The sequence below is a fragment of the Vicia villosa genome, linkage group LG1 (genome assembly GCF_029867415.1).
Source record: "Vicia villosa cultivar HV-30 ecotype Madison, WI linkage group LG1, Vvil1.0, whole genome shotgun sequence".
Lineage (NCBI taxonomy): Eukaryota > Viridiplantae > Streptophyta > Magnoliopsida > Fabales > Fabaceae > Vicia > Vicia villosa.
The window spans coordinates 101,812,745-101,879,441 of record NC_081180.1 but is presented as its reverse complement, the minus strand read 5'-3'; the positions used below and the strand labels follow the sequence as shown (position 1 = coordinate 101,879,441).

Sequence of the window (66,697 nt, the reverse complement as noted above, 5' to 3'; positions counted from 1 at the left end):
TTGATCCGCTGTCGCGCACGGATCAAAAACGAGTGTTTTGTAAAAACTGTAGTAACGGTAACGACAACTCGGATATCGTATCACAAGGATTCTCGTTGATTATTAACCAAAGGTAAATCGATTTAGGGGGGTTGGTTTAGTTTCGAATTATAGAAAAAATGATTATCAAAAGCGATTAATGAAATAAGTTGTTTTGAAAAAGTGATTAAAAAATTAAGCTAATCTACTAATTTCGGTTCCGGCTTATCATGGGTTTCTACCTTACCAATTCCCTAAGCGGCTTCGATCTCTATTTGATTTCAATATCAATTGACAAGCGCAAAAGATATTAAACAGATTGGATTACTATTCCGAATTAAGCAAACGGATTAATACAATCGTGAATTAAGCAAACACGATATAGAAACACAATTTAACGACGAAGCGACGTAAACAACGATTAACAGTTAGGAATACAATCATACGAAATTAATCAAAATATTCCACGAAATAACAGATTAAGCAAATGAAAATTCATAGAATATAATTGAAAGAGAAACGAAATTGAATTGATTAAATAAAAACCTCAAAGCTTTTGGAATTCGATTACAGTAGATCGACTCTGGATGTTTAGTTCTCCATTCAAGCGTACAGAGCAAAAGAGTATTTTTTTTTCGTGAATAGTGTATGTCGTGATTCTCAATTGTACGGCCAAACCTAGGTACTAGAGAGAAACAAGAATTCGGGTCATAACCCAACTGGGTCAAACAAACATAACCCAGACCCAAAACTAATGACCCATAATTAAAATAAACTAAGGCTGCAAATTAAAACGAAAATCTGGAAAATATGCGCTCCGAATCTGACTTTGACTCCAACACAAAAGTTGTAGCTCTTTCTCTTAGCTTTCCGGCGATTATTAGAACGCCTCAATCGGATTCTCAGAACTCCAGTTATGATCGTTTCCGTGCAGACTGCTAAAGCTGAAAAATAAAGTGCGAAAATTAAATAAAGCTAAAAATAAAATAAAATATAAAAACACATTAAAACATAAAAATAATCAAAACAAACCAAGGAAATGCTCGAGTACAAACATTAAAGGACGTGCATAAAAATGCACTGATCAAATTCCCCCACACTTGAACTTTTGCACTCGGAGCAAAATGAACAATAAAACAAAGAAAGCACAAATACATCATTAGTTACTCATCATAGGCTACAACTCATCTTCGGTTAAGTTTGCATCGATAGGTACTAATATTGCACACTAAGGACATCCTAAGAACACTAACCACAGTTATGCAGACATAAGCCTCCTAAATATACAAACCAATTCAGATCATATTATTATACCATAGCCTAACTTACTCATGCTTTTTCCTCTTTTTCATTCAGGCGCAATCACATTAAGCCCGTTATCTCCACACACTTATAGCAAGACGACCGGTTAGTGACTATGATCCTTTTCTGCACGGGGTTCTGGTACTTACGTGGCATAACCCTTTGTTTACTCAGTTTTAGTTGCGGGGGATCGAACCGTAATCCTCCCTACCAAGTTCAGCACCAGAAACCGCTGAACCAACTAACAAAGAGTCTTATTTTCAACTTTTTCTTTTGAAGGTTCCACAACCGTTGGGTTAAGTGACCGGGTGAGGGTCACCAAACTTAGAAGGTGCATTCCCTTTTTCTTATCCTTTTTTTTTTGGAACACTCACTTATATTCATCGGCTTCCCTGCGTAAAGTGTGTGAGAGATGGTGCCGACTGCTGAAATAAACTACTCAAGAGCTGTCAGAGAATGAGAATTAAGGCTAAAACATAATAACAAATTTAAATCAATTTCCATATGCAGGAGACTCACGGTGTTAGAATAATACCGATCTTATGAATTTTTCCAAGTCTCCGCAAACTCGACTCAAATCAGTCTATAGCCTAAAACTTTCAAAACGATGCATATTTATTTATTTTTTTAAACTGAAAACAAAACAAGAAAACAAAAGAAAATAAAACAAAGAACAAAAGCAAAGAAAATAAATGATTCCCTCCCCCACACTTAAAACAAGCATTGTCCTCAATGAAAAGAACTCAAATATAAAGTAAGAGTGAGAGAAAGGAAAGAACACACCCGAGTATTCAAGGAGGATATGTGATCGCATAAACAGCCTTTGCTAGTGAGACCTCTTTTACAATCTCTCCTTCCAAAGTAGGGCTCTCATGGAATAGCCTAATACGGTGTACATTGACCTTGAAATTTATTTTAGTGCCTTCGCCTTTTATTCCAGGATCAAAGAATAATCTTCGATAAGTAAAAGTGTCGAATGGACACGTGATCTTATTTTCCACCATATCGGAGTTCAAAAGATTGAAGGGCTGCCTCACTACTTTTGTTTCATCTTCCCCTTCAATTAAGACCCTATGCAAAATCATAGATGGGCTAATATAGGAAATTTCAGTCAAAGTCCACCCAATCACCTTCTTATGCTTCTTCAAAACCTGCAATAGCTTATTTTCTTGATAAAAATTAAGGTTAGAAGAAATTACAACCGGGAGTTTTTCATTACTCTCTAAATAAGCGTATTTCAGGTTTTCATGGAGTTGTCTCAACTCTAAGGACGGGGGCTGCTTGATGGATGGAGTGTTTGGGGCAGTCGGGGTGTCAAGAGCTTCAGCCGCATAAACGACTTCATGTATGACTTTATCTGGATGAGAAACATCAACCTGCAAGGCAGCCTCAATCTCAGCACAAACAGAGCAAATTTTAGTGTCAGTACAAACATCACAAGAATAAACATCACCAAAACTAGACAATGATGGAAAATCATCTGCAAAAAAATCAAAACAAGTATCATCAACAGCTTCAGAAAGCAACTCTATTTGAAAAATATATTGCTCTTCCAAGGGTTGTTGGTTTGATCCTTGAGCTTGTTGCATGACATTCATCAAAGTGGCAAGCTGTCCAATCTGTGTTTGCAAAGTCTGAAGAGTAGAATCTATTTGTTGTTGATACTGGAGATTATTTGCAGCCATTTGTTTGACAATATCCTCTAGTGAAGGTTCGGAAGGTGCAGAGCACACAACCTGAAATTCATTCAGATGCTTATGCGGATCCTCACCTGCAAAACCATTAAACCTAGGCAACAAATGTATCAAACCAGATTTTAATTCAAAAGTTGCATCAGCTGCGGGATACTCAATACATAAACCATTATAGTTCACATTAGGGACAGCCAACTGCGTTAGTGTTCTTTGTTCAGCCATGGGTTCAACAAACACCGAAATACCGATTATGTCCCATACATGCAGAAACGAATAGAAAGAATAAAAACGATTAAAATAAATTCAGAAAAATATAAAAACACAAAAATTAATCTAATTAAGACAAATAAGAATTTTGAGAATTTTTTTGGATTTTTTTTACTCTATGAAAACAGTAAAAAATTCATTAAAAATAGAAAAACGATGAATTTGTCAATTTTGGCTCGAATTCCCTTACTCTTCTAGAGTAAGGGAGTATTAATCACACGATTTTTCTACTTCCAGTAGGAAAAAACTTTTTACAATCGAACACAATTTTTTCAAAAACTGAATTTTTCGACTCTAAACGCGGATTGGCCAAAACCGTGAGGAAACTAAGGCCTAAACGCAATAACACTAAACCTATGACTCTATTATCAGTTAATAACAACAAGAATCCCCGGCAACGGCGCCAATTTGATCCGCTGTCGCGCACGGATCAAAAACGAGTGTTTTGTAAAAACTGTAGTAACGGTAACGACAACTCGGATATCGTATCACAAGGATTCTCGTTGATTATTAACCAAAGGTAAATCGATTTAGGGGGGTTGGTTTAGTTTCGAATTATAGAAAAAATGATTATCAAAAGCGATTAATGAAATAAGTTGTTTTGAAAAAGTGATTAAAAAATTAAGCTAATCTACTAATTTCGGTTCCGGCTTATCATGGGTTTCTACCTTACCAATTCCCTAAGCGGCTTCGATCTCTATTTGATTTCAATATCAATTGACAAGCGCAAAAGATATTAAACAGATTGGATTCCTATTCCGAATTAAGCAAACGGATTAATACAATCGTGAATTAAGCAAACACGATATAGAAACACAATTTAACGACGAAGCGACGTAAACAACGATTAACAGTTAGGAATACAATCATACGAAATTAATCAAAATATTCCACGAAATAACAGATTAAGCAAATGAAAATTCATAGAATATAATTGAAAGAGAAACGAAATTGAATTGATTAAATAAAAACCTCAAAGCTTTTGGAATTCGATTACAGTAGATCGACTCTGGATGTTTAGTTCTCCATTCAAGCGTACAGAGCAAAAGAGTATTTTTTTTTCGTGAATAGTGTATGTCGTGATTCTCAATTGTACGGCCAAACCTAGGTACTAGAGAGAAACAAGAATTCGGGTCATAACCCAACTGGGTCAAACAAACATAACCCAGACCCAAAACTAATGACCCATAATTAAAATAAACTAAGGCTGCAAATTAAAACGAAAATCTGGAAAATATGCGCTCCGAATCTGACTTTGACTCCAACACAAAAGTTGTAGCTCTTTCTCTTAGCTTTCCGGCGATTATTAGAACGCCTCAATCGGATTCTCAGAACTCCAGTTATGATCGTTTCCGTGCAGACTGCTAAAGCTGAAAAATAAAGTGCGAAAATTAAATAAAGCTAAAAATAAAATAAAATATAAAAACACATTAAAACATAAAAATAATCAAAACAAACCAAGGAAATGCTCGAGTACAAACATTAAAGGACGTGCATAAAAATGCACTGATCAAATTCCCCCACACTTGAACTTTTGCACTCCGAGCAAAATGAACAATAAAACAAAGAAAGCACAAATACATCATTAGTTACTCATCATAGGCTACAACTCATCTTCGGTTAAGTTTGCATCGATAGGTACTAATATTGCACACTAAGGACATCCTAAGAACACTAACCACAGTTATGCAGACATAAGCCTCCTAAATATACAAACCAATTCAGATCATATTATTATACCATAGCCTAACTTACTCATGCTTTTTCCTCTTTTTCATTCAGGCGCAATCACATTAAGCCCGTTATCTCCACACACTTATAGCAAGACGACCGGTTAGTGACTATGATCCTTTTCTGCACGGGGTTCTGGTACTTACGTGGCATAACCCTTTGTTTACTCAGTTTTAGTTGCGGGGGATCGAACCGTAATCCTCCCTACCAAGTTCAGCACCAGAAACCGCTGAACCAACTAACAAAGAGTCTTATTTTCAACTTTTTCTTTTGAAGGTTCCACAACCGTTGGGTTAAGTGACCGGGTGAGGGTCACCAAACTTAGAAGGTGCATTCCCTTTTTCTTATCCTTTTTTTTTTGGAACACTCACTTATATTCATCGGCTTCCCTGCGTAAAGTGTGTGAGAGATGGTGCCGACTGCTGAAATAAACTACTCAAGAGCTGTCAGAGAATGAGAATTAAGGCTAAAACATAATAACAAATTTAAATCAATTTCCATATGCAGGAGACTCACGGTGTTAGAATGATACCGATCTTATGAATTTTTCCAAGTCTCCGCAAACTCGACTCAAATCAGTCTATAGCCTAAAACTTTCAAAACGATGCATATTTATTTATTTTTTTAAACTGAAAACAAAACAAGAAAACAAAAGAAAATAAAACAAAGAACAAAAGCAAAGAAAATAAATGATTCCCTCCCCCACACTTAAAACAAGCATTGTCCTCAATGAAAAGAACTCAAATATAAAGTAAGAGTGAGAGAAAGGAAAGAACACACCCGAGTATTCAAGGAGGATATGTGATCGCATAAACAGCCTTTGCTAGTGAGACCTCTTTTACAATCTCTCCTTCCAAAGTAGGGCTCTCATGGAATAGCCTAATACGGTGTACATTGACCTTGAAATTTATTTTAGTGCCTTCGCCTTTTATTCCAGGATCAAAGAATAATCTTCGATAAGTAAAAGTGTCGAATGGACACGTGATCTTATTTTCCACCATATCGGAGTTCAAAAGATTGAAGGGCTGCCTCACTACTTTTGTTTCATCTTCCCCTTCAATTAAGACCCTATGCAAAATCATAGATGGGCTAATATAGGAAATTTCAGTCAAAGTCCACCCAATCACCTTCTTATGCTTCTTCAAAACCTGCAATAGCTTATTTTCTTGATAAAAATTAAGGTTAGAAGAAATTACAACCGGGAGTTTTTCATTACTCTCTAAATAAGCGTATTTCAGGTTTTCATGGAGTTGTCTCAACTCTAAGGACGGGGGCTGCTTGATGGATGGAGTGTTTGGGGCAGTCGGGGTGTCAAGAGCTTCAGCCGCATAAACGACTTCATGTATGACTTTATCTGGATGAGAAACATCAACCTGCAAGGCAGCCTCAATCTCAGCACAAACAGAGCAAATTTTAGTGTCAGTACAAACATCACAAGAATAAACATCACCAAAACTAGACAATGATGGAAAATCATCTGCAAAAAAATCAAAACAAGTATCATCAACAGCTTCAGAAAGCAACTCTATTTGAAAAATATATTGCTCTTCCAAGGGTTGTTGGTTTGATCCTTGAGCTTGTTGCATGACATTCATCAAAGTGGCAAGCTGTCCAATCTGTGTTTGCAAAGTCTGAAGAGTAGAATCTATTTGTTGTTGATACTGGAGATTATTTGCAGCCATTTGTTTGACAATATCCTCTAGTGAAGGTTCGGAAGGTGCAGAGCACACAACCTGAAATTCATTCAGATGCTTATGCGGATCCTCACCTGCAAAACCATTAAACCTAGGCAACAAATGTATCAAACCAGATTTTAATTCAAAAGTTGCATCAGCTGCGGGATACTCAATACATAAACCATTATAGTTCACATTAGGGACAGCCAACTGCGTTAGTGTTCTTTGTTCAGCCATGGGTTCAACAAACACCGAAATACCGATTATGTCCCATACATGCAGAAACGAATAGAAAGAATAAAAACGATTAAAATAAATTCAGAAAAATATAAAAACACAAAAATTAATCTAATTAAGACAAATAAGAATTTTGAGAATTTTTTTGGATTTTTTTTACTCTATGAAAACAGTAAAAAATTCATTAAAAATAGAAAAACGATGAATTTGTCAATTTTGGCTCGAATTCCCTTACTCTTCTAGAGTAAGGGAGTATTAATCACACGATTTTTCTACTTCCAGTAGGAAAAAACTTTTTACAATCGAACACAATTTTTTCAAAAACTGAATTTTTCGACTCTAAACGCGGATTGGCCAAAACTGTGAGGAAACTAAGGCCTAAACGCAATAACACTAAACCTATGACTCTATTATCAGTTAATAACAACAAGAATCCCCGGCAACGGCGCCAATTTGATCCGCTGTCGCGCACGGATCAAAAACGAGTGTTTTGTAAAAACTGTAGTAACGGTAACGACAACTCGGATATCGTATCACAAGGATTCTCGTTGATTATTAACCAAAGGTAAATCGATTTAGGGGGGTTGGTTTAGTTTTGAATTATAGAAAAAATGATTATCAAAAGCGATTAATGAAATAAGTTGTTTTGAAAAAGTGATTAAAAAATTAAGCTAATCTACTAATTTCGGTTCCGGCTTATCATGGGTTTCTACCTTACCAATTCCCTAAGCGGCTTCGATCTCTATTTGATTTCAATATCAATTGACAAGCGCAAAAGATATTAAACAGATTGGATTCCTATTCCGAATTAAGCAAACGGATTAATACAATCGTGAATTAAGCAAACACGATATAGAAACACAATTTAACGACGAAGCGACGTAAACAACGATTAACAGTTAGGAATACAATCATACGAAATTAATCAAAATATTCCACGAAATAACAGATTAAGCAAATGAAAATTCATAGAATATAATTGAAAGAGAAACGAAATTGAATTGATTAAATAAAAACCTCAAAGCTTTTGGAATTCGATTACAGTAGATCGACTCTGGATGTTTAGTTCTCCATTCAAGCGTACAGAGCAAAAGAGTATTTTTTTTTCGTGAATAGTGTATGTCGTGATTCTCAATTGTACGGCCAAACCTAGGTACTAGAGAGAAACAAGAATTCGGGTCATAACCCAACTGGGTCAAACAAACATAACCCAGACCCAAAACTAATGACCCATAATTAAAATAAACTAAGGCTGCAAATTAAAACGAAAATCTGGAAAATATGCGCTCCGAATCTGACTTTGACTCCAACACAAAAGTTGTAGCTCTTTCTCTTAGCTTTCCGGCGATTATTAGAACGCCTCAATCGGATTCTCAGAACTCCAGTTATGATCGTTTCCGTGCAGACTGCTAAAGCTGAAAAATAAAGTGCGAAAATTAAATAAAGCTAAAAATAAAATAAAATATAAAAACACATTAAAACATAAAAATAATCAAAACAAACCAAGGAAATGCTCGAGTACAAACATTAAAGGACGTGCATAAAAATGCACTGATCAAATTCCCCCACACTTGAACTTTTGCACTCCGAGCAAAATGAACAATAAAACAAAGAAAGCACAAATACATCATTAGTTACTCATCATAGGCTACAACTCATCTTCGGTTAAGTTTGCATCGATAGGTACTAATATTGCACACTAAGGACATCCTAAGAACACTAACCACAGTTATGCAGACATAAGCCTCCTAAATATACAAACCAATTCAGATCATATTATTATACCATAGCCTAACTTACTCATGCTTTTTCCTCTTTTTCATTCAGGCGCAATCACATTAAGCCCGTTATCTCCACACACTTATAGCAAGACGACCGGTTAGTGACTATGATCCTTTTCTGCACGGGGTTCTGGTACTTACGTGGCATAACCCTTTGTTTACTCAGTTTTAGTTGCGGGGGATCGAACCGTAATCCTCCCTACCAAGTTCAGCACCAGAAACCGCTGAACCAACTAACAAAGAGTCTTATTTTCAACTTTTTCTTTTGAAGGTTCCACAACCGTTGGGTTAAGTGACCGGGTGAGGGTCACCAAACTTAGAAGGTGCATTCCCTTTTTCTTATCCTTTTTTTTTTGGAACACTCACTTATATTCATCGGCTTCCCTGCGTAAAGTGTGTGAGAGATGGTGCCGACTGCTGAAATAAACTACTCAAGAGCTGTCAGAGAATGAGAATTAAGGCTAAAACATAATAACAAATTTAAATCAATTTCCATATGCAGGAGACTCACGGTGTTAGAATGATACCGATCTTATGAATTTTTCCAAGTCTCCGCAAACTCGACTCAAATCAGTCTATAGCCTAAAACTTTCAAAACGATGCATATTTATTTATTTTTTTAAACTGAAAACAAAACAAGAAAACAAAAGAAAATAAAACAAAGAACAAAAGCAAAGAAAATAAATGATTCCCTCCCCCACACTTAAAACAAGCATTGTCCTCAATGAAAAGAACTCAAATATAAAGTAAGAGTGAGAGAAAGGAAAGAACACACCCGAGTATTCAAGGAGGATATGTGATCGCATAAACAGCCTTTGCTAGTGAAACCTCTTTTACAATCTCTCCTTCCAAAGTAGGGCTCTCATGGAATAGCCTAATACGGTGTACATTGACCTTGAAATTTATTTTAGTGCCTTCGCCTTTTATTCCAGGATCAAAGAATAATCTTCGATAAGTAAAAGTGTCGAATGGACACGTGATCTTATTTTCCACCATATCGGAGTTCAAAAGATTGAAGGGCTGCCTCACTACTTTTGTTTCATCTTCCCCTTCAATTAAGACCCTATGCAAAATCATAGATGGGCTAATATAGGAAATTTCAGTCAAAGTCCACCCAATCACCTTCTTATGCTTCTTCAAAACCTGCAATAGCTTATTTTCTTGATAAAAATTAAGGTTAGAAGAAATTACAACCGGGAGTTTTTCATTACTCTCTAAATAAGCGTATTTCAGGTTTTCATGGAGTTGTCTCAACTCTAAGGACGGGGGCTGCTTGATGGATGGAGTGTTTGGGGCAGTCGGGGTGTCAAGAGCTTCAGCCGCATAAACGACTTCATGTATGACTTTATCTGCATGAGAAACATCAACCTGCAAGGCAGACTCAATCTCAGCACAAACAGAGCAAATTTTAGTGTCAGTACAAACATCACAAGAATAAACATCACCAAAACTAGACAATGATGGAAAATCATCTGCAAAAAAATCAAAACAAGTATCATCAACAGCTTCAGAAAGCAACTCTATTTGAAAAATATATTGCTCTTCCAAGGGTTGTTGGTTTGATCCTTGAGCTTGTTGCATGACATTCATCAAAGTGGCAAGCTGTCCAATCTGTGTTTGCAAAGTCTGAAGAGTAGAATCTATTTGTTGTTGATACTGGAGATTATTTGCAGCCATTTGTTTGACAATATCCTCTAGTGAAGGTTCGGAAGGTGCAGAGCACACAACCTGAAATTCATTCAGATGCTTATGCGGATCCTCACCTGCAAAACCATTAAACCTAGGCAACAAATGTATCAAACCAGATTTTAATTCAAAAGTTGCATCAGCTGCGGGATACTCAATACATAAACCATTATAGTTCACATTAGGGACAGCCAACTGCGTTAGTGTTCTTTGTTCAGCCATGGGTTCAACAAACTCCATTCAAGCGTACAGAGCAAAAGAGTATTTTTTTTCGTGAATAGTGTATGTCGTGATTCTCAATTGTACGGCCAAACCTAGGTACTAGAGAGAAACAAGAATTCGGGTCATAACCCAACTGGGTCAAACAAATATAACCCAGACCCAAAACTAATGACCCATAATTAAAATAAACTAAGGCTGCAACTTAAAACGAAAATCTGGAAAATATGCGCTCCGAATCTGACTTTGACTCCAACACAAAAGTTGTAGCTCTTTCTCTTAGCTTTCCAGAGATTATTAGAACGCCTCAATCGGATTCTCAGAACTCCAGTTATGATCGTTTCCGTGCAGACTGCTAAAGCTGAAAAATAAAGTGCGAAAATTAAATAAAGCTAAAAATAAAATAAAATATAAAAACACATTAAAACATAAAAATAATCAAAACAAACCAAGGAAATGCTCGAGTACAAACATTAAAGGACGTGCATAAAAATGCACTGATCACCAACTGTCATAATAGGTTCAGCTGTTATGTGTTTTGACAGATGTTCTGCCAAATGTTATGACATCCTATACCAGAACATCATGATAGTTCAGACTGGATTTTAATCCTTGAAGATTTGATTGAAAAATATGAGATTCTGGAAGATTCAGACACTCATACAGGAGCAACCAATCAAGGAGTTTTTAGGACAAATGCATATTTATTTTAGTTTCAGAAAAAGGATCTTTGAGACCTTTTAGGAAACTAAGATTTGATTTGACTTTTTAGGAAACTAAGATTTGATTTGTTTCTATTTTTTGTGAAGATCTTGCAGCTGATTTAAAAAAGAGAAGATTGGATTTATTTTAGAGCCCAAGCCCATACTGTAAGAGTCTATAAATAAGGACTTGCTAAATCTAGTTTTGCACGCATTCACAAATAGAAACCGTGAGTGCTAATAAGGGTTGGTGTTTTGGGAGTCTTTTTAAGGTTTTCGTGTGTTCTACTTGTGTGTCACTCATGTATCTTCTGATACATTGAGGTGGACTGTTTGTTCTCACTCTTGAAGATTTTAAGCAAAAGAGTTGAATATTGTTCTTGATCAAAGCTTTTAAGCAATATCAAGTATTGTTTATTTGAAAGTATAATCTTTCTATCTGGTTCCTCTGGTCACAAGGAGCGTGAATGTTTTTATCACTGAGGTGATTAGAAGTGAGATGCCGATTTCTCATATCTAGATGTCGAATTCTAGATGTAAACTGAGATTGTTTAGGATTTGAACTAATACTACTATAATGGATTTCTTTCTTGGATTGGTAGCCCTTAGATTAAGTGTTGTTGCACTGAACTGGGTTAACAATTTACTATGTTATTTATCATTCTACAGTTTGTTTCAGTTTTGATAATTGTGCTGTCAGTCAGCAGATGTTATAATATTTGTCTTGACATTGTGTGGTGTTAGGACATCAGTCTTGACATTCGTTTTATAAGTGTCGGGATTTCAATTGGCATCAGAGCAGACACCCTGTTTTGTTTATTGGATGAGCTATAGGGAAAATAATTTGTTGGTACTATGGATTTTGAGGAAATATTGTCAAACACCATTGTATTACTTGGAAGTCAATTTAAAATAATATTGTAGAGAGTGGAAAGAAGGGAAAGACAAAAGTAAATAATGAAGGTGTGAAAAACACTAGAAAATGGGGTTTGAATAGGATTTTAACACCAAAAACTTTTCCCTTTAATACGAAGTTGATTCTTGATAATAAGGATAAATATGCAAGAAGGAAAGAACAAGGTATGCTTATACTAGTTCACTTAAAAAATATTAAGCTAATCTAGTTCACCCGTCGAGGTGATTTCGCTTTATCAACAAGGTCTTAATCCAATATTCTCAAGATTATTACAATGCACAAGATAACTGCAAGTGACTAATAATACAACCTATAAGACACACTAATCTTAGACTTAAGAAATATGACCAACTGGTCTCTTAAGGAAAAATATCAAACTACAGTTTGAAAGAAAATTTGTTTACAATGAATGCTTCTACACAAACTGGAGTAAACAATAAATTCATATTCTAGACTTAAGAGAAATGAAAAGCTTAAGAACAGTCTTTTGAGAGAGTTTGAATAATTGTGAATTAGTAATTTTTCCTATTCAGTATTTAAGCTTATTTATAGCCAAATATAATAATATATCTGTTGAAGGGAAAATCTGGATCTTCCAGAAAGTTGGCAGCTTGAATGTAGTGGGGGACAAGATCGTACGACGCGTTCGTCATTTCATGGTAGTGGAGCAAAACATTCATTTTGTACCACGTACTATGTACTACGTAAATGTTATCTTCTATTCTTCTTGGACTTCAAAGGCTCTGCTGAGCATGAGTTAGAAGACAGAAAATAAAAACTTGGGTTTTTCAGAGCTTCAAGTCTTTAGAGTCTTCAGATCTGCGTCTTCAGTACCCTTTGTCTTCAAAAACAAAAGTCTTCAGCATCTGGACTGTTCTTTAAGAATCTTTGTCTTCAGATCTTCAGCACTTGGTTTCTTCAGATAGCGTATCAGAGTCACTACTTTAGATCCTTCTGAAGTGCTTTGCTATTGTTCAACAGAACATGTGTAGCACAGAAACGTAACATGGACTTTTCTGATGATATGGCAGCGCCTTGAATCAGATCAGAACCTGATTGTTAAATTCTCAAAAATAACAAACGTTAGAGTATCAAAATTGTTCATACAAACATAATCATTGTTATCATCAAAACTCTGATATATATTGAATAACCAAATCTTGTTCTAACAAAAAGCACCTCATATTACATCAACAATAACTATAAGATACAAGGTAAAGGAATACAGTGCAATGAATGTAAAGAACTTGGGCACATTAGAACATAATGTCCTACGTGTCTCAAACCTAAAGGACTGACTACTTCTTGGTCAGATGATGAATCTGCTGTGGAAGAATCTGCTAAGAATGTGACTGCCTTAACAGTTAGATGGAATTCTAAGGAAGGCTTCAGAAGTGAAGAAATATCTCATGATGATTTAACTACTTCTTTCAGATAGCTATGCAACAAAAGTGAGGAAGTTTATCAAATAGGAGTGAAACAAAGAATGATCATTGTAATATCCTAATTTTTATTAGCTATTTATTTAATTGGCTTATTTGGTAATTTATTGATAATTTGTTATATTTTGGTTAATTGGTGTTTTAATTATTATTTAATTCTAATTAATTATCATGTGATATAATGGTTATTTGAATATTTGAATGTTTGAATATATGTGTATTTGTGTTATTTGGTTATTAGAGATATTAATGAGAGGATATGTTATTGGGCCTATTGAGTGAAAGTTGTTATTCTATTGTTCTACAGAATAATGGGAGTGGAGGATTTTCTTGATTAACAGATTGACGTTGACATGTTATTCAATGTTATGGGTATCCTCGAGAACAAGCAAGTTAAGATGGTTGCAATTAGGCTTAAAATTATTGTTGTTGTTTGGTGGGATAAACTTGTTCTTCAAAGGAAAAGGCAAAGGAAGGAGCCAATTAGAACTTGGAGAAAAATGAAACAATTAATATTGGAGCGATTTTTACGGGAGGATTATGAACATATTCTTTATAAGATGTACATCAAGTGTGTTTAGGGTAAGATAATAGTGAGTGAATACATAGCGGAGTTCCAATGTTTTTCTAAGCGCAATGAATAGGGAGAATCAGAGAGCTAGAAGGTGGATCGATACATCAGTGACCTTAAAAGGTTCTTGTAGGAGAAGATGGGTTTACAAACTGTATGGACCGAAGCAGAGGCATCCAATTTTGATTTGAAGGCAGAATTGATGGAGAAATCCCCTTGAAATTTCTCGTCTTTTTAGAAGGTACTCACCCTCATAATAGCTTTGAATCACCAAGAGACAAGAAGAAGAGTGCAACACCCCTGGATTCCAACCCTATGATTAAGGGAGCTAGGAGCTCTAATAGTGTGCATCAGGGTAAAACACCTTTCTAGAAACAGAATATTCCATATGTTAAACCCCATGGAGACATATGTTATTGTTGTAACAAAAAAGGGCACTAATCGATTGTTTGTCCAACAAGAAGAGTCGTTGTTATGGAAGAAAGGAAGGAAGATGAGGAAAGAGAATATCTTGCAGTTAAGAACGATGAATATTCCAATGTTGAGTTTGCATAGGAAGAATCTAATGAGAGGATAAAATTTGTGTTGTAAAAAATGTTACTAGCATCCAAAGATGAAGGGCAGCGCAAAAATTGTTCAAAACACATTGTTCTATCAAGAACAAAGTGTGTAATCTGATTGTTGATAATGGCAGCTCGGAGAATCTGGTTGTCATAGAAATTTGTAGATTGTTTTAAGTTGTTCACAGAATCACATGAGAATTCATATTCCCTCGGTTGGGTAAGTAAGGGCTCCAAAGTTCGAGTAACACTAGCATGCAGAGTTCATATCTCCATCAAAAAACATTACAGAGAAGAGGTACTTTGTGATGTTGCTGATATGGATGTTTGTCATGTTTTACTTGGTAGACCTCAGTAGTTTGATAATGATATCACATATCGAGGATGGAATAACATGATGATGTTTACATCGAGCCCACATAAAATTGTTATGTATCTTATTTTGAAATTTGATAAGTATACATGAGGAAAGAAGTGTAGTTTTTTGGTGATGACGCAGAGTGAAGAGGAGCTTGATGAGGCTATAAAAGAAACTGAATGTTTTTGTTCAGTGGTGATCAAAGGGTTGATGAATGTTGTAAAGTAGGAAACAATGATTCCAAAAGTTCTAGAGATCCTTGAGGATTTCCAAGAGTTGACTGTAGCGGAATTAAAAAATGATTTTCCTCCTGAAAGATATTCAATAATAGTTTGACCTCATTCTAGTGTATACCTTGCCGAACCTTCCTAACTATCATATGATCCCCAAAGAGAATTAGATTTTAAGGAAGCAGGTTGAAGATTTGTTGAAGAAAGGATTTATTCGTGAGAGCATGAGTCCCAATGCAGTACCCGTCCTTTTAGTCCCTAACAGGTGAATGGGTGCTAATAGGCGAGCCATCAATAAGATAATTATCAAGCATCGATTCCCAATTCCCTGTTAAGAAGAAATTGACGAGTTGGTATGTTTTAAGATTTTCTCGAAGATAGATTTGCATAGTGGCTATCATTAGATCAGAATCATACCTGTAGATGAATGGAAAACAATTATCAAGAGAAAATATGGATTGTATGGATGGTTGGTGATGCCCTTCGGTTTGTCAAATGCCCATAACACCTTCGTGCGATTGATGAATCATGTTCTACGCTCGTTTACTAGTTCTTTTATAGTGGATCATTTAGACGATATTCTGATTTACAGTAAGAAAAAGACAAAGCATTTGCAGCATGTGAGGCAAGTGTTGCAAGTCTTACAGGAGAACCAGTTATACATTAATTTGAAAAAATGTACATTCAACACCAACAAGTTACTTTTCATAGGTTTTGTTGTTGATGAAGATAAACTGAGTGCTATAAGAGAGTGGCCCGCACATAAATTTGTAACTTAGGTTCGTAGGTTTTGTTGTTTATCAAATATTTCATTACTATCATTGCACCTATTACTGAATGTTTGAAGAAATGGAAGTTTAATTGGGGGTTTGAGCAAGAGCTGAGTTTTGCGCTAATTAAGGAGAAGCTATGTACCGTACCGGTACTAGCACTTCTTGGTTTTGACAAGGTTTACCAAGTTGAATGTGATGCTAGTGGAGTGGGGATAGGAGCTGTTTTATCTCAGGAGAAGAAACATGTAGTCTTTTTTAGTGAAAAATGAAGCGATGGCCGCCAAAAATGAAGTACTTATGATCATGAATTCTATGCAATCTTTAGAGCTCTATGTGTAACACCCGTATATTTTAATTTTTAATTTAATTGGAAATTGAATTAATAATTAGAATTATTCTGGTTTTATGAAAATAAATTGGAAAAGAATTATTTATGGTATTGGGCCATGGGTGATGTTAGTAAGAAGGAGGTGTTAAGTTAGTAAAGCCCATTACTAATTTGATGTTATTTTCAAAAAATAATAAGGGAATTGGAGAGAAGGGATAGAACGTGAAAAGACTGAAGAATTGGGAACTCAAGAACGTGAAAGAGGAGCAGTAGAGGGAGAGACAAATCAAGAACTTTTGAATAAGATAAGGAGGGACTCTCCGGTTAACTTCTCTTATCGTATCTTAAGTGATGATATTGATTAGGCATATTATTTAGATCAATTGGATTATATGTTTAGGTTTTGGGGTTTTGGGGTTTTGGGAGATTTAGGTTGTTTTGTTGAATTGATTGGATTGATGAATTGATGAATGATTTTAGTGTTACATTACCTCTAAAATGAGTTATAATTGTAGTATGTTATGTTATTTGATGATGTTTTGGTTTGGGAACTGTTATGGTGCGACTGGATTGAGATTGGGAGAGGAAGGATGTCAAAATCGCAGAAAAAACTTTGTATCAACGCAACGTGCATCGACCTATGAAACTCATGCGTCGACCCGTAGGTTCCCAAAATACCAGCATGAGTCGACTCATGGGTCGACCTGAGCGAACCCGAGGAGGGCATAAAATTCTATGCGTCGACCTATGGAACTCGTGCGTCGACTCACAGCATACAAAATTTTTACAAATTTTCCGAAGGCCATTACTTTCAAACCGTATGTCCGTTTTTAGTGCCGTTTTGAGCATGATGAACCTTATCAGATAACCTATGTGTTAAAATGATGGGATGAGGTGTAACTTCAATTATTTTGAAACATGATTTTATTTCTTGATGAATGACGTATTGTACATATATGTGATGAGATGTGTTAATACATGTTATGTTTGAAATAATAATCATGTGATGATTTATGAGTTGTATAATGATGATAATTGGATGATATTAGAATGATGCTAATATATATTTAAACATACTTGATGATGATGATGATGATGGTATAAGTATGTTATATATGTTGCATTCATTCATAATCATTTGTTGAGGGCTGAATCTTGATGATGTGGGGATTCAGTGAAGGGCATAACTCCCATTGTGTGGAATTTATGCTGGCAGGGCCGTATCTTGAAGATGTTGGATCGGCCGGTGGGTTATTCCCATTGATGATGTTTGGTACCATATGCATAGTGTCAGTTCATTCATATGCATGATTTTCATAACATAATTGAATGTGTTTCAGTGTTATGAAGTGATGATGTGTTAGTTGTGTATTTGTTGAATTGTTTGAATATAATACAATTGGGTGATTAATATAACTATGATGTGTTATTATTTATGATGCAATAATATTTGTTAATTGCAATGAGACTCACCCTTACATGTTGTCATTTTCAGATTGAGGATAGCGGCTTTTACGACTTGGTGAGGATTAGCTCATGAGTCAGTGCGTTTAGTTTAGCATCGGGTGTCATGCTCAGATATTATAACACTGGGGAACGCGTTGTTTGAGTTTATGTTTATGAATCTATTGTTTTATTTTGATGTTTTGAGGGATATAGTTTCTAAAGATGTTGAACTATTCCATATGGCTGATTTTCCGCTGTGTTAACATGAGCAATTATGAATTGTGTTGAATTTCTTTAGTGAATGCATGACATAGACGTATGCTGTTTGTTTTAAAATTTGAATTGTGGCACCCTTGTTCTCATGTACTCTGAATAATTTATTTAAATTTCCGCGGGGTTTAGATGGGTTTTACAATAGTGGTATCAGAGCATAGTCGGTCGTTGTGACCAGAGTCTTGTGTCAGTCTTCCCTGTGTATGCGACTAGTGTGGGTTAAACATTATTGATAATTTTGTTCTGAATAAATTGTTTGTGATTTAAGCAGAGCAATGGATGGAAGAGGTGGAAGAAACGATGATGCTATCGCTGAGGCTCTGGGCATGATTGCTGGTGTGCTGGGAGGGAATGCAAATGGAGCTGGGATTGGTGCTGACAGGCAATTAGGGAACTTTCAGAGGAACAATCCTCTGTTTCTCAAGGGCACGCATGATCCTGAAGGTGCTCAGAAGTGGATGAAGGAGGTCGAGAGGATTTTCAGATTCATTGATTGTACTGAGAATCTGAAGGTGAGGTATGGTACGCATATGTTGTCCGAAGAAACTGACGACTGGTGGATGGCAACTAGAGCTGAACTGGATGCTGATGATGTAGCTATTTCTTGGGCTGTGTTCAAAAGAGAGTTTTTGAGAAGGTACTTCCCTGAAGACGTTCGAGGCAGAAAATAAATTGAATTTTTGGAGCTGACTCTATGTAATATGACGTTACCAGAGTATGCTTCGAAGTTTGTTGAGTTGGCGAAGTACTACGTTCACTACAACAATGATGAAGCTAGTGAATTCTCAAAGTGTATCAAATTTGAGAATGGTATTTGTGATGAGATCAAGCAAGGTACCAGAGGATCTGGCAATTTGTTGATTTGGTGGACTGTAGCAGGATCTTCGAAGAGGATAACATTAAGCTAAAGTCATCTCACTCTCGCGAGTTGGTTGACAAGAAAGGTAAGAAGCATATGGATAGAGGTAAGCCATATGGTAGAGGAAATCCTAAAGCTGGTGATTGGAAGAAGCCCAGTGGGGGAGACTCCAGTGCTTTTGTCAGGTGCTACAACTGTGGGGAAATTGGACATCGTAAGAATGACTGTAAGCTTGATCAAAAGAAGTGTTTCAAGTATGATAAAGTAGGCCATGTTGCTGCTGATTGTAAGAAGAGGGTTGTGACTTGCTACAACTGTGGTGAAGAAGGTCACGTTAGCCCACAGTATCCTAAACCAAAGAAGAATCAGTCTGGTGGGAAGGTATTTGCTTTGTCTGGGTCAGAGACTACTCCAGAGGATCGATTGATTAAAGGTACATGTTTTATCCATGGCACACCTTTAATTGCAATTATTGACACTGGAGCAACACATTCATTTATTTTGTTGGATTGTGCTAAAAGATTAGGATTAAAAAAATCTGATATTAATGGAAGTATGGTTATTGATACTCCTACGTCTGGTTCAGTAACTACTTCTTCTGCTTGTTTGAACTGTCCGATTGATATTTTTGGTAGGAAGTTTGGGATGGACATAGTGTGCCTTCCGCTTGAACAACTTGATGTTATTCTGAGAATGAACTGGTTAGAATTCAACCGGGTTCATATTAATTGCTTTACGAAGACGGTTATCTTTCCTGGAGAGAGCAGTGTCGAGAATTTGGCGATGACTACCAAGCAGGTAAATGAAGCGGTTAAAGATGGGGCTGCAATGTTCATGTTATTCGCATATCTGGAGGCGAAAGGGAAAGCGGTGAGTAATGAATTACTGGTAGTACGAGATTTTCCAGAAGTTTTTCCCAAAGAGGTTAGAGAGTTGCCACCTGAGAGGGAAGTGGAGTTTGCGATCGAATTAATTCCTGGGACGAGTCCTGTGTCGATGGCGCCTTATCGCATGTCAGCATCCGAGTTGGCCAAATTAAAGAGTCAATTAGAAGAATTGCTTGAGAAGGAGTTCATCCGTTCTAGTGTTTCGCCGTGGGGTGAGCCAGTGTTGTTAGTAAAGAAGAAAGAAGGTTCGATGAGACTATGCGTGGATTATAGACAGCTGAACAAGGTTACTATCAAGAATCGATATCCATTACCGAGGATTGATGACTTGATGGATTAGCTGGTCGGAGCAAGCGTATTCAGTAAAATTGATCTGAGGTCTGGGTATCATCAGATTCGTGTGAAAGCAGACGATATTCAGAAAATTGCGTTTAGAACGAGGTATGGTCATTACGAGTATACCGTGATGCCATTTGGGGTTACTACTACGCCTGGTGTCTTTATGGAGTATATGAATAGGATCTTTCATCCTTATCTCGATAAGTTTGTTGTAGTATTTATAGATGATATTCTGATATATTCTAAAAGTAAGGAAGAGGATGCGGATCATCTTAGAATTATGTTGGAATTGTTGAAAGAAAAGAAGCTTTATGCGAAGTTGTCGAAGTGTGAATTCTGGTTGAGCGAAGTAAGTTTTCTTGGTCATGTGATTTCCAAGAATGGTATTACCGTAGATCCGACGAAGGTAGAAGCAGTAACTCAGTGGGAAGCTCCGAAGTCAGTTTCTGAAATTCGTAGTTTTCTTGGTCTTGCAGGTTACTACAGAAAGTTTATCGAAGGATTTTCGAGGTTAGCATTTCCATTAACTAAATTGACCAGGAAGGGACAAGCGTTTATTTGGGATTCGAAATGTCAAGAAGGATTCCAAGAGTTAAAGAAGAGGTTGACTAGCGCTCTTATCTTGATTTTACCGAATCTGGCAGAATCGTTTATGGTATATTGTGACGCATCACTAATGGGTTTAGGTGGTGTATTGATGCAGAATCAACAAGTGGCCGCTTATGTGTCGAGGCAACTCAAAGTGCATGAGAGGAATTATCCAACTCATGATTTGGAGTTAGCAGCTGTGGTTTTTGTGTTAAAGTTGTGGCGACATTATTTGTACGATTCGATATTCGAAGTTTTCAGTGATCATAAGAGTCTGAAGTATCTCTTTGATCAGAAGGAGCTTAATATGAGGCAGAGGAGGTGGCTAGAGTTCCTCAAAGATTATGATTTTGGTTTGAATTACCATCCTGGTAAGGTAAACGTGGTTGCTGAAGCGTTGAGTAGGAATTCCTTGCATATGTGTATGCTAATGGTGAAAGAACTGGATTTAATTGAACAATTTAGAGATTTGAGTTTGGTATGTGAAGGCACTCCTAACAGTGTTAAATTGGGTATGCTAAAGCTTACTAGCGGTATTCTTGAAGAGGTCAGAGAGGGTCAGAAAGCTGATGTTGAATTGATCGATAAGTTGACTATGATTAATCAAGGAAAAGGCGGTGAGTTCAGAATTGACGAGAATGGTATACTGAGGTTTGGTGATAGAGTCTGTGTTCCTGATGTTGCTAAACTCCGAAAGGATATTTTGGAAGAAGGACACCGCAGTGGACTGAGCATTCATCCTAGTACTACCAAGATGTATCATGACCTGAAAAAGTTGTTCTGGTGGCCTAGAATGAAGAAAGAAATTGCAGAGTTTGTTTATTCTTGTTTAACATGCCATAAGTAAAAAATTGAGCATCAGAAGCCATCTGGGTTTCTGCAGCCGTTGTTTATTCCTGAATGAAAGTGGGATAGCATATCAATGGATTTTGTTTCGGGTTTGCCGAGGACTATTAAGAATTGCGAGGCTATCTAGTTTGTTGTGGACAGCTTGACGAAGTCTGCACACTTCATACCGGTAAGAATGGATTATCCGAGGGAGAAGTTAGCTCAATTGTATATTGAGAAGATAGTTAGTCTGCATGGTATTCCTTCGAGTATCGTGTCTGACAGAGATCCGAGATTTACATCTAAGTTCTGGGAAGGTTTGCAGAAGGCTTTGGGCACTAAGTTGAGATTGAGTTCTTCTTATCATCCGCAGACAGATGGACAGACTGGGAGGACGATCCAATCATTAGAAGATTTGTTGCGTGCTTGTGTGTTAGAGAAAGGTGGTGCGTGTTAGAACAAGATTTGTTCTGATCAATATTCTTAGTTTTGATGATAACAAGGATATGAATTTTGTGTGAGATAATGTGGTACTCTAATACATTGCAAATTCCCTTTCAGGAAATATATAAAGAGTATGCACAAATCAGCGCTCAGAAGCTTTGTCTTAGAAGGTTCAGCATGCAACATCAGAACATGGTCTGGCAAGACATCAGAAGATGGTCAAGGCAGAATCAGAACATGGGTCTATGGAAGCATCAGAAGAACTTGAGATCAGAAGCAGAAGCACTAAAGTTCTCATGGTATCACGCTCAGAAGCACTTCAAGGTCAGAAGACAAGAAGATGTTATGCATCAAGCTGTTTGACTCTGATGATATTCAAATATTATATTCACAAACATCAGATCAGAAGAAAGTACAGGTGGCAGGCTACGCTGACTGACAAAAGGAACGTTGGAAGCTATTAAAGGCAACGTCAGTAGACACAGCGTGAACAAGGCTCGAGGTAGTTGACAAAACTGTGAAACATTAAATGCAAAGCTGTACGGAACACGCAAAGCATTAAATGCGCCCAACGGTCATCTTCTCAAGTGCCTATAAATATGAAGTTCTGATGAGAAGCAAGGTTGACGATTTTGAAAGAACCAATTCTGAAAAACTTGCTGAAACGCTGTTCAAACTCATAGCTCAGAAACTTCATCTTCATCAAAGCTCACTACATTGCTGTTGTAATATATTAGTGAGATTAAGCTTAAACGTTAAGAGAAATATCACTGTTGTGATTATAGCTTTTCAGAAGCATTTGTAATACTCTTAGAATTGATTACATTAATTTGTAAGTAACTAGAGTGATCAAGTGTTGATCAGGATACTCTAGGAAGTCTTAGCTTGTGTCTAAGCAGTTGTATTTAGAGTGATCACGTGGTGGTCAGGATACTCTAAGAAAGTCTTAGCTTGTGTCTAAGCATTTGTTCCTAGAGTGATCAGGTTGTTATCAGGATACTCTAGAAGACTTAGTCGTGGGCTAAGTGGAAAACCATTGTAATCTGTTGCGATTAGTGGATTAAATCCTCAGGTGAGGTAAATCACTCCGTGGGGGTGGACTGGAGTAGTTTAGTTAACAACGAACCAGGATAAAAATAATTGTGCAAATTGTTTTTATCTTTCAAGTTTTTAAACTACACTTATTCAAACCCCCCTTTCTAAGTGTTTTTCTTTCCTTCAATTGGCATCAGAGCGCCGGTTCTAAGGTGCAAGCACTTAACCGTGTTCAGAAAAGATTCAGGAAGAGAAAAACGCTTAAGTAAAAGATGGCTGGTGAATCTCAATCAAATCCAACTGCATCTACATCTGGCTCTGCTGAGCAATACAACGGTAACAATGGTTATACTAGACCACCAGTATTTGATGGTGAAAACTTTGAATACTGGAAAGATAAACTGGAAAGTTACTTTCTTGGTCTAGATGCTGATCTATGGGATCTTCTGTTGGATGGTTACAAACATCCTGTTAAAGCTACTGGTGTAAGGCTCACGAGAAGCGAAATGACTGATGATCAAAAGAAAGATTTCAAGAATCATCATAAATGTAGGACTGTTTTGCTGAATGCTATCTCTCATGCTGAGTATGAGAAGATATCTAACAGGGAAACTGCCCATGATATATATGAGTCATTGAAAATGACCCATGAGGGAAATGCTCAAGCCAAGGAGACTAAAGCTCTTGCTCTAATCCAGAAATATGAAGCCTTCAAGATGGAGGATGATGAAGACATTGAGAAGATGTTTTCAAGATTTCAAACTCTGACTGCTGGATTAAGAGTTCTGGACAAAGGCTACACCAAGGCTGATCATGTAAAGAAGATCATCAGAAGCTTACCCAGAAGATGGGGTCAAATGGTGACTGCATTCAAGATTGCCAAGAATCTGAATGAAGTTTCTTTGGAAGAGCTTATCAGTGCCTTGAGAAGCCATGAAATAGAGCTGGACGCAAACGAGCCTCAGAAGAAAGGTAAGTCTATTGCATTAAAATCTAATGTTAAAAAATGCACTAACGCTTTTCAGGCTAGAGAAGAAGATCCTGAAGAATCAGAATCTGAAGAAGAAGATGAACTGTCCATGATCTCCAGAAGGGTAAACCAACTCTGGAAGAGCAAGCAAAGGAAGTTCAGAGGCTTCAGAAGTTCAAAGAGATTTGAACGTGGAGAATCTTCTGGTGACAGAAGATCTGACAAGAAGAAGGTTGTCTGCTATGAGTGCAATGAGCCTGGACATTACAAGAACGAGTGTCCAAAACTTCAGAAGGAGAATCCCAAGAAGAAGTTTCAGAAGAAGAAAGGTCTTATGGCAACATGGGATGATTCTGAATCAGAATCAGAATCAGACTCTGAAGGAGAGCAGGCCAACTTCGCGCTGATGGCTACAGAAGATGATGGATCAGAATCTACATCAGAATCAGATTCTGAAGAGGTATTTTCTGAACTATCTAGAGAAGAGTTAGTTTCCAGTTTAACAGAACTTCTGGAACTCAAGGCTCATCTTAGTATCAAATACAAAAAGCTGAAAAAGCAGTTTGAATTTGAAACTAAGAAGCTGGAATTGGAAAATTCTGAACTGAAGGAAAAAGTTTTAAATCTATCCAAAGATAGTGGATCTCCTTCTGAAATAGAAAAATCCATTCCTAGCATGAATCATATTCTGAAAGAATATGACTCGAGCTTCAGAAAGTTCTTATCTAGAAGTATTGGCAGAAGTCATCTTGCTTCTATGATATATGGTGTTTCTGGAAACAGAAGATTTGGTTTTGGCTATGAGGGTGATACCTCACACAAATTTGAACCTATTGATGATCTGAAGATCACATACAAGCCATTGTATGATCAGTTCAAATATGGCCATGCACATGATATTAGGCTCACTTCACATGCACAGAAGTTTAACACTGTTCACACCAAGAAGCTTGTGACACATCCTAAGAAATATCATGCTGACAAACCTAAAGAATATCATGTTGTTCCTCCTGTCAAATATTTTGCTAAACCCAAGTTCAATCAGAACTTGAGGAGAACTAACAAGAAAGGACCCAAGAAATTATGGGTACCTAAGGAGAAGATAATTTCTGTTGCAGATATCCTTGGCGGCAAAGAGGACAGAAAGCAAAATGTCATGGTACCTGGACTCTGGGTGCTCGCGACACATGACGGGAAGAAGGTCTACATTCCAAGACCTGGTGCTTAAACCAGGTGGAGAAGTCAAGTTTGGAGGAGATCAGAAGGGCAAAATCATTGGCTCTGGAACCATTAGTCTTGGTAACTCTCCTTCCATAACTAATGTACTTCTTGTTAAAGGATTAACGCATAACTTATTGTCCATAAGTCAATTAAGTGACAATGGTTATGATATAATCTTCAATCAAAAGTCTTGCAAGGCTGTAAGTCAGAAGGATGGCTCAATCCTATTTACAGGCAAGAGGAAGAACAACATTTATAAGATTGATCTTTCTGATCTTGAGATGCAGAAGGTGACTTGTCTTATGTCTGTTTCTGAGGAGCAATGGGTCTGGAACAGAAGATTAGGTCATGCTAGTTTGAGAAAGATTTCTCAGATTAACAAACTAAATCTGGTCAGAGGTCTCCCAAATCTGAAATTCAAATCAGACGCTCTTTGTGAAGCATGTCAGAAGGGCAAGTTCTCCAGACCTGCATTCAAGTCTAAGAATGTTGTTTCTACCTCAAGGCCGTTAGAACTCTTGCACATTGATCTGTTTGGCCCAGTCAAAATAGCATCTGTCAGAGGGAAGAAATATGGATTAGTCATCGTTGATGATTATAGCCGCTGGACATGGGTAAAGTTCTTGAAACACAAGGATGAGTCTCATTCAGTGTTCTTTGAATTCTGCACTCAGATCCAATCTGAGAAGGAGTGCAAAATCATAAAGGTCAGAAGTGATCATGGTGGTGAATTTGAGAACAAACTCTTTGAGGAGTTCTTCAAAGAAAATGGTATTGCCCATGATTTCTCTTGTCCTAGAACTCCACAGCAAAATGGAGTTGTAGAGCGAAAGAATAGGACTCTACAAGAAATGGCCAGAACCATGATCAATGAAACCAATATGGCTAAGCATTTCTGGGCAGAAGCAATAAACACTGCGTGTTATATTCAGAATAGAATCTCTATAAGACCTATTCTAAATAAGACTCCTTATGAATTGTGGAAGAACAGAAAGCCCAACATTTCATATTTCCATCCTTTTGGATGTGTATGTTTTATTTTGAATACTAAAGATCATCTTGGTAAGTTTGATTCTAAAGCTCAAAAGTGTTTCCTTCTTGGATATTCTGAACGCTCTAAAGGCTACAGAGTATACAATACTGAAACATTGATTGTAGAAGAATCAATCAATATCAGGTTTGATGATAAGCTTGGTCTTGAAAAACCAAAGCAGTTTGAGAATTTTGCAGATTTTGATATTGATATATCAGAAGCAGTAGAACCAAGAAGCAAAGCTGCAGAGGCTGGCAGTCTCAGAAGCAATGAATCAGAAGATCAAGTTGCTGCATCTTTAGAGAATCTCAGGATTTCTGAAGAACCAACAATCAGAAGATCACCTAGACTTGCTTCAGCTCATTCAAAAGATGTGATCCTTGGGAAGAAAGATGATCCCATCAGAGCAAGGGCATTCCTTAAGAACAATGCAGAATGTCAATTAGGTCTTGTTTCTTTGATCGAGCCAACTTCTGTTGATCAAGCTCTAGAAGATCCAGACTGGATAATTGCCATGCAAGAAGAACTCAATCAGTTTACAAGGAATGATGTATGGGACTTGGTTCCTAGACCAAAAGGATTTAACATCATCGGCACTAAGTGGGTGTTCAGAAACAAGCTAAGCGAGAAGGGAGAAGTGGTAAGAAACAAAGCCAGACTGGTTGCTCAAGGTTATAGTCAGCAAGAAGGAATTGACTACACAGAAACCTTTGCACCAGTGGCCAGGTTAGAATCTATCCGTCTATTAATTTCTTTTGCCACTCAACATAACATCACTCTTTATCAGATGGATGTCAAGAGTGCCTTCTTAAATGGTTATATAGATGAAGAAGTTTATGTCCATCAACCTCCTGGTTTTGAAGACTCTATGTCTCCAAATCATGTTTTTAAATTAAAGAAATCATTATACGGATTGAAACAAGCTCCTAGAGCTTGGTATGAACGTTTGAGTTCTTTCCTTATGGAAAATGGTTTCACTAGAGGAAAAGTGGACACTACTCTCTTTTGTAAAACATTTAAAAAGGATATTTTAATTTGTCAAATATATGTTGATGATATTATCTTTGGAACATCTAATGCTACACTTGGAAAGGAGTTTGCTGAGTCTATGCAGGCTGAATTTGAAATGAGCATGATGGGAGAACTCAAGTATTTCCTTGGGATTCAAATCAACCAAACTTCTGATGGAACCTATGTTCATCAAACGAAGTATGTGAAAGAACTGCTGAAGAAGTTTAATCTTTCTGAAAGCAAAGAAGCCAAAACTCCTATGCATCCAACATGTGTCCTAGGTAAGGATGAGGTAAGTAAGAAGGTAGATCAGAAGTTGTACAGAGGTATGATTGGATCTCTTCTATACCTAACTGCTTCTAGACCCGACATTCTCTTTAGTGTTTGTTTGTGTGCTAGATTCCAATCAGATCCGAGAGAATCTCATTTAACTGCGGTTAAGAGAATTCTGAGGTATCTGAAAGGTACTACTAATGTTGGTTTGGTTTACAGAAGATCCAAAGAATACAACTTAGTAGGATTCTGTGATGCTGACTATGCTGGAGGTAGAATTGAAAGGAAAAATACTTCTGGAAGTTGTCAATTTCTTGGAAGTCATCTGATCTCATGGTACAGCAAGAAGCAAGCTACAATTGCCCTCTCAACAACAGAAGCAGAATATGTTGCTGCTGCTGGATGTAGCACACAAATGCTCTGGATGAGAAGTCAGCTAGAAGATTATCAGATATATGAGAGTAACATTCCTATTTTCTGTGATAATACTTCTGCTATATGTTTATCTAAGAATCCTATCTTACATTCAAAAGCTAAACATATTGAGATTAAACATCATTTCATAAGGGACTATGTTCAGAAGGGTGTTATATCTTTAAACTTTGTGGATACAGACCATCAATGGGCTGATATCTTTACAAAACCCCTTGCTGAAGATAGGTTTAAGTTCATTCTGAAGAATATCAGTATGGATTTATGCCCAGAATGAGAAGATGAGAAGATCTTATGTATGAGTATCTTCTGAAATGAGACTGGATTAGTCTTTTATAAGAAGTTCTGTTTGTAATCAATTAGAAGTAGTGATTCAGTTATTACTAACGTTTCATTGTCTAAGTTGATTCAGAATCTCTTTAAAAGTAAAACAGCTGTAACTGGCTATCCAGATGGTAAACACGTGTTCATTTTTTCTGGACAAACGTGCGTGCAGTTGAGGGGACGTCTACTTAGGTAACTGTGCTAATCACTTCTTTTGTCATTATTATCTCTCCTCACGTCATGTAACATTAAATGCCATTCATCATTTCTTTTATTGTCCTTTACGTTTTTATATCCGTCAAACGTTTCCCTTCCCTAGAACGTTTTCCTTCCCCACATTCCCTCTATTTATTTCTCCATTTCTTTGCATTCTTCAATCAATCTTTGTGCTCTCGCTTTCTTTCTCTCATTTTTCTATGAATATCTTTTGTGATAACCCTAGTTCATTCTTCATCGATCTAGCATTCATCATGAATCCTTCGCCCAGTTCTCTTCATCAAAACTTTAAACCTGTTGAAGAAACTAAGTCTCAAAAGTGGATGATCTATTTGAATAGAACGGATGGAAGGGTTAATCGGTTACAGGATGAGAAACATATCTCGGGATGGCATTCCAAGTCTTTTCTCATGTCAGATCTCTTCCTTGATGCTGTTATTAACCTTTGTCCAAAGGAAGAAGACTTTCTTAAGATATTGGATGAAGTTAGGTTCCCTAAGGACTTAACTTCTATGTTAAGGGAAAGCCCATCTGAGAATATGCTCTCTCCTGGTGAACTGTTCTGAGTTCCTCTTTTGTATTCATTTACTTCTTTCTCTGGGAGCTGCTCAGGCATGAAGAATTTCAAGCTTTCATGGCTGAACAAACTGAGAAGACCGCAGGGATTCATGATATGTTAGCTAAGATTGTCTAAGCTAGGGTTGTAGTTCGTTAGTCTTTGTAGTTTTCCTTCCTTGTTGCATCTGTTTTCTGCATACATCTTTTGTAATCCTGTTTGTTTAATCAATGAAAAGTTTATTTCTGTTTCTTTCCTTTGTCGTTTTCTACATCTGAATCTTTTATATTCTTTTTGATGTTATGACAAAAAGGGGGAGAAAATATATGATAAATGATCTGATTAATATTATCAGGTATCGGGTAAAAAGACCCCACATTTCTAATAGAACTTGCAAAGTTCTATGTTTTTAAGTTGTGTTGTTGCAGGAATCGAAGATTCAAGATCAACATTAGAAGCAACAAGATGAATCAAGCTCTTGGATTCTTGAAGCAAGCTGAGTGCTATGAAGCTTCAGAATCAGAAGCAAGAAGGAAGAATGTTCAGATATTCTGATGATAGAATATGATCTGATTCTGAATGTCTATTTGTTCTGATACATTTTATATGGATCTGATACATTCTATATGGCCTATATGGCTCTGATACATATTATGTGTTTTCTGAAACATATTTTATGTTCTGATTCATTCATGCTGACTTTTGTCGTTTAGTTTTGTTCTGTAACATTTCAGGATGTAGAGATGCTCTGATGAAGCTCTGGTACATTCAACAATGTTCTGATACAATCTAGCATGAAGTGAAGTAAGAAGAAATTCAAGCTCTGAAGTTGTCCCAATAGAAGCAAGAATCAGAAGCTGTGAATGTTCTGAAGCTGTCCGATGGAAGCAAAAGTCAGAAGCTGTGAATGTTCTGAAGATCAAAGAAATTCAAGTTCTGAAGCTGTCCGATGGAAGCAAAAGTCAGAAGCTGTGAATGTTCTGAAGATCTAAAGAAATTCAATGTTCTGAAGCTGTTCTATGGAAGCAGAAATCAGAAGTCATGAATGTTCTGAAGATCAAGCACTGTGAACGTCTCTACCGAAATAATCAGGGAAGTCTTTTATTATTAAAATTCTTCCAGTATTAATTTCAGGGGGAGATTATTCATCTCAGGGGGAGATTGTTAATCTCAGGGGGAGACATATTCACATGCTTATGCTATAGCTGTGTAATTGTCTTTAGCCGTCTGCTCTTTCTGATCGCAAATTCATATCATTTATATATGTTTTTGTCATCATCAAAAAGGGGGAGATTGTTAGAACAACATTTGTTCTGATCAATATTCTTAGTTTTGATGATAACAAGGATATGAATTTTGTGTGAGATAATGTGGTACTCTAATACATTGCAAATTCCCTTTCAGGAAATATATAAAGAGTATGCACAAATCAGCGCTCAGAAGCTTTGTCTCAGAAGGTTCAGCATGCAACATCAGAACATGGTCTGGCAAGACATCAGAAGATGGTCAAGGCAGAATCAGAACATGGGTCTATGGAAGCATCAGAAGAACTTGAGATCAGAAGCAGAAGCACTGAAGTTCTCATGGTATCACGCTCAGAAGCACTTCAAGGTCAGAAGACAAGAAGATGCTATGCACCAAGCTGTTTGACTCTGATGATATTCAAATATTATATTCACAAACATCAGATCAGAAGAAAGTACAGGTGGCAGGCTACGCTGACTGACAAAAGGAACGTTGGAAGCTATTAAAGGCAACGTCAGTAGACACAGCGTGAACAAGGCTCGAGGTAGTTGACAAAAGCGTGAAACATTAAATGCAAAGCTGTACGGAACACGCAAAGCATTAAATGCGCCCAACGGTCATCTTCTCAAGTGCCTATAAATATGAAGTTCTGATGAGAAGCAAGGTTGACGATTTTGAAAGAACCAATTCTAAAAAACTTGCTGAAACGCTGTTCAAACTCATAGCTCAGAAACTTCATCTTCATCAAAGCTCACTACATTGCTGTTGTAATATATTAGTGAGATTAAGCTTAAACGTTAAGAGAAATATCACTGTTGTGATTATAGCTTTTCAGAAGCATTTGTAATACTCTTAGAATTGATTACATTAATTTGTAAGTAACTAGAGTGATCAAGTGTTGATCAGGATACTCTAGGAAGTCTTAGCTTGTGTCTAAGCAGTTGTATTTAGAGTGATCACGTGGTGGTCAGGATACTCTAAGAAAGTCTTAGCTTGTGTCTAAGCATTTGTTCCTAGAGTGATCAGGTTGTGATCAGGATACTCTAGAAGACTTAGTCGTGGGCTAAGTGGAAAACCATTGTAATCTGTTGCGATTAGTGGATTAAATCCTCAGGTGAGGTAAATCACTCCGTGGGGGTGGACTGGAGTAGTTTAGTTAACAACGAACCAGGATAAAAATAACTGTGCAAATTGTTTTTATCTTTCAAGTTTTTAAACTACACTTATTCAAACCCCCCCTTTCTAAGTGTTTTTCTATCCTTCAGTGCGTGGGACAGTTATTTACCGTTGATTGAGTTTACCTACAACAATAGCTATCATTCGAGCATTGATATGGCTCAGTTTGAGGCTTTGTATGGTAGGAGATGTAGGACGCCGTTGTGTTGGTACGAATTTGGTGAGAGTGCTGTGATCGGGCTAGAAATTGTGCAACAAACTACGGAAAAGATTAAGATGATTCAGGAGAAAATGAAAGCTTCTCAGAGTCGTCAGAAGAGTTATCACGACATGAGAAGGAAGACACTTGAGTTTCAAGAGGGGGGTCATGTATTTATGAGGGTTACTACTATGACGGGCATTGGCCGAGCGTTGAAGTCAAAGAAGTTGGCACCCTGTTTCATTGGTCCGTTTCAGATTTTTGAGAAGGTAGGAGAAGTAGCCTATCGTATTGCTTTACCGCCGATGCTTACAAATTTTCACAATGTATTTCATGAAGGATAGAAAAACACTTAGAAAGGGGGGGTTTGAATAAGTGTAGTCTAAAAACTTGAACGATAAAAACAATATGCACAGTTATTTTTATCCTGGTTCGTTGTTAACTAAAATACTCCAGTCCACCCCCACAGAGTGATTTACCTCACCTGAGGATTAAATCCACTAATCGCAACAGATTACAATGGTTTTCCACTTAGTCCGCGACTAAGTCTTCTAGAGTATCCTGATCACAACCTGATCACTCCAGGAACAAATGCTTAGACACAAGCTAAGACTTTCTTAGAGTATCCTGACCACCACGTGATCACTCTAAATACAACTGCTTAGACACAAGCTAAGACTTCCTAGAGTATTCTGATCAACACTTGATCACTTTAGTTACTTACAAATTAATGTAATCAAATAAGAGTTTTACAATGCTTCTTAAAAGCTATAATCACAACAGTGATATTTCTCTTAACGTTTAAGCTTAATCTCACTAATATATTACAACAGCAATGTAGTGAGCTTTGATGAAGATGAAGTTTCTGAGCTTTGAATTTGAACAGCGTTTCAGCAAGTCTTTCAGAATAATTTCGTTCAGAATTGGTTCAGAGTTGTTAACCTTGCTTCTCATCAGAACTTCATATTTATAGGCGTTTGAGAAGATGACCGTTGGGCGCATTTAATGCTTTGCGTATTCCGTACAGCATTGCATTTAATGTTTCACGCTTTTGTCAACTACCTCGAGCCTTGTTCACGCTGTGTCTACTGACGTTGCCTTTAATAGCTTCCAACGTTCCTTTTGTCAGTCAGCGTAGCCTGCCACCTGTACTTTCTTCTGATCTGATGTTTGTGAATAAAATATTTGAATATCATCAGAGTCAAACAGCTTGGTGCATAGCATCTTCTTGTCTTCTGACCTTGAAGTGCTTCTGAGCGTGATACCATGAGAACTTCAGTGCTACTGCTTCTGATCTCAAGTTCTTCTGATGCTTCCATAGACCCATGTTCTGATTCTGCCTTGACCATCTTCTGATGTCTTGCCAGACCATGTTCTGATGTTGCATGCTGAACCTTCTGAGACAAAGCTTCTGAGCGCTGATTTGTGCATACTCTTTATATATTTCCTGAAATGGAAATTGCAATGTATTAGAGTACCACATTATCTCACACAAAATTCATATCCTTGTTATCATCAAAACTAAGAATATTGATCAGAACAAATCTTGTTCTAACATTTCATGTGTCTCAGTTGAGGAAATACATTGCGGATCCGTCCCATGTGATCCAAGTAGACGATGTACAGGTGATAGACAACTTGACGGTTGAGGCTTTACCTGTGAGGATTGAAGATTGAAAGCTGAAGAAATTACGTAGCAAAGAGATAACTTTGGTCAGAGTGGCTTGGGGAGGGCCGGCTGATGGAAATGTTACCTGGGAGCTGGAAAGCCAGATGAAAGACTCCTACCCGGAACTCTTTACTTAAGGTATGTTTTCGAGGACGAAAACTCTTTTAGTAGGGGAGAGTTGTAACACTCGTATATTTGAATTTTTAATTTAATTGGAAATTGAATTAATAATTAGACTTATTTTGGTTTTATGAAAATAAATTGGAAAAGAATGATTTATGGTATTGGGCCATGGGTGATGTTAGTAAGAAGGAGGTGTTAAGTTAGTAAAGCCCATTACTAATTTAATGTTATTTTCATAAAATAATAAGGGAATTGGAGAGAAGGGATAGAACGTGAAAAGACTAAAGAATTGGGAACTCAAGAACGTGAAAGAGGAGCCGTAGAGGGAGAGACCAATCAAGAACTTTTGAATAGGGTAAGGGGGGACTCTCCGATTAACTTCTCTTATCGTATCTTAAGTGATGATATTGATTAGGCGTATTAGTAAGATCAATTGGATTGTATGTTTAGGTTTTGGGGTTTTGGGAGATTTAGGTTGTTTTGTTGAATTGATGTGATTGATGAATTGATGAATGATTTTAGTGTTAGATGGCCTCTAAACTGTGTTATAATTGTAGTATGTTATGTTATTTGATGATGTTTTGGTGTGGGAACTGTTATGGTGCGATTGGATTGATATTGGGAGAGGAAGGATGTCAAAATCGCAGAAAAAATTATGTATCAGCGCAGCGTGCGTCGACCTGTAGGTTCCCAAAAGACCAGCATGAGTCGACTCATGGGTCGACCTGAGCAAACCCGAGGGGGGCAGAAAATTCTATGCGTCGACCTATGGAACTCGTGCGTCGACTCACAGCATACAAAATTTTTACAAATTTTCCGAAGGCCATAACTTTCAAACCGTATGTCCATTTTTAGTGTCGTTTCGAGCACGATGAATCTTATGAGATAACCTATGTGTTTAAATGATAGGATGAGGTGTAACTTCAATTATTTTGAAACATGATTTTATTTCTTGATGAATGACGTATTGTACATATATGTGATGAGATGTGTTAATACATGCTATGTTTGAAATAATAATCATGTGATGATTTATGAGTTGTATAATGATGATAATTGGATGATATTCGAATGATGCTAATATATATTTAAACATACTTGATGATGATGATGATGATGATGGTATAAGTATGTTATATATGTTGCATTCATTCATAATCATTTGTTGAGGGCTGAATCTTGATGATGTGGGGATTCAGTGAAGGGCATAGTTCCCATTGTGTGGAATTTGTGCTGGCAGGGCCGTATCTTGAAGATGTTGGATCGTTCGGTGGGTTATTCCCATTGATGATGTTTGGTACCACATGCATAGTGTGAGTTTATTCATATGCATGATTTTCATAACATGATTGAATGTGTTTCAGTGTTATGAAGTGATGATGTGTTAGTTGTGTATTTGTTGAATTGTCTGAATATAATACAATTGGGTGATTAATATAACTATGATGTGTTATTATTTATGATGCAATAATATTTTTTATTTGCGATGAGACTCACCCTTACATGTTGTCATTTTCAGATTGAGGATAACAGCTTTTACGACTTGGTGAGGATTAGCTCATGAGTCAGTGCGTTTAGTTTAGCGTCAGGTGTCATGCTTTGATATTGTAACACTGGGGAACGCGTTGTTTGAGTTTATGTTTATGACTCTATTGTTTTATTTTGATGTTTTGAGGGATATAGTTTCTAAAGATGTTGAACTATTCCGTATGACTGATTTTTTGCTGTGTTAACATGAGCAATTATGAATTGTGTTGAATTTCTTCAGTGAATGCATGACATAGACGTATGATGTTTGTTTAAATTTGAATTATGGCACCCTTGTTCTCATGTACTATGAATAATTTATTTAAACTGCCGCGGGGTTTAGAAGGGTGTTACATTATGCCAGTGGGACATTATTTGGTTTAGAAGGAGTTCATTCTATTCACTGACCATCAAGCTTTGAAGTTTCTTCATAGTCATAGGGTGATAAACAAGATGCATGCTCGGTGGGTGAGTTTTCTGCAAAAATTTCCTTTTATTATTCAACATAAGTCGGGGGCTCTTAACAAGTTAGCGGATGCATTGAGTAGGGGGCTTCCTTGCTAATAATCTTAGCACGCAAGATAATAGGTTTTGAGTGCCTAAAAGAGTTATATGAGAGTGATGTCGAGTTCAAGGAGTTATAGGCCAAGTGTAGTGGAAAGCCTCCTTGTGCAAATTTTCATACTCGAGATGGTTATCTTTTTAAAGAGGATCAACTATGCATTATTTTCTCCTCTTTTAGAGAGAAACTAATTTGAGACATGCATGGTGGTGGTCTTAGCAATCATCTCGGCATAGACAAGACAATTTCTAGCTTGGACGAGAGATATTATTGGCCATACTTGAGGAGGGACACCGGTACTATAGTCAATAGGTGTTATACTTGTCAGGTTTTTAAGGGTCATTATCAAAATATTGGTCTTTATATGCCTTTACCTATTCTTGTAGATATTCGGAAAGATTTAGCCATGGAATTTGTGTTGGACTTGCCTCGTACACAACGAGGTGTAGATTATGTGTTCGTTGTAGTAGACAGATTCTCTAAGATGACCACTTAATTTCTTGTAAGAAGATGATTGAGTAAGAACAAGAATGGTTCTGCATCTGGCCTTAGGTTTTGATGATAACTTTACATGTTATCATAAGGAACAATTATACACTAAAGGTTTTCTTTCTAACGTGTGAATTTTACCTTACAGGTTCTAACTCTAGTAAGAAGGCGCGTGATGTCATCAATGTCATCAGGTTCTGAATGCAACACTTTGGAAGAATACTAGTGTTGTGAGTGGAAGTTATGATTATGGAATTCTACTTATGCAACAGTTTCAAGGAACGTTAGTACAAGAGCTTATGATCACGACTTTATAAAGGAAACTTTGGAGGCCTTCAAAAGCTGAAGATGCTGAAGACGATGTTTTTTTAAACGAGTTCTAAAGATCTAAAGAAATCGCTTCTGAAGATCCAGTGCTGAAGACTCTGAAGACAAAGGTTCTACTAAACAAGCTCTAAGACTCAAAGACTTAGGTTTCAAGATTCAAGTTCGATCATCTATAACATGCTTCAATCAACATACATTCAGAATCCTCTGAAGACTTCGAAAGATCAAGTATGGATTGTGTCTGACGGTGAGCATAAAATTACTAATGTAAATTGTGGCCTCTACTCTTATAAGGTGGCGTAAGGATAGTCCAACCTGTACTTGCTATCTAAGATTCCCACCATGATCGTTGGGGACTTTACAGTTGTACTTTGCATTTCCTATTCTACCTTCCAATGAATATATCCTTCTCTATAAAGGAAACCATTGGAAGAATTTGAAATCAACGAATCAGTTCTACAAAACTACACCAAAGCACTGCACATACTCTGTTAGAGAAATCTTTGTACAATTTTGTATTTTAAGGAAGGAGCTTTTGTTCGTATCTTTCCTGTCAACACTTTTGTTTTGTTGTACTTAAACATTGCGTAATTAGCTTATTGGAAGCATCTTGTAATACACATTTATAATCAACTTGGTTGATTGTTTCCTTGGGGGACTAGGTACTAGTTAGAAGCCCTGAGAAGACTGTGGTTGCGGTTATAGTGGTTTCACGATAAGGATCAGCTGAACTTGTTGGGATTGTCAGCAAGGTTGATCGAAAGCTTATTGTGGTTGTTTCCTTAAGAAGGCAAGGTGCTAGTTAGGATTCTCAAGAAGGCATTGGTTGTGGTCAACATGGTTGTCTATAATCAGTTTGGCTATAGTGGATTAAGTCCTTATTAAGAAGGAAAAATCACTTTGGCGGGTGGACTGGAGTAACTTCATTGACAATGAACCAGGATAAAAATAAGGGTTAAATACGTTTTTAGTCCCTATAAATATGTGACCCTGCATTTTTAGTCCCTATAAAATTTTTCTTTAATGAATAGTCCTTATAAAATTATTATGCACCTAGTTTCAGTCCTTACTGTCAAACCAATGTGTATTTTAGAATGATTATTTTGCAAACATGTTCATAATGTTTTAAAAAGTTCCTGAAAAAAAAGAAACTCAAAATTTAATTTCTAAGTTGAGATTTTTATTACTTTTATCATTATTTTTTGAAATTTGAAAAATTCATATTTAATTTTTCTCGTTTTAAAAAATTCTAAAACTTGGTAAATAAATATTTTACAGTATTCTAAACATATATAAAAAAAATTATTCAAAAATTTAAAAATTAAAGAGTAATTAAACAGTTTTTAAAATTTTAGAAAATAGCAGGGACTGAAATTGCATGCATAAAAATTTTAGAAGGACCATTTATTGAAGAAAAATTTTATAGGGACTAAAAATGCAGGGTCGCATATTTATAGGGACTAAAAACCTATTTAACCCAAAAAATAATTATGTTCATATATTTTTATTCACTTGTTAACCTTATTTTTGAGTTGTGAAAAAGATTATATTTGGTGCAACCCACCCCCCTTTCTTGTGTTTCTCACACCTTGACGTTGATGCGTCCAAAATAGTCAAACTGTTTTCAGGGAGTTTTTACATCTTCACGGGGTTCCTAAGTCAATTACTTCATTCAGGGATACCAAATTTCCCAGTCATTTCTGGATTACTCTTTGAAGATTGTTTGGAACCGCGTTGAACAAGAGTTCTACAACTCATCCTCAAACAGATGGACAAATTGAGATATTAAAAAAATTTCCGACGCGCGATTTCTTCTTCAATACGCACAACCAGTCTTCATACATCAGTCTCTTATACCTATGAAGAAATAGAACCCGAGTTCTCTTCTTAATAAATATTTTCATATGCTTGATACTCATGAATGTCAGCATCATTAAAGGTATCTGATATATTCATGATATTCGGGAGAGCTACCACAAAAGTATTATCATTGATCTTTCGGGTCACTTTGAAAGAGACATATTGGCGTGGCTGCAGCTTGTTGTAAGTACCAACCGGGAACCTCTCTTTATGCAGAAACATAATCACATTGTCTCCTACATTGAAAACTTTGACTCTCATACGTTTTCCAGCAACAACTTCTGCCTAGTAGCCTCTAACTTAGCCTCAAAAACTTCTTTAACGATCACCATTTCCTCGACCATATTCTCAACAACCGTACTAATTCTAGGCGCCTTAGGCAACTTAACCAAAAAACCACATGCTTAATAACAAATGTATAGACTAGGAAGAATGGTGATTTCCCTGTAGTCGAGTGCATGATGTTGTTGTAAGCAAATTTGACCCGGGGAAAAACTAAATCCCACTGTTTCGGCTTGTCACCACAAACACTCCAAATCATATTTCCCAAACATCTATTGTTAAAAGTCCATGGAGTTGATTATCTATCCCTTAACAATCACATAGTCAGTATGCCAACGTTGAATAGGGTTTGTTTGAGGGGGGTGCGAAAAGGTCAACATTGATATATCTCAGTTTTTCTTTGCCCGAGATATACATCTCAACCACCTGTGACCAAAGGGATAGTTGTTATCATCTAACTTGATGTCAATTAGTGCCATCGTATGGTCAGAACTAATTTGTGATGGGACTAAACTTCACAAGATTAAGAATGAAGGGTGTCACTGCATGTTTGGATTAAGGCCTGGCGACTGATACCATGTCAAACTGATATGGTATGTTTTATAGTGTGTATGTGTGAGCGCGCGTGCGTGTGTTGGATGGACATCTCAGGTCAATATAAGTTATAATTTTTTTTTTACCTCTATTAAATGGATGCATGATCTTAGACTCGACGAAGTAAAGTAATAGGCATCAAGTAGTAGTAGGCATCATACATAGTTAATTGTCAAATATTTCATATTTCAATGCTATTATTTCGAAATGTAAAATATAATTAGTTATCAAAACTCTTATGTTGAGTACTTGAGTTTGTTAGGAAACGAAATAATAATGTTGCTCATACTCTTGTAGGGTGTCTGATCCTTAACTCATTTCAATATTTTTATTCATATTTCAACATGTATTCAACTTATTACCATGAATGAAATGCTCTAAGTTTGGTACCGTAAAAGAAATTATGTTTAGTTTAAGTGTTTTTTAAGTTTGGTACCATCTTGTAATAGATCTAAACACCATTCTTTAATATTACAAACTCTAACCACCTTAAAAAAAAAACACACTTTAAAACCGTGATTTTAACATCGTCAAAACATACTCTTAAAAAAACAATTATAGTGTGACAACAATAAAATTATGTGTCGAAATATAGAGTTGAAGTTTACGCATTACAAAAGCATGAGTAAAATAAAACATGATTATCATCTATATATTGAGATGTTTAATAGGATACTCGCAAAACATCTTCATCTAACAAAAAAAATCCAAAAAGCATAAAAACCACAACACATAAATATTTATTAGTTGTATAATATCAAATATGTAAAAATTGACTTGACTAGTCTATATACTTGAATTCATTCTCAAGGTTGAGTTTAATATGTTTATCTTAATTTTTTCCTAAAATTCAACCTTGCTTTGTCATATTCCATTTTATATTATATTTCTTTATTTATTTATTCTTTTAATAAAGTATTTTATTGATAATAGAATGATAAGAACTTGTTCTGATATAACAAAAGAAGTATTATTCTCTGACACTAAAAGAAAATTACTCCCTTTCATATATTCAAATTTATTTTTTCCTTATATCTATAACAATATAAAAAAAAAAAAGTGTATAACCTATTTTACTTTCAATTATATTCCTGTAGCTTTTTTAATAACACACAACCATGTGACAAAAGTTTTTTTCCATTTTAAAAAATTATGGTAATTCCTCGTAATATAAACATATGCTTCTAAAAGAAAAGAACATTAATGTTTCACATTAAAAACACCAAAAGTATACCAAAACAGGACGAAGAGAAATATACCATATAAATTTAGTTGGGCACGATGTCTATTCATTTTGATTTTTAATTTCTTTTATTTACTTAACTTTTGTCTGATCACATTCTTTTTATCTATCCTTAATTTAATTTTAATATTTTTATTAAATTCTATAAATATATAAATGAAAATAATGTGTTAATCTTTTTTTTTTACATTCTAATTTTTAACTAAATAAAAATTTATAAAAAGGACTACGAAGATTATTAAAATTATTATATTTTATTTAAATTTTTTAAAATTATTATTGAAGTATCATATATTAGTTGTTTCATTAGTTATTGGAGGTCAAATATTGTCTTTTTTTTATTTTTCAAAAATAAAAAAACTGAAAAAATCATATGATTTCTGTCAGTCAATATTGTCTGATTTTAGTTTTTATTTTCATGTGTGTCTTTGATTGTATAATAAAAAAGATGAATGTGTAATAATGATATCATGGTCCATTAAAGAAATTAAACCAGTAACATGATAATTCGAGTATGAAGCTCTAAAATAAATTAGAATATTTAGAAGAATGGAAACAGTGACTCTCAATTTCACACCTTCTCTTTTATTTTTTATGCATCTATTTATACTATGTCTTTGAAAGAATTAAGTATCATTTTAAATAAAATTGGTTTAGTTTGATAGAAATATGAATTAATGTTTAGTCTCGTAATTTTAATTTTAAAAAATGGATTAAAAAATAACATAATTTTGTTAATTTATTCAAATAAATCATAACTGTTGATTAAAAATAAATGAGTTAATTTTTTACAATTTTTTTTAAAAACAAATAGAATTTAGAAAGAATTATATTTGAGCTTGAAATTTGAATCGATCTAATTACTGGTTGTTAGTAAAAAAATTGGCTTAATTGCAATTTTGGTCTCTCTATTATCTATTTTTTTGAGTTTTGGTCCCCCTATTTTAAAATCCGGAATTTTAGTCCCTTTATTTTAGTTTTTTGAGGATTTTGGTCCCCTTGCAAATCCGAAGGCAATTTTTAATGAAATGGAACTCACATTGATGACATATTCAACATAAATATTAATTAAAATTAGTTTTTTTGAACATTTCAATGCTGAACTGACACTGACACATCATCAATTTGAGCTTCATTTTATTTAAAATTGTCTTCGAATTTACAGGGGACCAAAATCCTCAAAAAAACTAAAATATAGGGACTAAAATTCCGGATTTTAAAATAGGGGGACCAAAACTCAAAAAAATAGATAATAGGGGACTAAAATTGCAACTAAGCCAAAAAAAATTTTAAAATATAATTAATTCTAGATTTGAGCTTGATTTCTTATCGACTGACTTACCATTCTAAACCAAATTAAACCTATTTTAATAGCCAAATTCATTTTTAATAGCCAAATTCATTTTAACCTGAATTCAGAATAGATATTTGAACTGTATGAAAATTGGGTCACTTTATTTTGCCTATGGTTAATTGGTTATGTTAATATCACATCTCCTTTAATAAAGTAGCATTCTCAACTTTTTGAAAATTAATAAAATATCAATATGTTAAAGGGAAAAGCTAACATGTGCCCTAAGAGCATAAGTTAATGAGATAATTATAGAAATATTTTCTTGAAACGCGTGCATTTAATGTATCGAAACTTTAAATATAATTTTATTGCATTTAATTACTTGTAACTTTTTCTAATTATAGTATCCTTAACATGTGTCCTTAGGGCACATGTTAGCATGACCAATATGTTAATATAGGAAGAGCATTGCTTTGAAATCCTTCTTATCGATTCGTTATAATCAGTCCCTTGAACATCTTATATATCGTTGACAAGATCTTGTAGACTTGTTTGCACTATTTCTATCCCATCTCAAAACTTAAAGGTCATTTTCATTTCATTATCTTAATTACTGCTTTCAAGAATTGAAGCTTCCCAGTTATAAATTTGTCACGTTGACTACACATACAAGTTGAATAAACACTAAATCTGAACACTCTTTTAAAACTATATTAAAGCATGCATAAAATTGAAAGAAAAAAATTGAATATAAAAATGATGTGTATTGCACATTTGTTAATGATCACGTGATGACCACTAGTTGGACTTGTGATTACTAACCAATTAAAAAACAATATAAGCAATTTAGTTAGTTAACAATACAAAAATTGCGACGTGCGCGTATACGTCGCAGGGGAGTACGTAACAATTAAGTTGTGATATGATTTTCACGTCACTGATTAGTGAAATAGAAATCACGTCGCAACATCATGCACAAATCCTAATCACTTTTTTTTGTTAAAGCAGTCAAGACACAAAAAAGGCAGACAAACCACAAAAAACGGAGACAGTTTGTGACGTGAAAGGCATGCCACAAGTTTGCGACGTGGACCCATGTCACTCATCAACAAATATTTTTTTCTCACTTCTAATTTTCATTTAGAATGTTGCGACGTGGTACACATGTCACAAATTAGTGACATGTATATCACGTCACTAAACTTATTTTTTTTTTAAATAACTAATTATTATTAATAAAAGGTTTTATTATTATTTCTTTTTCAATATTAATAAAAAATATAATATACTACTAAATAAAATATCCTACACAATTAAAATTAAAATATAATAATAAACAAATTAAAATAAAAATAAAATTAATCCTAAGGGTCTTCTGGGTCGGGAAAATCGTCAAGATTAATATCATCATCATTCTCTCCATCCATCGATGCACCGCTAACTCCTACGTTTCCACCAAACGTTTGACTATTGCTTCTTCGTTGGAATTGCATAAATAACCACATTTTCCCCTCCATTTCTGCTTGCCTATTTGTCATTGCCTCTATTTGTCGTTGTTGCTCCTCCATTTGGGCTTTAGCGCCATCTCACGTTGTGCTAACTCGCGTCTCGCCTCAGTTAGCGCCAATTGTCTTATTGTTTCCATCATTTACGGTGTCAATTGTGTTGGACGTGACGATCCTTCTCCATCTCTAACTCTTTGAAATAAAGTTCTATCTTCACTACTCAAACTACCCGTCAAATTTCCACCACCAAAAAAGCATCCATTAGGCCTTTTTCCACCAACGAATTCATTCCAAATATAAAAATTCACATCTGGATGAAGCGACTCTGACTCTTTAGGAGTATATTGGGGATTATTGACCAAAAATTGTACAAGCAATGTTTGATAATCCTCCCACACATAAAATAAAAATATTAAGTATATAACTTAAATTAAAATATATTAAATAATAAAATGAAAATTAGTTGCCACATGATTTTCATGCCACAACATCTCAATTGCCACATGAAAATCACGTCACAAAGTTGCCATTAAATATATAAAAAAATTACGAATGATGAAAATTGAATAACTTACCAAAGCTTTTCGTGTACGCTCGTCAACAAAATCATCCGATTTTTTTGTTCGAGTTTCTTTAACCAGCTCGACCATGAGTGGTTGTCTCCCCAACCTCATAGCCTAAATAATAAAATTAACTTTAATTAAAAACATATAATTAATCAAAACATAACTTTAAAAAGTGGTAATAATTACCATGCGTCGAGAATGTTCGTAAGTACTTATACTTCCAACTGCATTAAGGTGACCCCCTTTTTCATATGCCCTCTTTTTTTTTTTTTTTGCATTTTCAAATATAGCCTTAAATTCATCTGAATCCCAATAGACAAGAAGTTTCTCAAGAACTTCTTTGTCCATCCAATCGGGATGGCTACCATCATGTTCCCAACGCTTTCTAACACGCCGTAACACGTCAGAAACTCTTTTTAATGTTCTGCTGTAATAATTTTTTTTAACAAGTCTCTCACTCACTTGATCCCACGTACACTTTTCCTGGTGACATTAAAATAAACAGTTAGAAAACTATAATAAAAAGATTTAAATAAACAATGACTTAAAAAATAAATTAATTATACCTTAAAACAATTAAACCAAGCATCTTTATTTGGAATTTCTCCAAAACTCGTCCAGACTTCTTTATACATTTGCTGAATCACATAGTATACACACTTGACAGCAGTCCGACTCGTCCCAAAACTAAACAACAATAATTTGAATTAGCATGCATTAAATATAAATTTATATTAAAAAAGGAAATGTCAACTGAATTAAAAATTTATATATAAGATACTTACGAATTTCCAGCAGGCCAAATATAAATATATATCATCAATGATATGAATCTCACTTGGATCATCCTCCCCCTGAAGATTGTCGCCATCCAACTGAATATCGTCTTCATCCGGCGCAGTATCATCCCCATCCGGCTCCACATGATCATCCTCACATGCAGGTATATGTGTGGTAGGTGAGGTGTGCGACCCCCCAGTCTGTTGAAAGGATGGGGATACCTGTGTCGGCCGTGGGGGTGTGGAATCCCTCAGTTTGCTGGAAGGATAAGGTCACATGTGTGGGATATGAAGTGCGAGATCCCCAAGTTTGCTGGAAGCCTGGGGGCACCTGTGTGGGATGTGGAGTGCGGGATCTCCTAGTCTGCTGGAAGCCTGGGGGCACCTGTGTCGGACGTGGGGTGTGTGATCCCCTAGTCTGCAGGAAGGATAAGGGCATCTGTGTGGGTTTAAGTGCCCACGTGATAAACCCATCAACTCCTTCTAGGAATTTGGGTTTAAGTGCACGTCTTCCTGGTTCCAATCTATCGTACATCCAACTACGATAGTACAGATAATATTCCATACTGCACATTTGTACAAACATACGATTTTATATGAGTAAAATTTTAACTATTTAATCTATGCTCAAATAATACATTATATACTAATACATTATATGCTATAAATAATAAAATATTTTTTAAATACAAATAATACATATTATAATATTATGTGTTTGTTTTAAATACATATTTAATAAAATATTTTTAATACATAACTATTATTTTCTAATTAAAACAAACATATAATAAAAATTGAAGATATAATACATGCTATGTATTCTATTTTTTTTAATTCTGTTTTATTTTAATATAATAAAAAAGACATATAATATTTAATATATGCTCAACTAATACATTATATACTAATAAATTTTTTAACTAGTCTAAATTTAACTAATCTACATTATTAGTCTACATTATATACAAATAATTATATGTTACAAATAATACATATAATATTAATATTATAATATTATGTGTTTGTTTTAAATTTTTTTAACTAGTCTAAATTTAATTAATCTACTTTATTAGTCTACATTATATACAAATAATTATATGCTACAAGTAATAAAATATTTTTTAAATATAAATATTACAAATAATACATATAATATTAATATAATAATATTATGTGTTTGTTTCCAAATGTGATGCCAAAGCTTCTTGCAGGGTGGGATAGAAAGGCCAGGAGATTTTGAAGCTTTAACCTGCATACAAAGGTGATAAGCAGATCTTACAGAAAATTCACCACTTTTTCAAAGTGCCATATCATTTTATCCCGCAATGGACCTCTAGACAGAGGGATACTAACAATCTGACATGTTTCATCGTGATCAAAGGCTTGGAAGATTAAGTCTCTTTTCCATGATTTCAAGTCTTCATCAATGAGGTCTGATACCCTGCAATCTTAAGCCAGAATTCTTCGCTGGGATTTGACTTGGAAACCGGAATTTGATGGCAGCCACCTGTCCTCAAAAACTTTGACATGATGCCCATCACCTATTATCCACCTCGATCCATTTTGAACAAGATCCTGCACGCTTAAGATACTTCTCCAAGCAAAACATGGAGCATATCCACTGCAACTTTTATCTACTGAGGTCCTTGGGAAATATCTTCCTTTCAAAACCCTACCAACTAGAGAGTTCTCACAATCCATCAACCTCTAGTACTGCTTCCCTAGGAGACTCTTTTTAAATTCACTGATGCCGCGAAAGCCCAAACCACCACTTCTTTTTGACCTTGACATTTTTTCCCAACTCATCCAATGAACTTTCCTCTCCCCATTTTTGGACCCCCACCAAAACATTGCCAACATCGCTTCAATCTCATTGCAAATAGCTTCTGGCATTTTGTAGCAGCTCATCACATATGTTAGAATCGCCTGGGCTACTTCTTTTATTAGGACTTCTTTCCCAGCTCTATACAATAATTGTTCCTTCCATCCCTTGATTTTCTTCCACACTCTCTCGATGACAAATGAAAAAACCTCCTTCTTTGATCTTCCAAAGATCACAGGCAAGCCAAAATATCTAGTGTGGTTAGCAACAGTCTTTACTCCCATCCTTGCACGGATCATAGCTCTATCCTCTTATGCACATTTTGGCTGAAAGATACCTCTGACTTGTCGAGATTGACCACTTGACCTGATGAGAGTTGGTAAGATTTGAGAGTTGTCATAATTTTGTCCGTTTCTTGACATGTAGCTCTAGAGAACAAAAGGCTTTCATCTGCAAAAATGAGATGTGTGATCACTGGTTCCTGTCTCGCAACTTGAATACCGTGAATCCTCTTCTCCAAAGCTTCCTTCTTAAGAAAACTTGAAAGAACATCGACACAAATAATAAATAAATACAGAGAGAATGGGTCTCCTTGACGGAGACCCCTCTTAGGAGTGAATCCCCTACTTGGCTGACCGTTGATAAGGATTTTATAAGACACCGTCGAAATACATCTCTTGATCAAGTTAACGAAGTTGGCTGGAAAACCCAACGAAGAGGACCTCCACCACAAATGGCCACTCCAACCTATCATAGGCCTTTGACATATCTAGCTTTAAAGCCAGCACTCCCCTATTTCCTTTCTTCTTCTTTAACCAATGAAAGCACTCCATGGACACCAAGGCATTATCAGTAATTAACCTGTCACTTACAAAGCCACTCTGTTCCCCATCCACTATTTCCGATAGAATCTTCTTAATGCAGTTTGCAATCGTCTTCGAGACCATCTTCATCACCACATTGCACAAACTAATGGGCCTAAAGTCCTTCTGAGTAGCAGGGTTTTTGCACTTGGGAATGAGAGCTATATGAGTGCTATTAATATCACCAGGATCCATGTTGTTATTGAGAATGTCCAACACCAAATGGCTTACCTTTTGACCAACTATGTGCCAATACTTCTGAAATAATAGCGCGGGTAGACCATCCAGACCAGGCGCTTTGAGGGAACTCATCTGGAAAAGAGCTTCCTTGTCTTCACTGGTAGTAAAGCTTTCTTCACACCACCTAAAGTGTTCTTCATAATTAACCAACAGCCTTTCCACATTTTCTTCACCTCTCCACCAAAAGGCAGAATCATCTTTAAGTTTCTAAATTCCATTTGTTTTCCTTTGTTGCTCAGCTTTCTTGTGGAAGAATTTTGAATTTCTATCACCATGCTGTAACCAAACGACCCTAATTTTTTGTCTCCAGATGATTTCTTCAACTTGCAATAGGCTATTCCTTTGGGCTTCAAGGGCTTTATAAGAAGCAATTGCCTCCTCACTAGCATCCCAATTGTTTTCCTTCTGCATAAATGATTCAAACTGTCTCAGCTCTTGTCTCACCGCACTACTCTGTATTCTTTGAAATGTTCTTCTAAACCTTATAATCCATCAATTTTTGAAAAGCCATTCCCTGGGAGACTATTCCAAACCTTACGCACCGTAGACTCACATTTTTTGTCTCTGCTCTAGGTCTCTTCAGATCTAAACAAGTGTTGCCCTCTTTTGTTACTACTGCCCAAATCTGCCTCCAAGTCAATCCTTAACACTGCGTGATCAGATCCAAACCTTGGCAAGTGAATGACTTTTGTTGGTGAGAATCTATTTAGGAAAATTTGAGAAGTTATAGCCCTATCCAGACTATATTGAATGTTATCCTTCCCCTTTCTTCCATTAGTCCATGTAAAGGGGTGCCCCTAAAATCCTAAATCTGTTAAACCACATAAATCTAGGACTTGTCTTCCCAAAGAGAACTGAGAAGACGACCTATTGTTTCCTCCCACTTTCTCTTGTTCATAGATAATGTCATTTGAGTCACCAAAGCAAAAAACTCTATCCCCTCCCCTACTAACCAAGTCTTGAATAAGCTCCCAAGTATATCTCTTGTTAAAATCCTCTAGGTGGCCATAAACACCATTAAAAAACCAGTCTTGTTTATCAACCTCGTCCACAATAGTCCCTCCAATGTGATTCTCAGAATAAGAAAGGATTTTCATTTGAATGTTTTCCTTCCAAAAGAGAATCAAACCTCCAACTCTTTCCCTCCCCATACCTCTACAATCCACACTTAAACAAAACTTGTAACCACTTTTGAACTTAACACTTTGCACCTCCTCCTTCTTTAAACGAGCCTCCATGATAAACATAATGTCAAGATTTTCCAAGAGAGTGAGCCTTAGAAACACTCGATCTGCACGGGGACTCCCCAACCCTCTGCAGTTCCGACTCAAGAATTTCATTGGGCTAGGCGGTGTTGGACTTCCAACACCACCTCTGGTTTTGTTGTAGCTGTTTCATGTTGAACTTCTGGTCCTTTCATCCTTTTTTCAATAGCTCTGTGCCTGTCAACAGTCCCATAAATTATCATCACATCTATCAGATTCATTTTCCCAGTCTCCATCTCCACCTTCTTCGTTAAAATCTGGTTTCCTTTTTTAACTCCTTGTCTACGTGTCCATTTCTTTTTCTTTGTTGTGCCTTCCTTTGGATCTTTACCTGAAGCATGTCCTACATTTGAGACGTCAACTGCTCCAAAGGACTCTGCCATTGCTTCTATCTTCAGAACATTTCTCTTTGGTGGACCTTCTTGTATCTTGGGAGCCTACACTTTATCACCTACAATCAATGATGGACTTTTATTATTCTGATTAACCTCTCCCACATCTCCTTCCTTTTCCTTTCCTTTCTCCTCATACCGGCTCTGGCCTGATAATAAATTAAACAAGCTTTTGCTACAAGAACTTGAGTTGAACTCCTTTTTCTTCTGCTGTTCCTGAATCCTCAGCAAGGGAGAAGCCCGCAGCCACGCTCCGTACGATAGATCTTGCTCTTCTAGGTTTTCAAAGCCTTCATCGCTAAGATCTTCAACTTCCTCACAGTCTTTCATCTGATATCTAATTCTGCCACATACAAAGCAGAAAGTAGGCAATCTTTCGTACTTGAAGTGAATTTTTAAGTTCTTCTCTTTAAAACGAACCACTGTCCCCTTTTGAGCGGTTTCTTGAGATCCATCTTCACCTTTAGGCACAAGAATCGTCCGTTCATATGAGCCTATTTTTGGTCCGTTTCTTCATATTCACCCAAGATGCCTCCTAGTTTCTTAGCCACTGCTTCCGATCTGAGCATTAGAGGAAGCTCATAAACTCTAACCCAGAAAGTGCCAAAGTGCATATTAAGTTCTGCTTGTTGTTTTTCTCCAGACGCTCTAGCCAGCACCAAGAGACTCATATCAAAGCTCCAAGGCCCATTCCTCATAACCCCTTCTAGATCCCGTTTGGTAGCAAATCGAAATAGAAAAAGGTTCTTGCTCAGTTCCTAGACTTCAACTGGATTTTTTAGTTTCCAAGCTCCTATCATCGTGTTTGTAAATGCACGAGTGTTGAAAGGATTGTCAGTCCATAGCCTAGCCGCTAAAGTCCTTTGAAAACCTCATCTTCACACGCCTCTTCCACCTCCGCCGTGATACCTTCTTCTTCTTGCCTTGATAACTCAAAATCCTTCCATTTCTCCATCCCTCTAAACAACTTCAAAACTCAGAAGAAGACAAACAAGCAAACGAGAGGTAAAAACAAAAAAAAGCTTCTCGTGGTTAAGAGAAGGGAAAACCAAAACAAGTTTGGGGAAACAACCAGAGAAAACTGGGAAAAATCACCGTAACGGCGCTCTAAACCCTAAAAAAAGTAAAAGAGGAAAGGAACACGATAAGTTATAACACAAGTAACGCATTAAAATATTTTAGACTTGAATTACAATTCTACACTCTCATCCTTCGTTAAACATTTTAATACATTTAATTCAATTAAATTTTTAATTGTATTTATTTTTAATCCACAATATTGTTAACATCGTATTATGAACTTTGAAACATTGCAAGATAAAATAAAGAGTGATGCTATTCATAGCGAAAAAAATGTATCGTGAATGTTTCACGAACGCATATAAGCCATTAGATTAATATATTAAAATACACGGAGCAGCTGAGGATGGAGGGATGCTGTAACAATAATTTTTTGTGTTGTAGTTTAGAATTTATTATAATACACGCAACAGTTGGGAAATGGAGGGATTTGGAAACGGTTACCTTTTATGCTATCGTGATGAATCATTTCGCAAGAATTAGCATTTTCATATATATATATATATATATATATATATATATATATATATATATATATATATATATATATATATATATATATATATATATATATATATTGAATTTCTTAGAGTTCAAAATTTTGACAAATTTTAAAATTGATAAAATAATTTTAAAAATTAATTTGTATACTTAAAACTCATAAAATAAACAATAAAATGTTTAAAGTTATTTATCATTGATATCCTATGTTACAAAGAAATAAAGGAAATTTGATTTATTAGATGGTTGTTTGAATTTTTATTCTAACATTAAATAGAGTCTTAAAGTTAATTATTAAAATATAATAGTATATTTTTAACTCTCAATTAAACATTGTGCAATTCAAACATCTTATATCTTAAGAAATAAAAATGTATACTTTAATATAAAAGAGGAGAAAAATGTAATTTAATTTTTTTCTTATAATAGGAAAATGCAATTTACTCTTAGTTGCAAACTTATCGATGAGTCTCTTACCAATAAGACTCATTATGAAGAGCCTCAAAACTCTTGACTCAAAAAAAAAAATTAAATATGTTCTCTTCTGCCAAATGGTTGCTAGATATTACCCATCTCTTCATAAAAGATTTGTATGTTATTCTTACATTTTGTATACTAAGATTTTGTAATAAATAGTAAAGTTCAAGAAATAAAATCCAAATAAAAGCATCGGTAAAATTATCTGTCCAGATTCAAGTGCTGCAATGAAATAAATTGGACAGAAAGTGAAGTAATCTAAACATCATTATTTAAAATGAAATATTGTTGCCTTTTATAATAAATAAGACAAAAATTGTATACTACAAAGAATCAGAAGCCCTATGATATGATTGCACAAAATTAAGTTAACATGTTTCTGTTTTGGCCATATAACACCTAGAATTGAAGGATATGCTTAAAAATTTATAGGAAGATTTCTAAGAAAAGCCAAGGTATGGGGAGTAGTAGACTTGCCAAACAAAGAACACCAACGAGGAAGCTTTTCGAGAATTCGTTCAGCTATCGGTGTTAATCTGTTCACATCAGTCCTAAGTTTCAAGAGAAAACCATTATCTGTGCTTTGTGTTGAACCTGATCTCCAGTAAAGAGTCAGATCAAACAATCTTGGTGCATTCTTTCCTCCGGAAAACTGAATAATGTGCCAACCATCGACACCGATCTTTTTGTCTACTGGTATCAATTCTTCAGAATTCACTGTATCTGTGGTTCAATGAATGACAATGCATCAGACTTGAAAATAGCATAGATAGTAACGTTAGCAACTAAAAAGAACGTCCGTTCTAATCAATACATGAATCCATTTTAATAATAGTATCTATCAGATAATTAAGACCTTGCACATATTGACAAACACAAACTACAAATATTATTACTGAGTAATAGTACCTGTAAGCTTGAAATCTTCTATTTCTTCGGTATTGATCGCAAGAACCCACCGAATAGAATCCTTTGTGTTGATTGAAACTTGTGTAATTCTTCCATTTTCCTTAGCATCATTTTCGACATGTATTGTAGGAATATCAGCCTCACTCCAACCACTTGTAATGTCATTATATGTCCGACAACCATATTTAACCGAGAAAGTAACAAAATCAACAGGTTTATCTTTACCGCATTCAAAACTTTCATTAATCAGTTCTACCTCCTTATTCAAATTTCCAGGAGTGGTAGAAAATAAAGATACATATGATACAGGAGTATGTCTTTCATCAAGTTTTCCAGTTGCATCCACAACATGTACGACCTGAAAGGACGCCATAGTAATTTATTTTATTATACATGTCCATGTTAGATAATTGTTGAAATTCGGATAAAAAAAGATAATTGTTGAAATTATATGATTTTCGTTAGGAGGAAAGAAGAAACTTACATTCACAGCTCTGGCAGTGTCTTCAGAAAATGGGGGAACAACACCAGAAAACACAACTGCAAGAGATAAACTAAACAGCACCAAAGTAGCTATGTTGATAGTCCTTTTCGCACCTAGAAATCAAGTTACAAATTGTTCATAGGCTCATAAAGTGACAACATGAAATACTAAATATCATATGCATTGAAAATTGAAAGTATATGTCGCCATCGATTCTCTTTCACCCTCACCTCTTTCTCTCCCATCCCACCAAAAAGAAAAAAACAAAATAGGCACACCCCATTTCTAAATTTTATGAAGTTCAAACAACATGTTTGACATGAGAACTTCTATGAAAATTTTAACAAAAATGAAGCAAATTACATCTCATTGTCAAGATAATAAGATTTTAAATTTTCAATGTTACTTGTAAAGGAGTTATAAAGTAAACAAACCTGAAAGATGGACATATGAAAGAAGATACACCAAGGTCAAAGACAAGAGAGCAGCAATATATACAGAAATCACAACATTTCCTAGCCACTCAGGAGTACTGCCAGGATTCCTGCACAGCAAAAGAAATGTGAATTAGATGCCGACAATACTTAAAAATTAGTTGAGTGAAGAAATGGACGCGAATGCAATTGAATCAAGGTGGTGATGACAGTGGAAGCAGAGTTAAGATAGAAAAGATGGCGATGGTTATAATAATAGTATGGTAATAAGGACAACCTAACAAGAAGCATGGATAAGATATGACATAGGGCACAAGTACTATCACACCAATAAGGGGTTACAACACATTTGTAATACAACTAAAAATAGTATGAAACTAATATCAAAATACAAATTTTAAACTATAAAAGTTGGCATGAGTTGTAGTAAACTTGATAAAAGGTTGAGCATTTCCAGATTTTACCTATCGAGTCGAACCATACCCCCTATGATTGTAGCACCAAGCCGAATAAAAATTCCAGCAGAAATTAGAATTGGTGTGGCTAACCCTAGAACTAGGGTTGCTAGTTTGAGTGGCTTCGGAAACCTGGTTGGGGCTAGCGTTGCTTCAAAAAATCCATCTGGAAATTTCAACTAAAGTTTAGTAGCAGGTAATAAAAGTAGTTCTAACAAGGACAAAGATGAGGCAGTGATAGTTACATGCAAATGCCGGAGAAACTAACCAAACAAGAGCCACGTATGAAGACCCAATTTTAAAATAGTTCCCCAAAATGAGAAGGATAAGCCACTGAAAGGATCCAGCTTTATAGAGCCATCTTTCAGCCTCAAGCTTGACCAGTTCAGCCTGAATAATGGGGGGAAACTGCCGTCTCTTAGAATGCACATTCAGAAGAAATTTTCGAAATAGAAGATAACCCAAATGTTGACCAGTCAGTGCTCCCAAAATAGCTGGTGCACCAAATAACCCAACCACCAACCACGGGCTAGAAACATATGGCACTGGTGATGAAGATATCAAAGGTAGAAGAAAGGCAACAGGAACAGAGAAACCTAAGGAAAACAGCCACATGAGGAGAACACCCAAACATGACAAGGCCAATGAAACTGTAGCTGGCATACCACCCATAAACAATGATGTAACCCATATTAAAAGTGATTGCATTATCACTGAATTGTGAAGCAAATTAGCAAACTTTTGACGGTATACAACCATATATGTTCCCTGAAAAGATCAGACAGTTACCACGTGTTAGATGATATGAAAGTGGAATAGCAAGCTATAACCACACTATCAGATGGAAAACTAATACATGGCATGCATAATAAACCACAGAAATGGCATATGGTCGGCATAACCGAGAATTACCAAAATGTCAAAATATATGGCTTTGTTGTTGCTCATATCTTCCTTTGACTCTGTTGAGCTGTCTTCTGGAAAATGAGAAGATGCACCAACATGAAGCAGAAAAGCAAGCATATTCTCCCCAAGATGTTGAAGAGACCCTTTCTTTAAAAGCTCTAATTTGTCATTCTGCATTAAGAAAAAGGTAACATTTTATTGCAGTCATTAGATATGAAAATATGTTGATAAATTTTTTCTTTCTTCAAAGACAACTTTTCACTACTACCTTGTCATTCAACATTGCAATTTGCAATCAATAATTCAATAGTTAATGCATTGTTGTCTACGGTATGATTGTCAGTCCTAAATACACCTGGCTAATAATTCACACTAAATTGAACCATCTCAGTACCCATTATTTGTAATAACTTAATCAACAAGACACAATATACATTCACCTATCAATGCATTACTTCTTCTTATCCTTTTCCTCTTTACCTAGTAAAAAGTTAGGGTTGCTATATTTACCCAACGACTTACTTCAGCATTGGACTTAGTTTCTGCAATCTTAGTAATGTATAATCTTAACTTGATGGCCCACTGGCCCAGTAACTTCTCTAGAAGATCCTGATAAATTAAACTAAACTTAAGGGCAACGACAACTACACAGAATTACTTCAAACCCAGTTCAACCACAGTATATATCTATTATTGCATGGAGAGCTCTCGAGTTTTCTAGCAAAATCTTTTCTACCAACACCCTAAGAATTCCGTGATGTGTAATAGAATACAGAAGAAAAAGAAAACCTAAATATTTCATACGATAGTAAGGAGAGAAGGAAACCTTGGTATGATATACAGCAGTATTATCTACATACGCAAAATCAAGCCCAGAGAGGCCAGCAACCTCTTTGTACACTTGGAAATCTGTTGCAGATTTTATGACCCCCGAAGTAAAAAGATCCTGCGGCATAAATCTTGGTTAGTTTGAGTGTAGGTTCAAAAAATTTGCTATAGAGCAAAAGAGTGAAGGAAACCTGCAAACCTGTGAAACAGTTTGACCAGATGGGTATTTTGCTACTGAAGCAAAGCTTTCAATAGCCCCTGGATGAGGACCAGCCTACTAGATGCAAGTGGAACAAAGTTATTGTCAGAATTTAACAGATTTCACAACTCTCGAAATGATAAGTTTTGGAAGTCAAATAACTAAAAACAATTTGATTTCAAGTCTCACTGAATGAAGATTGATCAATAATTTTCAAGGTTAAACACACATTTTCGCCTCCTTTTGGAAGGCAAGGCAATCAAGAATGAAAGTAAGACATGATTGACCTTGACTGCCATTAACAACTAGATGTATTATCAATGAAGGGGCAAAAAATTTATTGGTAAAATCAAGCAAAAATGACTAGAGGTTGGATAAACTACAGTGTACACACCTGAAAAATACTAGACTTCCCTCCGATTCCCATGGCCTCTAGATCAATAGCCATACGAACAGTTTTACTCCAAGGGTGCTGCATTAAGAAAATGGTAAGATAAGAATTTTTACATGATATTTGTGTTTCACATACTGGTAAGAAAATCACTCTAACATTTAGAACAACTGGATTATCAATAAAATAATAATTTAGAACAGCTTGAGAGAACTTCTCACACTAATAGATAGTGAAGAATTAACAGATTTTATGCATCATTATGCTTTATTTTGTGCTTCCCACACTAATGTTATATGAATGAGTGATGTATATAATTAACATGTCAAGAACTCGAAGTTTCTTTTCAAGAAATAAAAATACTATTAAAGTGTTGAGAATTGCTACTTGGGTATTTTGATTTTCCCAATAACGAACAATCAACAAAGGAATAAAAAAAATACATTTGTGAGGAGAAGAAATCCTCCGGATTAAAAGACTTGTTTTAAAATTCTCATTGCCATGTGCATTTTTAAAACGTGTTAAAGAAAAGGACTTATTCCTTAAACTTTCATAATTTAGATATAGTCCATAAAGTTATAATCAGTAGAATGATTCATGTCTTTCAAACGGCTGAAAAGCAAATATGAAACCTACAAAACGATACATTACCAAGTAACTCCATACCTGGGTTATGAAGCTATGAGCACCATTAAGACCCTCCTCCTCACCAGTATTAAATAAGAATATAACACCTTTCTTCAATCCATGAGCCCATTGAGAAATTCCACGAGCAAGTTCAAGCATAACACCTACACATGAACTGCAATCTCCAGCCCCTTCACTGTTGAATTAATGTAATATGTTTAACAACAAAAATAACTCAGTGCTTTTAACTAATCAGAAATTGAATGCCACTCTGTTTAGAACAACCAATGTGCGGACATTTCACACAAACAAACACAAGATTATATATGCACGTATATTATTCGTGTGAAATGCATCCCAGAAATTTATAAACATCACATCAGAAACAAAGACAAAAAGTGACTGTCTAAAGCAGAAAGATGAGAGCAAATAGATGAAGAAAACATACGTTGAAAAAACTGTATCAATGTGAGATGAGACAAGGATGGTTTCTTCTCTTGCATCAGATAGATATTTAGGCAAGATTCTTAATACGACATGGTCCAGATCTGAATAAACAAGTGATCTCCCCGCGAATAAGCCACTTACTTGACGATTTGCACCAGATTCTACATGAAAAAAATCCACTTCAACATCCACCTCCCAATGCGCTGTTTTTTTAATACTTTCGCATGCTGTCAAAACATACTGCAGTTGGAAGCAGATTAAGATAGTACATATTAACAGACAATGGACTAAGAAACAACTACAAGTTATTTTCCTATTTATACACATAATACATATAATATGAGCCTAGAGCTACACATCTAGATTGTCAATATCCTTGATTATGGTTCATACATATAATAAACTAACATCGTGAGCTCAAAATTTCTACATAAAGGATTTTTACTTCAAGAAAAACAAACAAGGCAGTGGAAAATGAATCTGATTCACAGATTTCCTTTTATTTATTTCCTTTGAGAAATACACCCACACATTGCGGGCATCTTACTCATATTTCTAGAGAACCAAGGGATCAGTTAAAAGCCAAAACATCTATAACATTTAATAAATTCATCAACCTTGCCTTCATACGTAATGTACAATAAGATCCTACAGGAACTTGTCATACTCAACATGAAAAACAGCTTAGTATCATAAAGAAAGCAACAAAACTACCAAAAGTAAAAATTGACAAAGTAGAGAATCCAACCTGCACGGCTTGATGCAGAGCTTCAGAACCAACGGGGTGAGGGCCAACCTCAGTCAAAGCCTTAACATGGCCAAATGCTTCAATCTCAGAGAAACCCCTCTTTCCAGCCTGTTCTACGGTAAGAGGCAGAGGCATATTCTGAAACTGGTACTGATAAATAGCTGAACACGAATAAGCAATGACAAAGAACAAGGCCAGCCATGCAATTGAAGACCTCCTTGAGCTTCCAACACGAACATTGGCTCGAATTCCAGCATCATTACTAGACTTTTTTTCACTCGCATCACCACTGTTCGACCCTCTCGATGCTACTGGCGCGGCTTCGCGCCTCTTCCGCATTGTAAGTGAATTATAACCAGTCAATTACCTTCTCAAGAGAGTGAAATACAATCTCCAAATCAACAATGTCTTTCTTATAATGCAACAGCTACACACAAGGAAAATTAAGATGCCAAATATTAATTAATCGAAGAATTAATCAGAAAAGAAAAAAAAATCTTAGATGGGTTATACAGATCAACAACCCAAACTGCACAAAAATAAACAAGTTTTGACTTTTAACAAACACCCAGAGTGCAACGTTGACTTTAACATGAATAGAATTACCCATAAAGAATTAAAGGAACACATGATTGGCCAACAACGAATAAGAAAAACAGAGTTGCATGATTGTCAGCGTAAAGCTAATTGAGAGATACTGTAAATCAAGAAAAAAGTTACTACTATGGATGAAAGAGAGAACCTGTGATTGTGGCTTCGGAGATTACAAGAATCTCTGTGTGTGTTAGTGAGTAGTGAATTTGGAACAATGATTTGAAATTTTTATGATTTAATTTAATCACACGTGTGTGCTTGGTTATTTGACGAGGAATTGCAGATTTGGTCCCAAGAAAAGACAAGAGATAGCGGATAAATCCTAATTGAATTGATAAAATTGGTAGGGGGAATTGATACGGAATATTTAGCCTTAATAACTTTGTTTCTAAAACTAAAACTATGCTCTAATTAGTTCACTTTTCAAAGTACATTATTCTGGACTTTTTAGGTAACAATGCTGACGCAAATGATTCTGCGGTTACATTATATACGCTTTAATTTGTATTTTAGTAACAGATTATTTTCACTATAGCTCCTTTTCTTTTTTTGGGATATAGTCACTAGGGGTGGGAATTTTTTGGGGTATAGTCACTAGGGTGAGAATACGTCAGGTCGGCTTACAGGGGTCTATAGTCTAGCTTACTTAAGGTCAGATTATCTCAGACCTATTTGATATAAAGGTCAGATTTAGACTTTTTTTAAAAACATATTTAATAAAATAGGTCAGGTCTAAACTATTAAAAAAAAGCCTATAAAATCTTGTAGGTTAGCCCATATTTTTATTTATATTAAAATTAGTATATATATATATATATATATATATATATATATATATATATATATATATATATATATATATATATATATATTAGAAAAAGTGTTAAATAGATTGATTATATATGCATATATATTAGAAAAAAATGTTAAATAGGTTGGTCTAAATGTTCATATATATGCTACTTATAAGGCTTCTTAAGTAATATGAATTAATTGAAAACATTAATAAAAAAAGAGGCTTTTAAATAGGCTTTCAGGTCAGGCCAGACTTTTAAAAAGGACTGACCAGGCTGAAAAAACGAGCCTATAGTAGGCCATAGGCCAGGCTCAGGCCTTGTAAGTTTATCGTAGGTCAGGCCCAGGCCTTATAAAGCCTAATCTAGCCTATCCTATTCCCACCCCTAACAGTCACTAATAGCTCTAGGGGTGTTCAAAACCAAATCGGTCCAATAGAAAGTTGCAAAACCGAACCAAATCAAACTGAAACTGCAAAAAATCGCATTTGGTTCAGATGTGTTTGGGTCATTTTTTAATAAACCGCGCGGTTCGGTTCAGTTTGGTTTGCAGTTTGTATTTTACAAACCGAACCAAACCGCATTATGTTACAGCCCTCCAAACTTCAATTACTTTATATCAAACCCAAACTCAAACCTATAATGCCTTAGCCTACGATTACGAATGATTTATCTTCCTCACACTTAAGATTTCAGTTTAAGTCTTTTCAAATATCTTCTAGCGGTATTGCACCTTTTTCTCATCTTCTTTTCCAAATACATATCACATATTCTTTTCTAATCTTTTTATCTCTTAAGTTCTTTTTTTTCATCTTATTATTTTCATTCTACTGTTCTCTCTTTTAATTATGTTTCTAATGTTCCTCTTCTTATCTAATCGCATCTCTTCTACTCTTTCTTTTTCATCTTTTCTAATATTTCATCTCATTTTTTTTATTTCATTCTAATGTTTTTTATATTATTTTATGTTACTATTTTATGTTTTTTATTCCACTTTTATCTAATATTATTTTTGTATATTAAATGGAAAGTTGTTATCCAAATATGATAAATTTTGTTGTTACTTATAAAGCATAAATGACTAAATACAAAGTTACGTTGTCATTAATGTGTGTATGTATGACTCAATAAATTTTTGTAAACAAAAACCGAAGCAATCCAAACCGCATTTGTTTGATTTGGTTTGATTCAGTTTTATTTCTAAAAGTCAACCGAACCAAATTGAACCGCACACTTTTTTTCTCTTGTGATTCGGATAATTTTTTACGTCAAAACCACTCAAACTGTACCGCAAACACTCCTAAATAGGTCCTTTGTCCTTAGGTAAAATTCAATGGTACATTTAATAATATATTTTTTCCTATGTTATAGTGTGATAGACCGCAAGTGTTCGGTTATCTCAGTGTAGTTTAAAGTTTAAACGAAATTAAGTTGATTTGAAATATTTTGATTGATTAAGAATTTTATAAAAGAAAATAACTTTAGAATTGTGATTCTATATATGATTTACTCGAGTAAATCTTAGTTTTTATTCTGTTATAAGAATTCTAATTTTGCAAAAATAAAATAGATAAATATAATCATATGATTGTGTCATTGACTAATTTAGTTAATCTATTTGTTCGAGATTCTTTTAAAAAAACTACCTTTAAAAAATTTTCTTGATTAAAACAGAGATATTTCATATCTTAGTTTAACCGTCTAATTTTTTAGCTTGGATTTTCAGTGTATCGACTAATACAAAGTGAAATACAAAAGTGCATGTTTGTTCTTTCAATTACAAGAAAAATAAAAATGGAGAAAATTTCTAAAAATATAGTGTAGAAAATATAAAGTAGACCCTAGACTGATGTTTACATGTGTTTTTATACCCTTAAATCCATTATGATCTTGGCTTATCAATGTTAATAAGTGAAAAGTAATTTGTAATAAACAAAAAAGTAGAAAAGTCAAAAATAAACATCCGAAAAGCGAAATTCCAAGAGCCATTACAATCATAATGCACATTGTGGATTGACCGTGATGATCAATGCATCGTGTTAAAATTGCATTTTTTTGAAAGCCGAAAAACATGGAATCATCACTCTTGTAATGCCCATTAGAGGGTGACCGTAATTCCCTCTGTCTATTGCCAAAATCTCTTTTTTTACTCAAATTTTTGACATCTTCAATCATCTTTCTGGTTTACCTCTTCTTTCATTTGAACATGACGTTGATTCTTCAATCCTCTTCAAACTTATGAATATAATGAAAATGAGAAAATGGAAGTAAAACAAAAACAAAACGGAACAAAAGTAGATAATACAAGATAGATTTAGTCAGCTAAAAATAATTTTAAAAACATTATTTATCATAGTGTTTGGGCTAGGGACCATTTCATTAGGCTTAGAAAAAAAATAGTCCTAGAGGAGGTTGCCCGAACAAGGGATGGAAGTGTTGGGCTAGCGCCTTAAAGTATCGTTGAGCGCCCGAAGTGGTGATAGTCGCCTGAAGCATCACTACAACAAATAACATTTTTTATGACGAAACTTTCATCTCCAACATGCCAAAAAACGAGAGGATATGTCCTGGGAACGCAATGTTTTATTTTGTTAATAAGATAAACAACATGTTACGTTGGTGTTATAAAAAACCGAGGTAACAGAGCTATAAGTTAGCGCCTTTTTTATCCATAAAAAATAATAAACTTTTTACCTCGATTTTCTTGAGAGCCGGGCTAATATAGCTATTAGAAATCTCACTTCGAATCCCCGTTGCCGCATTTAAAACTTTTTCCATTTGCCATTTTTTTTTGTTGATTAGTAATGCTCAAAAACTTTGTTATCAATAAACAAGAATAGGCAATAATAGAAAAAAGAAATATTTTATTGATAATAATAAAAAAATAACACAACAAAGAAAACTACTCAACAAATTCAAACTTCTCAGTCCATTTAACTTCAACATTACCCCTAACTATCCCTAACTTATAGAAAATTTCAGAGAGAACTCTTCCATAAGGTATGAGGAAAGTCATTTCTTTCCGAGAAGTATTTATCATTTCCTTTAAGAAGTTGAAAATGGTAAGAGGAAGATTAACTCGGATGTTGTAGGTGAGGAATAACATGAGATGTTTGCCATACTAAGTAAGTGTTTCCAGGCCTTTCTCTCTTGGGCGGAGATTTGCCACTAGAAGTTGAGACCAAAATTTTGCAATTGGAAGTACAGAAGAATGACTATATAGACATTGTTGAATTTATAGTGTTCAATGCAACTACCCGTCTCTTGACAGTTGATTGTCATAACAATCAATGATGGAGTACTGAAGAAATGAGAGCCATTGACATAGGACTGGATGACTTTATCATGACCAGCTGACACAACAGAGGCATTCATCAAGAACTCTTTAACGAGATTAGTGTATATGGGACCATGAAGAATGTGAAAGTAATCATTCAACCTTTGTTTGTTAATAACTTTCCTTAGTTCAAAACTATCGAAATCATTGAAATCTACATATTTTTCATTGATAACGAACAACAAGTTTGCATTCATTTTTAAAACAATAAGACTTTGAAACAATAAAACAAGACACGGGAGGTTGTAATAAGACATTAAAAATAGGAAAAGACTTTGAAACAATGTTTGAAGACATAACGAGACATTTAAATAGCTCAAAGAGTTGTCATGACATCCTGTTTGATATCTTTGCAAAACATTTTGAATGAGCTCCATTTTTCCACACACCACAGAACAACAACCTCAGGAAAGGAGTAACAAGTCCTGAAGTCATATGGTGTACACGAGGAAGAAGATAACCAACACTCCCCCTCAATATGGAAACCAAGTCTTGTCACTGATGGAAGTATCCAATTTTCCCTACTGATGGATAACTCTTCCAGAGGACATAAGCGACCCATTAAGTGGCATAAGAGACCCCTTAAGAAGCATAAGAGGAAACTTAATCAGCAGCCACCAGTCGGCCTATGCAACTCAGAACACAGGACATAATTGTGTTCATAACTCAAATCACAAGACACAAAACAAACAAGACTCTTGCTTAAATATATCATTTGACATTTTTATAACCCCAGAAGTTCTTACAGAAGGATGAAAGCATACACACAACACAACCCCTGACCATATCTCTCCCCTATTTTGCCAAAAATTGACAAAGGACTTCATCACATACCAAAACCCAGACAGTACCCACCCATATCCGAACAAATTTCATAGGCAAAAATAGGAAACAATAACGATATGCAATGAGAAAAGAGAAGGGACAACCTCTTTAAATAGTTTGGCAGTTACTTAGGAAATAACGGTCCTAGAGAGTAACGATGGTCTTGGTCAAGGAAACACATTATTTGAGAGAGTTTTGATCAATGTGCATGCAGAGACACGTTTTACACACTTCTGATGTGTTCTTGAATGCACCGTCCATGGTATTCCCTTGCTAGTATTGAGGGACACAAGTCTTGAACAATGTCCTGACATCTTTTCAAATATTGTCTGCCTACTTCTTGTATTCTCAATACTTATTTAGTCAAGTAGTGGATGGTTTGAGAAGCTATCACATGACCTGACGTAAACCATTATGCCTTCCACTGGTAATTGTTCTTAATATACCCAGAATCAGTAACATAGCCTACAGAGATAAGATATCATATGTGACATCTTCCATGTTCCAAGTTGAACTTTTTACAGTCACTCCACAAACAGAAGAGAAAATAAATTCTCTTATGCTTAATGTTGATCCTCTAAGTGCACATAAGATTTTATCAATATACGTCCTCCCAAGATCACCACAAACCTTGGTAGTCTTTATGTCAAGATATGTTGTTTGACATCATGATAAGATAAATCATCTCCACACACTTGATCAACACATAAGACCTCAAGAACAGTAATATTTAGGCAATAATTCATGAGACTTAACTTCCCCGGTTTTGGACAAACAATGCTTCTACTGATGATGAACTTTAGAACACCAGTATAAATCTTATGAAGTAGATTTTACACATTCCTTAGACAAATACTCAGCTCCCGTCAAAATATTTGTAATAAGTCATATGCATCCGTTCATTATGGGAACATTTTCTCAAGTTCCTATCTTCATAGCTTCTATTAGATTCTCACAAATGGTAGAGCTCAAAACCTGACAGTCTCCTTCAGTACACCATTCGTACCAGTGATATCTTCATCATGACCGGTATTCACATCACTATGCCAGATTAGGATAGGGACTCGTCTTCATACTCCACTATAAATTCCAGACCATCTTTTTTATCTAAAGAAGCAAACCAATTGAACTTATGTTCCAACATCAGTTCAGACATTAGTCTCACATACATGGATTCACCTATTTACCATGGCTTTGGAGACACCACCCATAGTTATCCAAACACTTCTCTTCAGAAGACCACAACAGTTGATCAACCTCCACGATCATACCATAAGGATATGTTATAAGCTGGATATTACATACCTCAAGAAGTAGCATAATTCCCATCCCTATTGTACTGAATTAAGAACCCTTCCTTATGCACTTGAAGAGGAGATTCCCTATAGCAGCCAGGGTATTGATTGATCATAACACCACAAAAAGACTATCCAATATGAGTCTTCTTTTCCCAGAGACTTCAAGACACAAGGATATTTGAATCCTTTCTTAAGAGACATGATCCTTCAGTCCTTAAATAGGATTATAAGCTTCATCTTGTTCAAAACATACTCTTAAAATGTTCATCCTAGGTGGTTTGGATGGAACCACGCAAAGAACCAATCAACCTCTTAGGTTGTTATATTTCCATAGCACACAACTCCTTTGATTATTTCTTTCACTATACCAGAACAAGAGTTCCATGATCTCACCAGCTTGGTTAGAGTATCAAGTTTGAGTAATCAACCTCCGTCCTGTTTGAGAGAAACACCATTCAACCATATTTAGAAAAATAAATTCTCAATACAATGATGTCAAGACATTATATCTAACATCTCAAGAATCTCCCACTCCAGATTTGGTATTCTTCACCATCAACTGCTATGAGCTCCTTGTGAGCACACATTCTCTATAACATGTGATTATTGTACACACAAAGCTCTCTAAACAGAGTACGTTCCATGGCCACAGACAAGATTCCATAAATCTGGCTTCTTTGATCAAAATGATCCAGATGTTAGAGGGAATGTCCTTGACATATGAACTTTACCTTCATATTCAAAAATCTGGCTGAAGAAAAATTCTCTTAAACTCTGAAGCAAAGCCTCTGCACTCCAAATTTTCTTGGATCAGAAATAAACTGGACCAAAAAGTAATCAAATAGGTTGATCATCATTCAACCAAAACATGTATCCAAGACATGATTTCTGGATATAATATTTTAGATACATATCCTAGAAGCCTCCTCTTCCAAATTAGGAGTAGGTTCCAAACCTATGAGATTGTCACACATTCGTTTAGCACCTAAAGCTTCTGCTATTCAATAGGGATTTGCACAACTGATATGATGTCTCAAAACCTAGTAGAACACCAGTTCTTTTCTCCTTAGTCACACACTAGGAGTATCCATGCAGTTTTTAATGATCATCATTGATCCAGTTCTTTTCAGATTCTCATAAATCTGATTATTAAGATCCTTCATAAGTGAACTTGGTATAACCTCACTTTTACTTTCTATTTGAAGTTATCTTCCACAATTAGAAGTGCATCAGAGCATGTACGACATGTGTGATAGTGGAGTCTGTACACATCAGCATTGAGAGGTACACCCTATCAGATAAATGTTACAACATTATATATGATATCCTTGCAAGATTCAACAATCTTCGAATCTCCTACTTAGAACCAAAGGCTTCTTTCCCTTAGATAGAATACAGGGACCAGTCTTCCAATCTATGCTTAACTAGAGTCCTTAAAGCAAGCAGCACAACTTTGTCAAGAACACAAGTTCTTTGGAGACTCTTAGGTGAACTTTAGCATCTTCTACACTTAGGTATTCCAGTCCTGTTGACCTTAATTTGACCCATGGTTTGACAAAGTTAAACCTCAGTATCCTAAGCACAGGAACCAATAGACATGTTGTGGAGAAAAATAAATTCTCCCAACTTTTCTCATACATGTCTTGACATCTTTTCTGAAACATGTCCCTGCAGATATTCTAAGCTACATCATGGAGAAGATTCTCTCCTTCTTGTAGCAACACAGTTCCACATATTTTCCTCTGTCATACACCATCCTATATTCCTTGTTCTTCATGAATTTGATCATTAAGTCCTTGTTCCCTGTCCATTTAGCGACAAAGTATCTTCCCTGAGTTTCATCGAGATACAGAACAGGGTGTCTACTCTGATACCAATTAAAATTATGGCGTTCAGACTCAAGATGTCTTATGATTCGTTGGGACATCTGATCTGACATATCATTCAGTAGACAAATATTCATGAATTAAAACAATGCAGGAAAGTAATTGAACACACAGGATTGTTAACCCAGTTCGGTGAACAACAACACCTATTATGGGGGCTACCAAGCCAGGAAGGAAATCCACTATTAGGAGTATCAATTTGAATCTAAACAACCCCCGGTTTACAA

At 35.5% G+C, this 66,697-nt stretch overlaps 3 protein-coding genes across 4 annotated transcripts; 1 reads left to right on the top strand and 2 right to left on the bottom strand.

Moving 5' to 3' along the window:
- Positions 1-19,713: 19,713 nt before the first annotated feature.
- LOC131650399 (uncharacterized) lies at positions 19,714-36,222 on the top strand. The gene is made up of 2 exons (XM_058920113.1): positions 19,714-20,167; positions 36,113-36,222. The coding sequence occupies exons 1-2, from the start codon at positions 19,714-19,716 to the stop codon at positions 36,220-36,222; spliced, it is 564 nt and encodes a 187-aa protein (XP_058776096.1).
- Positions 36,223-46,785: 10,563 nt separating this feature from the next.
- On the bottom strand, positions 46,786-47,548 carry LOC131650391 (uncharacterized). The gene is made up of 2 exons (XM_058920106.1): positions 47,213-47,548; positions 46,786-47,121 (listed from the first exon to the last, which is right to left on the bottom strand). The coding sequence occupies exons 1-2, from the start codon at positions 47,546-47,548 to the stop codon at positions 46,786-46,788; spliced, it is 672 nt and encodes a 223-aa protein (XP_058776089.1).
- A 3,856-nt stretch (positions 47,549-51,404) lies between these two features.
- LOC131643736 (uncharacterized) lies at positions 51,405-58,743 on the bottom strand. 2 transcript variants are annotated; one of them, XM_058914037.1, is made up of 14 exons: positions 58,581-58,741; positions 57,737-58,163; positions 56,990-57,228; positions 56,581-56,737; positions 55,918-55,995; positions 55,524-55,598; positions 55,323-55,442; positions 54,503-54,667; positions 53,836-54,358; positions 53,600-53,756; positions 53,136-53,245; positions 52,702-52,814; positions 52,218-52,575; positions 51,405-52,031 (listed from the first exon to the last, which is right to left on the bottom strand). In XM_058914037.1, the coding sequence occupies exons 2-14, from the start codon at positions 58,073-58,075 to the stop codon at positions 51,727-51,729; spliced, it is 2,739 nt and encodes a 912-aa protein (XP_058770020.1). In that variant the 5' UTR covers positions 58,076-58,163; positions 58,581-58,741; the 3' UTR covers positions 51,405-51,726. The 2 variants fall into 2 exon arrangements, with proteins under 2 accessions (XP_058770020.1, XP_058770019.1); XM_058914036.1 differs by having other exon boundaries at positions 51,467-52,031; positions 58,479-58,743.
- Positions 58,744-66,697: the final 7,954 nt, after the last annotated feature.

Bases quoted from the DNA above. Each gene is read 5' to 3' on its own strand.
- LOC131643736 (XM_058914036.1), bottom strand. From the start codon at position 58,075: ATGCGGAAGAGGCGCGAAGCCGCGCCAGTAGCATCGAGAGGGTCGAAC. The intron at 57,229-57,736 runs GTTGGATTCTCT...TTCCAACTGCAG, and splicing joins CTCTGCATCAAGCCGTGCAG to TATGTTTTGACAGCATGCGA. The intron at 54,359-54,502 runs GTAATTCTCGGT...TGATCTTTTCAG, and splicing joins CCATATATTTTGACATTTTG to GGAACATATATGGTTGTATA.
- LOC131650391 (XM_058920106.1), bottom strand. From the start codon at position 47,548: ATGGATCCTGGTGATATTAATAGCACTCATATAGCTCTCATTCCCAAG. The intron at 47,122-47,212 runs GTCCTCTTCGTT...ATCAACGGTCAG, and splicing joins AGTGGCCATTTGTGGTGGAG to CCAAGTAGGGGATTCACTCC.
- LOC131650399 (XM_058920113.1), top strand. From the start codon at position 19,714: ATGGACATAGTGTGCCTTCCGCTTGAACAACTTGATGTTATTCTGAGA. The intron at 20,168-36,112 runs GTGAGCCAGTGT...CTATTCTTGTAG, and splicing joins TTCTAGTGTTTCGCCGTGGG to ATATTCGGAAAGATTTAGCC.